At 38.9% G+C, this 72,089-nt stretch overlaps 4 protein-coding genes across 9 annotated transcripts in view; 1 reads left to right on the forward strand and 3 right to left on the reverse strand.

The window, feature by feature from the left end:
- Positions 1-4,674: 4,674 nt before the first annotated feature.
- On the reverse strand, positions 4,675-26,232 carry EMB1067 (RNA 2'-phosphotransferase, Tpt1 / KptA family). 6 transcript variants are annotated; one of them, XM_028268167.2, is made up of 10 exons: positions 25,906-26,142; positions 25,183-25,400; positions 23,736-23,874; positions 23,470-23,589; positions 22,731-22,878; positions 8,689-8,778; positions 5,648-5,702; positions 5,409-5,531; positions 5,157-5,213; positions 4,675-5,029 (listed from the first exon to the last, which is right to left on the reverse strand). In XM_028268167.2, exons 2-10 carry the CDS (start codon positions 25,253-25,255, stop codon positions 4,905-4,907), a joined length of 930 nt encoding a protein of 309 aa, XP_028123968.2. In that variant the 5' UTR covers positions 25,256-25,400; positions 25,906-26,142; the 3' UTR covers positions 4,675-4,904. The 6 variants fall into 6 exon arrangements, 5 of the variants coding, with proteins under 5 accessions (XP_028123968.2, XP_082772732.1, XP_028123972.2 ...); XM_082916606.1 differs by having other exon boundaries at positions 23,736-23,943; XR_014362360.1 differs by lacking the exon at positions 5,648-5,702 and having other exon boundaries at positions 23,736-23,943.
- A 1,621-nt stretch (positions 26,233-27,853) lies between these two features.
- On the reverse strand, positions 27,854-29,446 carry LOC145820554 (uncharacterized). Its single transcript, XM_082916608.1, has 3 exons — positions 29,302-29,446; positions 29,010-29,222; positions 27,854-28,051 (listed from the first exon to the last, which is right to left on the reverse strand). The coding sequence occupies exons 1-3, from the start codon at positions 29,321-29,323 to the stop codon at positions 27,981-27,983; spliced, it is 306 nt and encodes a 101-aa protein (XP_082772734.1). The 5' UTR covers positions 29,324-29,446; the 3' UTR covers positions 27,854-27,980.
- A 2,332-nt stretch (positions 29,447-31,778) lies between these two features.
- Positions 31,779-32,666, reverse strand: LOC145820555 (magnesium dechelatase SGRL, chloroplastic-like). The gene is made up of 2 exons (XM_082916609.1): positions 32,344-32,666; positions 31,779-32,086 (listed from the first exon to the last, which is right to left on the reverse strand). The coding sequence occupies exons 1-2, from the start codon at positions 32,537-32,539 to the stop codon at positions 31,923-31,925; spliced, it is 360 nt and encodes a 119-aa protein (XP_082772735.1). The 5' UTR covers positions 32,540-32,666; the 3' UTR covers positions 31,779-31,922.
- Positions 32,667-66,379: 33,713 nt separating this feature from the next.
- The window catches only part of LOC114321040 (small ribosomal subunit protein uS15), a 7,856-nt gene continuing 2,146 nt past the window's right edge, over positions 66,380-72,089 (forward strand). The window contains exons 1-4 of the mRNA XM_028268166.2: positions 66,380-66,611; positions 66,701-66,773; positions 68,252-68,390; positions 68,488-68,674. Coding sequence (XP_028123967.1) covers positions 66,589-66,611; positions 66,701-66,773; positions 68,252-68,390; positions 68,488-68,674 — 422 coding nt within the window. The 5' untranslated portion in view covers positions 66,380-66,588. The remainder of the gene's footprint in view (positions 66,612-66,700; positions 66,774-68,251; positions 68,391-68,487; positions 68,675-72,089) is intronic.

A 72,089-nucleotide genomic window follows, 5' to 3' on the forward strand; every position in this document is an offset into this window, starting at 1 on the left:
AATACACTTAAAAAGTATAATATTTGTGAAAAATATTTTTAAAAAATACACTAAATACCAAAAAATATATTTAAAAAAAAACTCAGTACATTTTTCATATTTTTGTCTATGTATTAATTTTTTAAAATATTTTTTTCATAAATATTTTACTATTTATATACATCTAACTAAGGTGTATCTAAAAAAGTAAAAAATTGCTTAAAATTTAAAAAATATTCACTAAAAATAAAAATATATGAAAAATAAAAAACTCAATTTTCAAAAAATTAAATTTAGAAAACTAAAATCAAACACACTGATTAAGATTTAACCCTTATAACAATATATACGCTTAATTTTTTATTTTGTTAATTTAAATCTTTATTTTTTTTATTTATTTCCAAATTAAACCATCGGTCTCTTTTCGTTAAATAAAACTAATAAAAAAATACTTTAATCATTAAATTCAATAAAAATATATATATATACATATATATATATATATATATTTACCCCTAATATTTTTGCTTCTTATTTAAGATAATCTAATCTTTTTGTTTTTTTATTTTTGAATCAATCTAATAATGAAAATAATAAATAAAAAAATAAGGTTTAGATTTTTAAATTTTAAAAACGGAATTGGGTTGAAATTAATAATTTGGAGAATTACACAAAAAACAAAACAAAACAAAATTTGACCATTATAACAAAATAAATACTAAATTTTAATTTTATCAATTTAAACCTTAATATTAGATTTATTTTCAAACTAAACTCTATGCTTATTTCGTTAAGTAAAACCGGCAAAAAAATGATATTTTAACTATTAAATTCAATGTAGGTCAATATAAAATATTTCAAATATCATTTTTATTGAGTTCAATGACCAAAACATCCTTTTTTACATTGACTTTACTTAGCAAAAATAGACCAATAATTTAGATCGAAAAACAAATCAAAAACTTATGATTAAAATTGACAAAATTAAAAACTCAAGATTAATTTTATTATAACAGTCAAATTATGATTTTTTTTTTGTAATTATCCCTAATAACTTTTATAAATAATTTCATCCATAGTATCAAAAAGTAAATGTTAACCACTGCCCAATGAAATATGGTTATGTGTGTAAAAATTATATTGAAATGTGTAAAAATATATACAATAAGAGTAAAAAGTTTGTATTGAAATTGTAACTCTTCGTTATTATGTAATTCTTAATAAGCATTCGCTAAACTGTCGTTGTCAAGACCCTTTCATGACATATAATTCTTTAAAAAATGTTAAATTCATATAACATGAAATATTATATTTATCATAATTTATTTTTATCTAACTAGATGAAATTGCATAGGAAGTATACCTCTTAATGTAAATGACAATTAAAAACAGAAAAGAAAAGGATCATTCATGTCTTTACCTTAGGCAACGGAATTGTTAATAAAAAAACAACACACATGCCACCGCTTAAGTGTGCAGAATCCCCCAACTCGTTTAAACATGGTGCCAAACTATGCTTACTTTAGTTTATTTTATTTAGGGTTAATTACACTAGACTTTCTCAATTAATCTCATTTATGAATCTGTATATTTGGACCTCTTAATTATGAAAATGAATTCCTTCCAGACTACCTTCAAAAGAGGGTATATTTGTATAATTTTCATAATTGAGAATGTTAATATGTATGGATTTATACATTAGGGGTAAAGTGATATTCACTATTAATATATGGGGTCTTGGTATAATTAATTAATTTATTTATTTATTATTTTGTGAGAAATTTTATAAAAATGATTAAATTAAAATAATTTTAATTTTGATCGTGTATGAAAAATTGATCGAACTATATGAATTAACCTGTCTTCCTCGATTAGAATTCAATAAGGTAAACTATTAATAGGTCCTAATAATTTGAATTAATTCCCATCAAATCCTATTGAAAAATAACATCGTCGCTAAAAATTACTTTGCTTGGTTTGGGTTTTCTACAAACACTTTTTAGAAAATTCTACTTTTTTATTTTCCGTATTTTTTTGTTTTTATTGATTTTTTTTAACATTTTAAGCAATTTTTTAAATTTTTAGATACACCTAACATAAATACACTTAAAAAGTATAATTTTTGTGAAAAGAAATCTTTAAAAAATTCACTAAATACCAAAATACAAAAAAAAAAAAAATTCAGTATATTTGTCGTATTTTTTCACATTTATTAATTTTTTAAAATATTTTTCACAAAAATTTTACTTTTTAGATACATTTAAGTAAGATAAACCAAACCAAACCAAACCCAACCAAGCCTTAAATCCCATCATACATCTAAATAAGATGCATCTAAAAAAGTTTAAAAAAAGCGTTTAAAATTTTAAAAATATTCACTAAAAATAAAAAAACAAACAAACAAACAAACTCAATTTTTAAAAAATTTAATTCAGAAAACTCAAACCAAACACATTTAAAATTAGTGACCTTTTTTTGTTACGCTTTTTATAAGACGTTTTTCTGTGATAAATTTTTAAATTGTAGCTGAAAATTGAAAATTAGTGTAGTTTTTTTGCAACGATTTTTTAAACTGTCACTAAAACTTATAATTTGTGACAATTTTCAAACTATCGCTGAATATTAACAATTAATGACGCTTTTTAATAGTATTTGATGAAAAACGTTATTTATTATCCTATATATAAATTCACCTATTAATACTTATGTGTAATCCCCCATTCAATTATTAAGTGGTCTTGTACTTATAATTTTAATCATACCACTTATAAATAGCCATCTCGATAAATGTATGAGATTTGATAATTAATTAATCTCATTTTCTTAAAAATCTAACAAAAGTGAAATTTTCACATTTAATTGGGATTATAGACATGATGGTAATGAATTAATTAACGAATAATTCTCATTATAATTGCATTTCAACTTTAACCGAGATAACCAAACGTTATTAATCATAATCAAAATAAAGATGATTGTCCAAGACTACAGAATAATTTTCATTTTTCAACTTTTGAAAAGAAAGTGAGAAGAATACAAGGTTACACAAATTGATAATAACAACTATATATCTTTCCTTTTAAAAAAAAAAAAAAAAAAAAAAAACCCACTATACATCTACCCAAATGTAAGGAATTTCATTAGATTGGGAATGCACTTTAAAATTCAAATCACTCTGATTGACTTCTAAGAACAACCCCGAAGCTCTTAACAAACAGGCCTTAAGACCATCTCCAACGTGTACTCATCTTCATCACCAAATTTAAATTTGGTGAAAAAGTATCGTTTTTAGCTCTCCAATGGTTTCAGCAACGATATCAAATTGAGAATAACCCAAATCTTGCATCAAATTGAGAAGCTAGCCCAGCTTTCACCAGATCACTGTGTGTGATCATTGGGTGTGGGGCCACCGGACATCTGGCCAGTTGTCCGGATTACACAAAAAATGAACAGCAGCAGCCGTGATTGTTCCCCAATTCCTTTTCACACAATAAGTCTCTCTAAACTCTTCTTCTACCTCTTCTTCCTTTTTTTCTTATATATATATATATATATAATCATATGTGTGTATGTGTGGTATGTGAATATTCACATATACAGGCATAAATCTTCCTGGGTTTGCTTGAACTAGACTCACCTTTGAATCAAACCCGTGACTCATTTGTTTGATTTGTAATCGATGGAGGTTTATGAATACCCATCTCATTCTATGCCTTCCTTGTCCTTTGTTCCTTGACCGGGTTTGCAAAATATTAGAGTTATGTTGTGTTCTTTGGGTCAATCATTAACCTTACCATCATGTTTGTGGAATTTAAGTTGGGTTTTATAATTTCAGAAGACGGTGGTTTTAGGCAACAAATTGGTTTCAGACAACAGTGGTGCATTTGCTCTTGCTGGTTGACCAGCTGGACGACCAGTGGTTTGATGACATCACCGTTAGAGTGACTGATATCATATAAAGGATCTCATACTTTTTTTACTCAAATTTAATGAATTATTTGATTAACCGTTGGAGATGCTTTAACTCATCAAAGCTTGGTTAAACCAAGCTTCATTGAACCATTTGCATTTGACAAAGTGAAATAAAATTCTCTCAAATCCAAAATCCAAGCTTCATTAAACCATTTGGTTTGATTTTGAAATCAATTTTGAAAGATAAATTTTTCAAAAGAGTTTTCAAATTTTAAAATTTTACTTGGTTGTTATTTTGAAAATAGTTTTGTAGTTATAGTTTTGTAATTTGGGATGATTTATAATTTTTTTTTAATTTTTTTATTTTGGTTGTAATTGAATAGATGGATATAAGAGAAAAAATAATTAATTGATGTGTATGACGTGAAAGAATGGGAGACGATAAAGAAAAAATGATTTATTGATGCATAGGATATGAGAGAATGAAAAAAAAGATTAAAATAATTTTAAAAAAATTATAAACCAAACGAAATTTTGGATTTTAAACTCTTGAAAATTTAACCAAACACAAGTCTTCTATCCAACGAAAGTACTTATCACTTATCTGGATATATAAAGCACACCTGACCCAAAATAAAAGGGCCCCAAAAAAACAAAAAAAGACAAAAACAAAAACAAAAAAACACAAAATCATATTTTACATACAAAATACAAATCTTAAAAATCCAATAGATTTGAAATATACAGATCTACAAAAGCAGCACGCATGAAACACACAAGGTATGAACATAAAACATAGCCCACCAATTGGATAAACCATGATTTTCATGAATAGATTAATTAATCTAATCAATAATTGTTATATGTGTGCTAGATTTACATTTTTCAACAAAAAAGAAGGAAAAAAAAAAGTCGGTACATCTTATCACACCATTAAATGGAAAACACGAGTCCCAAATATTTAAACATAAAAACAAAAAAGGAGAAACAAAGAGTCCAGATATGATCGAAGTCTAAAAGGGTATGGCTTGTCTATCTGGCCATGATTCTATCTTTGCAAAGTACTTCACTGGTACAACACCATCAAAACCTTCAGTCAAGATCACCTCGTTGTCTGAAATATAAAGCTTCATTCCCTCTGAATAAAAACATAGAAAAAAGTACATCAAGCTTTCTCTGTTTCAACTTAGTATTACAAGCGAATATGTGTTTAGATTTTGAAGTTCAAAACAATCCAATTCATTTCCAGTTTTGCTTGACCTTACCTTCCAAAGCTTTTTTCACGTCAAGAAATATCAAAACGTTGACATCCCGTCTCATACCTGGAAGTTGACATGTCAATGGTCAGAAATCATCAAAATTACCCAAGTTACTAGGTGCAAACGATTTTTCATCTCCATTTTACTTTCCACTTTGAAAGAGAAAGTGAGGCATATGACACATTCAAAGGATTTCATAAACTCATGATTGTAATGGTAAAAACAATTTGGGCAACGAGATCACTCCAAACATCTTACCACTAATTACTTCACCATCCATTGGCAAGCCACAAGAGAAGTGAACGTGCAGTCTTTTCATTCGCTTGATACCTTGCTCCAATATTGATTCCAAAAACTTCTTATAGGTCCCATGGACACACACTGCATGTCACAACGAAACAAAAGGAATGAAGCAAACAAAGATGTAAAATATGATATAAAATAGCGAAGTTCCAACTCCTAAACAATAAATGTATAGCATTTGAAACTATATCCACCTGGAACTTCTTCAGCTGAAAGGATTGGTTTTAATAAGCTTTCAGTTTCAACAGTCTGCCAAGCATGCATAACAAATTCAAATTATTGGATCATACAGCTCAGATAAATGCTCAAACCCAAACACTAAAATAGGAAACAAAGTAATAAAGGAAAAAAAAAAAAATAATTCCAGGCAAACCCAGATCAATAAATATCAATGTCAACTTTGACTTAAACCAATTCTTAATTCCAGGCAAACCCAGATCAATAAATATCAATGTCAGCTTTGACTTAAACCAATTCTTAACAAAATTGACATCATTTCTAAATTCTGCGGCTCGCAAAATGAAGTCTAAAATGGTTCATTTAGTCGAGACAAATTTTCATCCCAAATTGGTTGGGCCTCTAATGCCATTATTCTGTCACTAACATGGTGAACTTTTAATTTCAAGTGTGAGAATACAGGTTTGAACGTAAAAGCAGCTACTTAGAGAATATAATGCAGAAGGTTAGGTCTATTTCAATCTACCCCTCCTGTCAACCTCCATTACAGGGGACCAGCACCAGGGAATGGCCTTTATTCTGGTTCATTTTTAAGACAACTTCCATTGAAATACTAATGCAATAAGAATCTCCTCTCAATATCTTTATTACAAAGAGAAAACTGGTTAAAATCTATAATTAGCAGTGCATGTAGCAGCTGTGCAACATATTTAGATTGCACAAGTTATGTGCATGCACATTGGCAACAACATAACAAGACCAAGAGGGCATTTGGAAAACAATCATAGGTATTTCAACAGGTGCCTTATTAAGACATACTTTTCTGAAGTATGTCATAAGTTGAAGTATTTGTGGAGGTAATTAAAATATATGTCCAGTACAGGGATCCAGTCAATAAAGTAATGTATTAAGTCAGCATTGCATGCTGCATAGAAAAAAATGTGGTTCTATGAACCTATGCAATTTAGGCCACTGGCCTCATACCAGAATACAATCATATTTAGGAATTAGGCATTAAGGTCTAGTGTTCCAATCTTAATCTTAAAGTTGAGCTGCTGCCATCTGACAATTGACCATGAAAATATGAACAGTAAGATCTATATCAGATGTGTTATATATGATGCACATTTCAAAGTTCTTAAGAGTTTGGTATTGTATTTTTAAACTAATCTTCCTAATTCATGATTTTTTTTTTATAAATAAATTAAAAAAAAAAATGGAAGAATTATTTTGAGAAACTATTAAATGAGGAACATGGAGGTATGGCAATAGGGGAAGAAATAGCTAGTAATACGATTCACCAAGACCATAGGTTCTATCACAGGATTAGGAACTTTGAAGTGGAGATTGCACTTAAAAAGATGAAATCAAATAAGGCTTTAGGACCCAATGATATCCCTATTGAAGCTTGGAAGTGTTTAGATAAAAAAGGGTTGCTTGGTTGACTAGGTTGTTTAGCAAAATATTGTTAATTAAGAACATGCCAGATGAGTAGAGGAAGAGTATTTTAGTACCAATCTATAAGAATAAAGGAGATGTCCAGAATTGCAACAACTATAGAGGAATCATGCTAATGTGTCATATAATGAAATTATGAAAGTGTGGGAGAGGGTGATGAAACACCGATTGCGAGATATAGCAGAGGTGTCAGAGAATTAATTTGGATTTATGCCTGACAAGTCAACAATGAAAGCGATCTATCTTTTGAGAAGAGTAATAGAAAAGTATAGAGAAAAGAAAAGAGACATTCATATGGTATTTATCAACCTTGAGAAAGCATATAATAGAGTGCCCCGGGATATAATATGGTGGGTGCTAGAGAAGAAAGGGGTGACAAAAAGTTACATTCATGTGATTAGAGACACATGAATTTCTTATCATTGTAAGGTTACACCAAGGATCTACCTTAAGTCCTTATCTTTTTGCTTTAGTTATGGATGAGTTGACGAGAAATATTCAGGATGACGTACCATGGTGTATGCTTTTAGCAGACGATATCGTACTAGTAGATGAGACTAGAGAAGGAGTTAACACAAAATTGGAGATTTGGATAAAAACTTTTGAATCTAAAGGATTCCGAATAAGCAGAACTAAGACAGAGTACATAGAGTATAAATTTAGTAACAGTAACAATGAAAACAGAGGAGAAGTGAAAATTGAGAACCAAGAACTACCTCAGAGTGAGCATTTTCGTTATTTAGGATCGATTATCACAACAGCGGGGGAGATTGATGCGGATGTGGCCCATAGGATTAAAGCGGGATGGTGTACGTGGAAAAGTGCGTTTGGGGCACTGTGCGATAAACGAATACCCACTAGACTAAAGGTTAAGTTCTATAGAACGGCTATTAGACCATCGATGTTGTATGGGACGGAATGTTAGGCAACCAAGAAACAACATATAGATAAGATGAGTGTGGTTGAGATGAGGAAGCCAAGGTGAATGTGTGGCAAGACTAAACAAGACAGAATTAGAAATGAATGTATTCGAGAATGAGAAAAAGTAGCACCGATAGAAGATAAGTTGAGAGAGAATCGATTGAGATGGTTTGGTCATATTCAACGGAGATCAACAAAGGCAGTAGTAAAGAGATGCGATGTTATAAGGGTAGATGGAAATGTTAAGGGACGGGGTAGGCCTAGATTAACGTTGACTAGTGTTGTAAATAGAGATATGGATCTACTTAATTTGACTAATGAAATGACCTTTGATAGGGCCGCTTGGAGAAGAAAGATTCATGTAGCCGACCCCATTGATGGAACTTAAGGCTTGGTTTGGTTTGGCTTGGTAAATAAAACCAATTCTACAATATGACAGTCATGATACAATTCCCACTCTTGAAAAGTTGAACAACAGACACTTGAGTGACATTTAACAAAATAAAGTTTGCAAAGAGAAGTCTAAACAACAACCAAGCAACTATAAAACTAGAATCATACTCGTAAATTGAGTTACAGGTTAGTCTCAATCATTTTTCTCCTGAAATTCTTAAGCTGCATTCCTTTGATATAAATTGTACCCAAAAAAACAAACCCTTTTATTTAGAGGAAAAATTACCACTATTGAGTGCCCTTGGTTTGCACGTATTAAAAGCTCCCCATTGTCTTCCAGAAGGCTAAACCGCTGTTTATTGTCCCTTCTGACAGCCTGCAGCATATGCATTAAAAAATCAAGAGAACTGTCTTAGGAAAAATTATGTTAAAACGCAAGTAATTAGGACAGACCTATTCACATATTGTGGGTCAAATGCAAAATCATACAGACAAAGCATGAAGTTAACAATGGCAGGGAGAGATGCAGCAGGATAGCATCTATGAAGCACATGTGTGGGTATGGGTACGGATACAGGGTATGATACAGGGTACGCTGATATGGCAAATTCTTTAAAAAGTAGGGTACGGATACAGCTGGGATACATCAATTTTTTTAAAAAAATTTATAGCTAAACATCCAACATACAAATCAAAGTTTCAATATCAAAACTAAAAAGAGAACAGCTTATCTAAAAAGTTATATAATTTTTTCTTTTTCTTTTTTGATTATCCAAAACTGGATACAATTGGAAAAATGCAATCGTTAATACATCATGATACAAATCATTGATAACAATACACAAAGGGAAAATAGTCCTTTTGGCCTTTTATGATGATATCTTTTGCAGCCAACAGAAGCTGGAAAGTTAACAAAACAAATAGAGGATAGAAGATAAGAAACTGAAAATAGAAAGAAGGTTCAATATAAGGCAACCTTCAACAAAATTGTGCTCAACTACACCAAAACACAGTTCATTCAAGTAGTGCTAAAGGGGTGTCACGAGCATAAATTTTACCTTATCATGTGTACTTTTTATGTAATTTTCCCTCCCTCCCCCTATCACTTATCTCTCCCTCACCTATTCCCAATTAATCGCCTTTTCCTATAATGTCATGTTAACTAATCTCCCATTAATTTTGTATTTTGCATTAGGACACCTGAATCTAAATTTTAAAAAACATTGCAAACCCCCTAGTGTGCGGGGGTGATTTCTGCTCTATGAAGAAGGGTTGAACTTCGTGGATGAACAGCGTGCGTTGGGAATTGAAGATATGCACAGAATAACAAACGGTGAGGCTGCCCAACCGGGGTTTGGTCGGAAACCCCTCCGATGGTAAAGTCAGGGACTCGGGGAAAAGAAGAAGAGAGAATACCAGGAGTGTATATATGTTAAGTGTGTAAATTTCGGATCCCTTGAGAATGAATAGTGCTCACCTTTTATAGGAGAAGGTCGTTTGTCCTCCAAGACCTTCTCTCTCCACCAATTGTCCGATTTGTCTTATTCGTGGTCGTCTCCCATTGGAGGAGGACGGCCACTCCGCCTGACACTCGGGTGCAGGTCTGTCTTATTTGTCTTATTAGTGATCGTTTCTTATTGGAGGAGGACAACCACTCCGCCTGACACTTAGATGCATGTCTGTCATGTGTACGCCTCGTCCCTCTGTACCTCCATGTGTCCACGTTCTGTTTAGACAAAGGGAGAGGAGCAGAATTGTTTTGTCTCTTGTGAGCCTAAGAAAGATCTTCAGTGAATTGGCCTTCATTAAGTTAGTCTACTCCAGAGTGGTTGTCCAACCAGGAGGTCCAACATGTTGCTTGGCCCACGTTGGAGTGGTTGTCTGTCCAACCAGGAGGTCCACCACGTTGCTCGGGCCACTTTAGAGTGGTTGTCCAACATGTTGTTTGGTCCGTTTCGGATTGGGCCAAGCTACCTTGATTGCCTTGATCGGGAGCAAGTGTTTGGTCACTGGACCGAGCCCTTAGCTCCCCTACTGGTGCGGGTCTGGCTTTGGGCCGAACACCAAGACTTAGTTAATTTTATCCCACTTCATTTGCCCTCTGGCTTGCGCTTACATTTAGCGGAGCGGAAGCCAATTTCGTCACAAACTTTGAAGTTCGGTTGATCATAACCTAATTTGAGCTTCGTGAGTTGGATTCAAAATTATTGTTCGGCACAATGTTTGTGTTTGCCCAATGTTTCGTAGCTCGGTAATGCCCCCAAACTGAACATGTGTATCATTACTAGCCTCATAACTGTCTAGCTTGGTGCTCTCTCAGTCGGCTGAGCATCACTGCTTGACTTGAAAATAGATACACAGCAAAAAAATTTTTTTTTTTAATATATATATATTTTTTATGTTCGTGGATTGGGCCAAGCAACTCGGCAGTGCTTCAAAGCAATCAAAGCATGCCTTATCATAGCCAATTTCTAATATGTTTTGATAATGTTGATGGGTAATGCTTTGTGAGCCATACCTTGATTGCCATGCATGGTAATAGTATGCAAATATTATTTGTTGGGTGCTTGATGCTTTATTGCACTTGGTGAAATAGACATGGGGCCTACAAACTTGGTATACCACTTAATCAAATTTTGTAAGTTTGCCCTAGAAGCGTTTAGTGGGCCATATGTTGATTTTCATGCTTGATCACAGTATAAACACATCTTTGCTTGGTTGGTTTGCACGTCGGTTAACCGAGTAAGTCATTGGTGGGCTGAGCAACTGCAAAAATTGTATAATTTATACTCTGAGCAAATGCACTTTCCAACAAGAATAGACAATGGAAAATTATGTTGGTTCGGTCCCACTTAGAAAATCCACAGGTGATTTCAGTTCTTGGTCGGCCAAGTCATACTCGTGCACTCTGGTTTGGACATGGTCAACAAATCAATTTTTTCAGCTCCTCTTCATGCATTGGTCGGTCATGCTTGTTTGGTTTTGACGTTGTTGCTCGGTCGACCCTTTTCCGACACTTGATGGGCCGAGCAACTCCACTTAATTTACACACGACATCTACTCAACTCAATCATTATTTTGGTCTTCAAATTCGTGTTCTGCGTTGCACAGCTGTCTTCAATTTTGCTCGGTTCATTCTTGTTCGGTCGTCTTCGTTGTCGTTCGGTTGGTCGACACATCTATGACTTGTTTTGCTTATCTTTTTTATACTAGAAAACTTAACTTCCAAAACCTGTTTGCTCGCTGATTTGGCTGAGAAGCTTAATAGAGCTTCGGACACTCATATGCCATGCTCGGCTAGCCTGAAAAGTTTAGAGCTGGGCCAATTTCACACTTAGTCATCACTGTTTTAAGTGCCCTTTGGCTCGGTCTAAAGTGCTTCAACTGACCCGTCCATGAGCATCGCAGCTCAGTTGTTCGTGAACTTTGCCTTGTCACCGGACCTCAAGCTCGGCCCTGACTAATGTACTTACTCCAACTGTAGAGCCATCATGCGTTCATATTTGATTAGTTTGGGGGTTGCCAACGTGACGTGAAAGCAAGCCCATTTCAGAGTTTTTTGAAAACAAGCAAACCCATTTTACCTATCACTTTCTCACTCTAGAAATTTGAATTTCCAAACCCACTTTTCCCATGTCTTTGCTGCCTCACTTTTTGACTCCAAAAACAACAGAACCCATTTTTGGAAAAAGAGTCTGACTTTGGTTTTATCCTTACGTTTTCTTTCCTTGGAACTCTAAAGCAATTTTAAAATTTGATAGCTTGACCTCTGGTCCTCTTTCTATAAATTCCAAATTTCTCTTCAGAAAGTTGAGAGCTTGCACCAACGACGTGGTCTCCTCACTTTCTCACTCTAGAGAATTAGATTTTCAGAGTCTGGAGACAAACCCAGCGTTCTCTACTTCGATCTTCATCTTCCGGTGACTTGTCGGCATTCGTTATTTGCAGCCAAAAAATATCCTTGTTATTCTGTTACTTACGACCTATTCATTTTGGCTCTTGTTCACTAGTTTTGTTTTCCGGCAATCCACCATTACTCCGTGGCTCGCGTTTGTTTTTTTTTGGTTGCTGTCAACTTGTCTCGCCGATTCTAATCTTGTAAGTTTTTGAACTCTCTCCTTTTAATAAGCTTTTCTTGTTGATTTTTGGTTGTTCCACCATTATTGAGTCGTTCATTGTTCCTTCTATGACAGTTTTTCCCAGTGCAACGCTAATCACAACGGGACCTTCTCACTACCATTGCATCTTATTGCCTTGAATCGGCATTGTAAGTTATTAAACCCATGTATTTCCTTTCCATTTTCACCATTGATGTTTTGGTTAAGTGTAACATTGAAAGTTGTCTAGCTCACAATAACTCAATCGGCCATTGTACCTCTAACCTTGCAAGTCATCCTTAGTGTAGTTGTTTGGTGGCACGTCGCACCTCCCATGGGTAAGTTTCGGAACTTAGCGGACACTCCGGCGAGAATCCACGAGTTCCGCCGAAGATATAACATTCCCAATGATGTCACGTTGACATTGGCGGCAGTGGACGCGAATCGGTCGTGTACGAGCACCACAATGCCCTTCTCAATTGCTTCCATTGTAGAGGGGGGTGTTAGGTTTCCGTTGAACCACTTGTTGCGTCGATTCTTTTCTTATTTTGATGTTACACCAATGCAAATATCAATGAACACATTTAGAGTGGTAAACGGCGTCTCGGTCTTGAACGACCTCTTAGACTTGGACTTGGGTATTTGGGATATCCTTCATTGCTATTCCTTAAACATGGCTCTAATTTCCTTTAAGTCGGAGGAAATTGGGAGTCCACGGCCGAGGAGGTGGTTCGATCAAAACGGGTTCCACGGGAGAACGGCCACCCAGGTCATTCTTCGTTTTAGTTTCCTTTTGTTCATTCGCTTATTGCCTGTGATTTTTTTTAAAGTGTTGTTGTTCTTACTTGCAAGTTCAAAGAAGCTAAAAATGAGGCCGGAGAAAAGATCGGTCGGCCCCACATTTGCTTAATTATGTGCGAACTTACAAACATCTCATCCAACGGAAGCCCAACGTAAACAAGTTATTAAGGGATTCATCTAAAATAGAAACCGAAGAGCAAGTTGGCCATACCACCAGAGCTTTCTCTTCCGCTATTGTTTGTTTATCAAGCGGATCACTCAGTAGAGGCTATTCTCTGTCGCCAAACTTAGCAAACAAAATGGCTCACCACCAAAAGCTCAATCTTGATGCCTCAGTCTTTGGATCTGATGATGAGGACCTTCTAGCTATCTTGACAGTCGACACACGAGTTCCTTCTCCACCGATTGAGAGGTCTAAGGGTGGAAAAAAGCATGTTGCTCTTCCTCCTCCCGTCACTACTCTTGCTCTTCCTGCTAATAGGGCCTCAAAGAGGAAGAGGTCCAAAGGTAAAGAAGTTACTAGGGGCTCTAATGAGCAGGGCTCAGTCGAAGAATAGGTGCCTCCCTTGGAGCATAAAGGCTGAGCAATCACTACATCGGACAGCACCATTTACTCAAGCGACTTGGCCTTTGACTTATCAAAGGCATTACTACTACCTTTGGACATGGCAGAGCAAAACATTTCAAGCGACGTGTTAATCAAGGGTTCAGTGCAGATGCTGACTGCAGTAAGTCTTTTTCTATGTCCTTGTCATTTCCTTAAATTTGGTTGTTGAGAATATGACACCTTTGTTTGGTGCAGTGCATTTAGAGGATGCACATCATAGATGAAAGGCGGCATCGTGAGGAGCAAGAGAGGATCAAGACGATCAACATGTTGGCTGATGTTGTATGTCCTTAAAGGCAGCCGGAGAGGATCTAAAAGAGATGGAAGATGCAAAGAAGAATACCGAAGCATTGATGTTCATGGCCAAATGGTGGGCTACAGATGTCGATGCTGCTTTGAAGTCTTTGAAGGCTAATTATCAAGGGATGGTGGATGAGGCCGAACAGAGGGGCTATGACGAGGCCGAAAAGACCTACTCGGAGGAGATTTTGAAGCTGAGGGGCAAGATCTTTACTAAGGGTTGGACTGGGGCTCTGCGCGTTGCTAAGGTGGAAGAGGCTTCTCCTCTTTATGATATTCACGATATCCCAATCCCTTCAAAGACCAAAACAAGAGTTAGGAAACGAAGGTCTCAGGGGGCTGGAGCAACGGATGTTGATCCTTCTGACCTTTCTCCTCTCCTGCCAGGCTCTTCCTTAGTTGGGCGAACTGTCGATCCTACAGAGGAGGAGCATTGCGAGGAGGGACATTGCAAGGAGGAGCAACGCGAGGAGTAAGTTGTTAGGTTGCCTTGAGTTTTTGCTTTTCTGCTTTAGTAGTTCTTTTGTAATGAAACTTGGAAGTTAATGAAATATCTTCAACCTTTGCTTTAGTGCTCGGTCAGATAGGCCATGATACAAACTGAGCTCCTTTTTGTAACGAAGTACCTTCTAAATTTGCCAAGTGTTGAACTTGTAACTTGCACTTTTTTTATTAGTCTTGGAGTTCAGTCGGCTGGACCTCTTCTTTTGTATGGCGGAACTCTTTTTTGTAATTGAAGTTTCATTTCAATGCACTTGTTCTTACATTTTTGCAAGTGTTGAACTGCTTATCTTCAATTTTTGCTTGTATGTAATGTTTGCCCCCAGCCGAGCAGAGGCTCTGTGGCCTAGCAGGCCATCTGTTTGGTCTGATCAGGCTTCGTGCCTTGGAAAAAATTGAGTGAGTTTTTGATGCCCCCAGCCGAGCATGAGCTCTGTGGCTCAGAAGGTCGTCTGTTCGGTCAGACCATGCTTCATGCCTTAGGAGAGAAAAAATTATGAAAGTTTTCTATTATGTTGTTCAGCCACCACCTAACTTGGTCAAGTTTTGGCGTGATTTAACCCATCGTAGAGTGTAATTCGGCCTTTCTTTGAGCGCGAATTGTGAATATGGACCGTGCTCCAAGCAATGATACTTGGCACAAATTCCACCAAGTTATACCACTTGGCACCCCGCTCCAACCAAAGGGTCCAGCATCTGAGCTTGGCTTGAGTTCAGACCCGTGGCCAATTTGCTCCACCGAGCATAAATGTACAATACAAGTAAATAAAGACAAATTGTAAAACAAAATTCCATTCATTGATACTTAGAACTTTTGATTACATCAAGGCATGTTCTGAGAAATATATTACTGAAAATACTTCATTCTAAGAATCACATCACTGGAAGTACTTTTTTAGGTTGGCAATGTTCCATGGTCTAGGGATTGCTTCCTTGCTAAGTCGGCCAAATAGGGCCCTTCCCAGTTAGCACCGAGTTTCCCTTCTCTAGGAATTTTCTTCTGGTCCATCGCGTTCCTGAGTACCAAGTCACCTGGTAGGAATTGCCTCGGATGCACATTTTTGTTAAAGCTCTCAGTGAGCTGCTGCTGGTAAGCAGCCAATCAAATGAGGGCAGCTTCCCTATGCTCTTTGGCCATGTCCAGAGCTTGGGAAATGGCTTCATCATTGTCTGCTGGCTCAAAGATCTCAGAACGGATGGTAGGAAGGCCAACCTCTAAAGGGATGACTGCTTCCAGCCCATAGATAAGAGAGTAAGGTGTCTTACCGGTCGACCGGCGGGGAGTAGTTCGATAGGCCCAGAGGACATTTGGTATCTCTTCTACCCATTTGCCCTTGGCCATTTCAAGACACTTTTTTATCCCATTGATGATCGTCTTGTTGGACGCCTCAACCTGGCCATTACCCTGTGGGTATGCCGGAGTGGAGTTTCGGAACTCTATCTTCAAGTTAGTGCAAAATCTCCTGAAGATCTTGCCATCAAATTGTGTACCATTGTTAGAAAGGAGGACTCTGGGAATACCAAATCGAGTCAAAACATTACGCCAAACAAACCTCTTAGTATCTGCTTCTTTGATCTTGCACAAGGCCTCCACCTCCACCCACTTGGTGAAGTACTCAGTTGTAGCGATAAAGAACCTTTTATTCCCAATTCCCCTGGCTAGTGGTCCAACAATGTCTAAGCCCCACTAAACGAATGGCCAAGGACTGGTGAGGGGGTTCAGAGCTTTGGCTGGCTGGTGAATAAGATGAGCAAACTTTTGGCACTTGTCGCACTTGCGGACAAATTGTTGGGCCTCTTTTTGCATACGTGGCCACCAATACCCGTGTGTTAGGGCTCGGTGTGCCAAGGACCGACCACCAGTGTGGCTCCCACAGATTCCATCATGGATCTCGTAAAGCACATTCTCCACCAGAATTGGATGAACACAAAGTAGATAAGGGCCCATGTAGGACTTCTTGTAAAGCTTGCCAGATGGGAAGACCCAAAACCGAGCAGCTCTGTGCCTTATCTTATGCGCTTCTTTTTTGTCATCAGGAAGGGTGCCGTTCTTCAAGAAGGCCAAAAGTGGGTCCATCCAGCTTGGGCCCAAGTCAGTGCAAAGGACCATTTCGACTAATTGAATACTTGGTTGGGGTATATATTCCACCCAAATTTTGTGGCCGTCTCTAGAGTCGACCGAGGAACCCAGGCAAGCTAAGGCATCAACGTGACCATTTCCCTCTCGACAAATCTTCTCAACTCTGATGGCCTGGAACTTTTTGATCAAGTTTTTGGCCTGTTCTGGATAAGTGGCCATCCGCTCATCGCGAGCCTCGTAAACTCCAGAGAGTTGGTTGACCACTAATTGGGAATCACTAAAGACGAGTAGCTCCTCTGTGTTGAAGTGTTCAGCATTTCACTGGCCGGCTAATAGAACTTCATACTCTGCCTCATTATTAGAAGCTTTCCAGCCCAATCGGATGGCCTGTTCCAAAATGAATCCTTCAGGAGAAATAAGGACAATTCTTACCCCTGAGCCTTTTTGGTTAGAAGAACCGTCCACAAACAGCTTTCATACGTCTCTGATAAAAAGCTGCCATGCTTCGGCTGGGGATTGCCCTCTGTGCTGGGTAGTCATAGTGACCAAGGTCGAGCTCCCTTCGGGAGGACAGTTGGTCCTAGAGTGAATTCTACAACAAAGTCTGCCAGGACTTGAGCTTTGATGGCAGTTTGAGGTTGGAACTTGATGTCAAACTCTCCAAGCTCCACCGCCCATTTCGCTGTTCAGCTTGAGAAATCAGCTCAACTGAACACTGACTTGAGGAAGAATTCAGTGAGGACGTTGATGGTATGTCCTTGGAAGTAGTGAACAAGCTTTCTAGAGGCAATTAATAGGGCATATGTCAATTTCTCCAGTGGCAAGTATCTAGTTTCGACATCTAAGAGTGTCTTGCTAACATAATATACTAGTTTTTACTCCTTTACATCCTCTCTGAGCAGCACTGCGCTGACGGCATGATCAGAAACGGCCAAGCAAAGGAAGAGCTCTTCATTGGCGATAGGGTGGATAGAAAGGGAGGTGAGGATAGATACTTCTTCAAATCTTCCAATGCTTCAGAGCATTGGCTCCCCCATTCAAAGTTAGCTTTCTTCCTTAGACGTTGGAAGAAGGGTTTCATCCGATCAGAGGACCGACTGATGAAACAATTAAGTGCTGCAGCCATGCCAGCAAGTTTCTGGAAATCCTTAGCCTTTGTAGGCACTTCGAGGTCTTTGGGGGCTTTGATTTGGTCAAGGTTGGCTTCGATGCCCCGCCTAGTCACCATGTACCCAAGAACTTCCTTGATCCTACTCCAAAGGCACATTTTGAGGCATTCAGTCGAAGCTTGTGAGTCTTCAGAATTTCAAACACTTGCTCAAGGTCCCTTAGATGGTGCTCGACCAACTTGCTTTTGACGACCATGTCATCAATGTATGTTTCCATGGTTTTACCGAGTTGGTCCTTGAACATTTTGGTGACCATTCGATGGTAGGTCACACTAGCGTTCTTCAAGCCGAAAGGCATCACTTTGTAACAGTAAGTGCCTCTAGGGATAATGAAAGCCGTTTTCTCCTGGTCAGGGCCGAACATGGGGATCTGATGGTAGCCACTGTAGACGTCTAGAAAGCTCATGCGCTCATGTCCAGCCGTTGCATCAGCAAACTAATCTATTGGTGGAAGGGGGAAACTATCCTTAGGGCAAGCTTTGTCAAGGCTAGTGAAATCAATGCAGACTCTCCACTTGCTATTTTTCTTCTTCACCACGACGGTGTTGGACAGCCACTTTGGGTACTGCACTTCTCGAATGACTCCAGCAACTAAAAGTTTGTCCACCTCTTCGATCACTGCATTGGTGTGTTGTGCGGATGACCGTCTACTCTTCTGAACAACCGGTCGTGCTCCTAATTGGACGTTGAGTCGATGACAAACATAATTAGGGTCCAACCCAGGAGTGTCATAGGCTGACCAGGCGAACACTTCAATGTTTTTACTGAGTAGAGCCAATAATTGCTCTTTCTTTCCAACAGTGAGGGAAGTGTCGAGTAGGAAGAACTTGTCGGGGTTTCCTTCTTCTAGTCAGGTACTTCCACCATTTGCACTTGGTCACAGACTGGTTTGGTTTTCATGGCGGCAATGAAGTAGTGTTTGTCCGCCACTTGGTCTCCGTGAATCTCCTCTACTCCATACTTGGTTGGAAAGCGAACGAGTTGGTGATCGGTGGAAGGGACTGCCTCCATCTGGTGAATCCAAGGTCGGCCAAGGATGGCATTGTAGGGAGATGGGGTGTTTACCACCAAGAAGTCAACAGAGACCACCTTGGACTTAGCTATGACAGACAGAGTTATTCGGCCGAGCGGCCATTTTGTTTGCGAGTTGAAGCCAATTAAAGAGGAGGTGGCAGGTGGTAGATGGCAGGTGTTGCTTACAAAGACCAAGCTTCTTGAAAAGCTCATAATACATGATGTCTGCGGCGCTTCCTGGGTCAATCAAGACTCGCTTCACATCGAACTTGTTGGCCACACCAACTGTAACGATGAGGGCATCGGTGTGGGGGTGTTGGATTCTCTCTAGGTCCTTCTCAGTGAACACGACATTAAACCGAGAAGGTCTGGCTTCTGTCTTGGACTTTTTGAGAGAAGGTCCTACCAACATTACCTGTTGAAGGTGGGTGGCTCGTTGGATTTCTCCTCAAAGGGTGTTTTCCCTTTCGAGGTTGGTCATTCCATGGATAACGTTGATGACTAACCTCGAGGCATGGTTCTCTTCAGGAGGGGCTTAGTCTTGTCCTTACTTTTCCCTCGTCTTATCAACGTCTATCCATTGTTGGAGGTGTCCCGCCGTAACTAAGTCCTCCAAATGTTGTTTGAGAGCTCTGCAATTTTGCGTCTTGTGTCCCTTCTCTCAATAATAGGTGCAACACAGTGTCTAATTGCGTCGAGAAGGGTCTCCAGGCATCTTAGCGGGCCAAACAAAGAAGGCTTCCCCTTTAAGTTTCTCGATGAGCCTGTATATTGGCTCTTTGAAGAAGATAGTGATGCCTTCATAAGACTTGGCCCTTTCCTCTTCGTTTTCCACTGTAGTGCGGTTCTTTTAGCCATAGTTCTTGCGCAGCTCATCCCTCTTTGGCCTTGGCTGCTCAATCCTAGGTGGTCGGGGCGGTATGACTTCTTCTTCAGCAATCGCAACATGTACTGAAGCAGCGTCATCTTCCACACGAGCTTGTTGCTTTATTCGGGGCCTCAAATCCTTCATGGTGGGGGCAGGTCGTTTCGTTAACAACTGCCTTAGCTTGTGCGAAAGAGGTAGGCCTTGCTTGAAGTATAGCACAGCCAATTGTTCACTACAAACATTTTCCTCCAAGTCGCCATATTCCTCCCAATATCATCGCGCGTACTGGCGTAGGATCTCTTTCCTGTCCTTTCGAATATTGAACAAGGTATCCAACTGCTCTCGAACTCTGCTATTGGAGACAAATCAGGCTAAGAACGCCTCAGAGAGCTGCGTCCAGTCATAAATCAAACCACTGGGGAGTTTGTCAAACCATCAGAGGCCAAGTTCTCCAAGGCTAGAAGGGAAGACTTAGCATATGAGCGCGTCGTTGTGGTTCCTGAAGGACATCATCTGACGGTAATGGCTAATGTGGGTCAGAGGGTCCATCTTCCCATCATAGAGAATGAATTTCGGCGGGCTATACTTCCGTGGAAGTTCTACAGCTTCTATCTCTGGGGAGAAAAGGGTAGACACCAACCGGTCTAGAGCGCAACACTCTTGTTGGTGTATGGACCGATCCAACTGGTCCCTTTCCCTATCAAACCGGTGTTCCTCCTCCCTATCTCGTCGACGTTCTTCTCCCCTACGTAGTTGTCGTGCCTCTTCTCTATTATCGTTTAGCCAACTTCTCAAATTGTGCTGTTGCTCGTCGCGGCGGCTATGAAAGGTTTCAGATATGCTTCTGACAGTCATTTGCCTTTTATAAGAATTCTCTCGTGGGTTATTTTTTTCGAGGTTATTCGCCCTACTGCTGGCCCCTTCACTACGTACCGGAATTGGCTGGCTACGCTCTCTACGAGCAGGGCCACAGCTGGAGTGCTCTTTGTGAGGCGGCGGAGAAGTATGTCTCCTTTGCGACGGTCCTCCAACGGACTTTCTCAACTCCGTGGGGGTCATCATAAACTTCATCAATTGGGTGTGAAGCTCAATGATCTCCAAACCCATTGAGTCGATAATGTGATCATGGTGGTCTCTCTCAACAAAAAGAAGCTGAGACGACTCGACGGCAACGACAGGATGTCACTCTGCTGCGTTAGGTGCCTGATCGTCGTGGCCCATAGGGTCATCGCGCGCTGAAGGGAATGCCAAACCCTTATCTTTGGTTCTCTCCGTCATTAGAGTCCTCTCTGCTAGCCCATAATGGGGTGTATCTTCAATTCCCATCGCCGGAGTTCGTCACAAAGCAAGCAATGCTTTTCCCACAGACGGCGCCAATTGTGCGAAGGTGATTTTTGCACTGTGAAAAAGGGTTGAACTTCGTGGATGAACAGCGTGCTCTAGGAATTGAAAATCTGCATAGAGTAACAAACAGTGAGGCTGCCTGACTAGGGTTTGGTCAGAAACCCCTCCGATGGTAAAGTTAGGGACTCAGGGAAAAGAATAAAAGAGAATACCAAGAGTGTATATATGTTAAGTGTGTGGATTTCGGATCCCTTGAAAATGAATAATGCTCACCTTTTATAAGAGAAGATTGCTTGTCCTCCAAGACCTCTCTCCACCATTTGTCCGATCTGTCTTATTCATGGTCGTCTCCCATTAGAGGAGGACGGCCACTTCACCTGACACTGGGGTGCAAGTCTGTCTTATTTGTCTTATTAGTGATCGTCTCTCATTGGAGAAGGACGACCACTCCGCCTGACACTCAGATGCAGGTCAGTCATGTGTGCGTTTCGTCCCTCTGTACCTCCATGTCTCCACGTTCTGTTCAGACAGATGGAGAGGAGCAGAGTTGTTTGTCTCTTGTGAACCTAAGAAAGATCTTCAGTGAATCATCCGTCATTAAGTTAGTCCACTCCAGAGTGGTTGTCCAACTAGGAGGTCCAATATGTTGCTTGGCCCACTTTGGAGTAGTTGTTTGTCCAACCAAGAGGTCCACCACGTTGCTTGGCCCACTTTGGAGTGGTTGTCCAACATGTTGTTTGGTCCGTTTCGCATTGGGCCGAGCTACCTCGATTGCCTTGATCGAGAGCAAGTGTTTGGTTATTGGGCCGAGCCCTTAGCTCCCTTACTGGTGCGGGTTCGGCTTTGGGCCGAGCACCAAGACTTAGTTAATTTTATCCCACTTCATTGTATATCCCTTACAGAAATAAGGATGTTAAATGATTTGTAGAAAAAAAAACAATGGGTTTATATGGAAAGACGAAAAATTGGCAAAGCCTCAGAAAAAGGAGAAAAACTATTGTTCTCCCTTTATTTAATAGTATAATATACATACATACATACAAATTTTAAATATCTCTACTATCTATACTATTACATAAAAGGGAACACCTTTTTGGTGTTCCTCTTTTCCAAAGTCTCTCAAATTTTCATGTTTCCCCTTATCCCATTTGACTTTTTATAGGTTCTTTAAAAATCTTGCTTTTATAAGGGCAATAATAGGATTTTGAAATGAATTAAAAATTCAAATTCATGTGCCTAATTGCTTGCAAGTTGCAAGTACAGTGTAGTGAGTAATTAGTTATCCTCAAATGATACAAATAGACAGTTAACTAGGATTAAACAAGAAAAGATGACAGACACATATAAAGGAACGGGATAGTTAACAAACATTACTTGTGGCATCCCTCTAGCATATGTGAGGTAATTTACAAACAAGATCAAGTGAATTTTGAAGAAGAAGAAGAAGAAGAAGAAATAACAGTTCAGAGCCCATTTGACTTATGTATATTATATATAACATAATATCTTAAAGCTACGATAAAGGAATGAGGGATTTGCAGACTAACCTCCCTAATATCATCAACTGTGTGAGCTCTTAGTGGAATGTTAGCAAAAGTTTTCAAATTCAGCTTCAGAAGATCTTGAACCCTGACATACCCATCACTTCTCATATTCAAGTTCAACTCAGAAGCCATATGTCGCAAAATCCGTGTCCTATAAATATCACAGATGAAAAATTAAAGTGTGATTATTGCTGAATTCAAATGAGTTATATAAACAAACATAACCATACAATATTCTAAACCCATTAGAAAAGAAAGAAGAAAAAAAACTCCACTCAACCAAGATTCACGCATTTTGGCTCAGGTGAGACCTTTTTCCACCCCCTTTTTTTTGGGCACAACAAAAAAAATCAATAAGTAAAATTTTTCCAAGTTCAACCAATTTACGTTATGTGAATTATGTATTTCATTACCCATACTCAACCATAAACACTTAGCTTCAAAAATGGATACCTTAGTAGAATCAAATATCAGGACCCATTTAGTAGCTTTCCCAGATTCCTACTTTCCCACTTTCAAAATTCGCTTTCATTTTGATTTGAGTTTTCTGTTTCTTTTTTTTCCATTTCAATGGCCATATATTGAACTTTGTTTGATCACTTTGAAAATTAGGAACATACAAAATTCATTCAAATGGTATTAACCACCAAAAACACATAATTCAATTTGAAACAAGATTGAACACAAAGAATTTAGCAATTAAGCAAGGTCAAAATTCAAAGAAGAAGCAATTTGCACATACATGAGCCTTCCAAGAGCGTCAATTTTGTCCTTGCCAGAACCACCACCGCTGCTTCCACCGCCACGGCCTCCTGACCTCTCACGATTGTCTTTCAACTCGAAGCCCCTTCCTCTACCCCCACTGCCACAAACATAAACGAACACAGTACCGCAAATTATATCATCAATTGCATCCAAAAAAGAAAAGAAAAAGGCAATAGGTTCGAATTTGGGGATTTGTTGTAATTTTCTTTTGGTTTCTCAGCAGCCAACGGGAAAGGAACGTACCTTCTGCCGGAATGAGCGAAAGCGGAGAAAGAAGAGGTCCTGTTGCTGATGGTGCTGTCCATGATAGCTAGAGCACGAAAGCGGACAGGTGGAAGAGAAAGAAGGCAGTAGCGCAGAATTCGTAAACCACCGCCAGTTACTGAAAACCACATCGAGCATTGGTTGGATTTAAGAGCACTACTTCTGGGATTTGAGTCCTCCCTGGAGGCTGGAGACCATGTTTGGTTTGTGTTTGAAAAAAAAAAAAAAAGACCTAGTTTGATAACCAAAAAAATGATATTTATTTGTAAATCTCCCTTCACCTATTCACGTTTCATTTAGTTTAAATTATTTTTTTATATTTCAATAAGTCTTACTTATGTTTCACTTAATTTAAATTATTTTTTTATATTCCAATAAGTCCTATGAGTAATATAGTTACTAAAATACCTCTATACATTAATTTTTAATTTTTAGAATTAAGATTTGGTGGATCAAATACAATAATATGTTATGAACTAATTAGATACAAGTATTTAAAAAATCATTTTCTAATAAATTTTCCATAATATATTTTAAAATTTTTAAAATTTATTTCTATCTAGGATAAAATTATATAAAAATAATAAGTTTTTTTTTTCTTTTTATCAAATTAATTTTAATTTTTAAAAAAAAACAAAATGTGAAAAAACAAACCAAAAATGACCAAATGAAGATCATCTCGAACTTCATTCAAAAAAAAAAAAATCATCTGGAACTTTTTTACAGAAGGCGCCACCCCATTAAGAGCGAAACCAGTGGCTGCAATGAAATCATGTCCGCACAGGAATGAGATTCACTTCAGATGATATTCTTCAAATAAAATCATTTAAAAATTCAAAATCCAAAATTTTTAAATGACTTTATTTGAGAATTTAGTGAAAAATCCTTTTTGATGGTCTTCTAACCCTTTTGGGTCTATAAAGGGTGCTCACGGATCAATTTTAGACGGTTCGGATTGCGGGTTGGACCCGTCTGATGGGGTGTGGGTTGGGCAAAAACAGAACCACATCTGCCCGTGGTGCGGGCTATAGATTGTATGTGAAGGTCGGGCAGTTGTGCGTGCAGTGGGAGATTCTATTTGTACCCAAAAAATCATTAAGTACGCCCAACTTCTCAATACACCCTATTAAATTATTTAGGATTATAATTTGCTCTCAGTACACCCTATTTTTTTTTCTAAAAATACCCCTCAAGATATACCCAAAGAATAAATAAATCAAACCCTAAATTACACTACTTTGAAAAACTCTTTCAAAAACCCTTTTTATGCTTGTTTTAATTGATCATTTTCAGTAATCTGGAGAGGTAATTTATTGTATTTTCATTTATGTTATGACTTGTAGCCATTGATGTTTCAATTTATTCTTGTACTGGGGATTTCTTGAGCTGGGTGAAAAAAAATGAAATAGAGAAAAGAGGGACTTACTAGGAATATGCAGAAATAAAGAAGTGAAACAAAGGCACAGAGGCAAAAATATAATCGAAAGAGACTTGGTCATGGTAAATAGCTAACAATACTCAGTCTCAAGTTTTTTTTTTTTTTTGGCAAGAGAGTCTCAAGTTTTGATCACAAAGTAGTTGTTGCGGCATTCCTCAAACTGTCTTTGGCTTCTAAAAGATATTTTGATTGGTCTCAATTTTTCACTGCACAAGTAAAGGAAAACCATTAAACTGATCTTAGATAGAGTTTTGGTAGGGTGAATTTGAGTTTTGGAGTGGGGAAAAAGATGAAGAGAAGATTGAAATTTTGGGAAGAAGATAAAGAAAGTTGAATATAAAGAACACCTATGGGTGTATCATGACAAAAATATATATATATTTTAGAGTTCAATGTGGATTAAATTTACACAGGGAATAATAGGAACTAAACTTTTAAAACTCTAATTAGGCGTACCCTCTAATTAGGCATACTGAGTTATTATTTGGGTGCAAATAGAATCACCCGCGTGCGGTTTGCGTTTGTTCTGGAAACTTTTGCTTTTAGGCCCTTTTTTTTTTTTTTTTCTTTTCTTTTCTGATATAGGCCATAAAAAAACAAACATAAACATTGTCTTGCATATCAATGTAGTCAACAATCAAACATAGAAGCAGCCCAACTAGTGTTTCTCAGCAACCAAACATACCATAAATTAGGGTTTCAAACTCTTACCTTGCAAATGGAGAGCGAGAGGCGATGGAGTGCGAGGAGTCGACAGAGGAGTGCGAGAGAGGCAAAAGAGTGCGACGGAGTGCGAGAGAGACGACGGAGCAGGAACAGAGTACGAGGGTCGACGGCGATATGGAGGAGAGCAGAGAGACAGCGACGGGGAGGCGAGATGAGAAAGAGAGGCCGAGATGAGAGGAGAGAAGAGAGAGCAAAGCAAGTGGATAGATGGAGAGAGAACCTGAGATCCAGCGAAAGCAATGGAAAAAATATTTATATGTAAGGGTTTGCGGGTAGGACGGTTCCGTGAGGGTCGGATCAGGGTCTGACCCGAGCCCGAATTTATATTTAAAAACAGCCCCGCATCTGATCTTATTTGTCTCTCGAAACCGCTCAAATCACTTGGATATGGTCGGTTTGGACGGGTCATGCGGTCCAACCATTCCGTTGCCCACCCCTTATCTTCCATTAAGTTATTTTTTTCATATTAAAGACTAGTGTATATCCGTATCTAAAGGCACAGTGTAAATAACATTGAGATCGAAATATATTTATAATTTATATACGTATCATGTTAAAACATGTGGAGTCTGTAACATTTTTTCTTCTTAAAGAATTGTTAATAATTTTGCTTGTACCATACCCTCTACAGAATTCAATTAAAAATAATAACTCTCCCTAGTCTTAATGCAAATTAAGGAATAAACATATAAAATTTATAATGTTCATTAAAATTAAAATGATAAACTAATGTTCTGCAATTATAATAAAATAAAATTAACCAAACAATGCACACCAGCTAATATTCTACAATTCTAAAAAATTAAAATTGGATACCAAACAATGCACGCCAGTGCTCTGCAATTCTAAAATAATTTAATTAAAACAAAACAACAAACAATGCACATCAACCAATCATCTGTAATTTAAGACCAAACAACAAACAACAAACAATGCACACCAGTGCTTTCCAAATGTGAACGTAAGTTCAAATAGTCTTGTGGGGTGGATTCATTCTGAAGCCCGACCTCCACTAAAGCCTTGTAAATGGTCTCATACATCATTTGCATTGTTTTGTTCTGTACAATAAATGAGAGATAATTTCAAAATCAAAAATTGATCCTTCTGAAATATATACACTGATGGGCAGATTAATAGAATTTTTTGATTTCCCATTGAAAATAAATTAATCCAATGAAAAAAAAAAGCAACAAAGTTATCCATCTCTGAAGCTGCCTTTAAAATGCAGAAGTACAATGCTATGCGTTGAAGTCATAATTGGTTCCTACCTGCCAAAATAAAATCCTTTGTGTAGCAGCACCTGTTAGATTGCCCTCTGGCCACATCGGAATAACAATATAAGCTGCAAACCTCTCACGTGCTCTGATTTTCTCAGCAATTTTAAGTGCAATTTCCATGGGAATCAAATTGTTCGCACCTACAACAAGAAAATATGCTCACAATCAGTATTCAGTAAAGGAATTTCAAGCATAAAAGCTTAGGAAAGCATTTATTTATTGTCATATCAAAGGCCACTTTACTCTCAACTAAAACACGATGTAGCAAATCAAAAGAACTACTTAATTCTATTAAACCGTCTACCGTAAGTAAAGACACAGAAAAAATCCTCAACCAGTCTCCTTGTTTGCTACAACCAAGTAAGTTTCACTACCATTACATTGAAAGCTTATGCTGTTAGAGAAAGGAGTAACTTCATCAAGATGTATGGGTAACTTCATTATTTGTATCCTTAACACTCTCACTCACATGTGACCATGCTCTCATTCATTAACGGATAGAACGCCAGTTATCCCAAAAGCTTAAATTGTCAATAGATGAGCCCAATAATGTATGTTATGTTAACACTCAATAAATAGTGTTGAAAAAAAAGAAGCATAGTAACATATCCTCCTCCCATGGCATCCCAATCAGCCTTTTTTCTTTCATTCTTAGCTAAAACAATGGAGCCCCAAAACAAGGGCAATTGAACCCACAATTATTAAAAAATATGCAGTTATCACCTCAATTAATTATTGAATAGGTCCTTAGAAAATCAATATTCTGTAAGTTATTATTGAACCTCACCTCTGAAATTCATTAGACATTCCACCATAATCTCCTCCATATCCACCTTGATAAATGAGAACTTGCTCTGCAAAAATTGGCTCATAGTTTAGCATCCAAAATAATATGTTATAGTCTAGTACTTGCAGGGAAGCAATCGATGAAGCTATGCTGCCATATTAGCCTTCAGTACATCATAATGTGTTCTAATCAATTCAAATCGAATAGTCCATGTAAATAAAACCCAATAGCCTAATCGACTATACAGTGCCCATAATCACTTCAAGTAATTGTCTATATGCCTAAACACTTTATTCGTGACTCCATTGTTTTACTAATCCTTGGTGAATGTAGCTCAAGAAAACAAATAATTTAAAACACCTCTAATAGGTCAGATTTGTAGATTGCTGCGAATTTGTTTTCTTTAGTTTTTTTCTTGATTTGGATTAAAATTTAGTAGAGTGATGCTACATTACTGAGAGATTTAACTCACATGTGAGTTGCAAAATTCCTTTGCTAGGCTAAGAAAATGCAAATTCATGAAGGCCAAAGCTAACAGTAAATATCATATCTCTGGCAATGTTAAACATAGGGATGAGATCAAAATCCAATTTGAACCATAAACTTCCTCAACCAGTGATTTAGTAGAAACACCAAATTCAACACTTAAACTGAACATGTTTCACTGTTTAGTGAATCCTACCAAACACAACTTTCCTTTCCTAAAATGCAGCAACAAAATTCACAAATTCTGAACCATAAAATAACACACAAAATATTCAAAAGCAAAAAATATCAAAACTTTCTTCTGGGTATTGTAGTAACCAATTGTTAAAACAAAACCCTCTGCTGGGTTGCTGAGATTTCAATGTAACATTAAACTGTACTGTTTCTGTGATTGTTTATATGCATATATATGTGTGAATCCAATGAAACATAACTTTCCTAGTATGCAGCAACAAAATTCACAAATTTTGAACTACAATTGTTTGTGTGTGTGTCTGTGAATGAGTGAATCAATTGGGGATATTATTGAATTGGATTACCATTAGGATCTGGTTCAGGTGAGCTGATCAAAGAGGCGTGAAGAGAAGGAGGGTAATATCGATCAGAAGAAGCAGTAGCAGATCGAATTTCGTCGACGCTGACTTCAGTTCCAGCCAAGGAAGCTGTTGGAATTATAGAACCAGCCCTTTCCACGTACTGATACGAACTCCATCTCTCAAAGATCTGTTTTTCTTCTACTACATCGCTCTTCTCTGTCAATCAGAACCCAAATTTACAAATCAAAACATTGGGGAAAACCAAAATTGAAAGCCTATGAAACTAGAATTTTACCTGAAAGCAATGCCTCCTCCATTGTAGTTTCTTGTTCCAGATTTCTTCAGAGAGAAAGAGAGATTGAGATTCAATTATGCAATGAAATCGTCATATAGGAGTGTATATATACTTAGTGGAGTTTGTAAGCCACTTCTGCAAACCAAATTTCATGCCAAAAGTGACTTCAACTATCCAGTTTTGAGATAATCATTAACCATGCTCAAGTCTACCAGGTATTCTTAAATTGCATCAATTTTTTCATACCATAATATCTAATATTGCATAACATAAACAAAAATGCCAGATAAAACTTTTTTAAGTTTTGGTTGGGTAGTCTTCGGTCTATATAAGATTCTATCATTTGTGCTTTCAGAAAAAAAAAAAAAATATAAACATCATGATTTTTGCATGTGAGGGAATAGTTCCTTACCTATGTCTTTGTAGAAGCTCCAATTGTATGAAGACCCTATCATATATTGATTTTCAATATAGATGAAATGCTAAGCAGCATGAATAGCCTTTGCATATGCATGGCTACTAATAGATTTTTTTTTTTTTTTTAAATTATAGAAATAAAAAAGAAGCAAAAAATCATATGCATAAGGTAACCATTCCCTTTGGAATTATATCACCGGGATTTTTATTAACCCAAGAAAGACAAATTTAGTGATGTACTAAATTTGTTGTTAAAGTGGCAGATAACATCAAATTTTATTGCTACGAATATAATTGAAACTACAAATATCTTCTGTTTATTCTCCACTACAAAAGTTTCTCTTTCTTTCTCCGATTCAAATCTTAGGAAAGTAAATGCAACATATCAGCCTATACCCATTTTTTATTTAATAGGGATATGAAAACAGAACAGTTAATTTCATGAAACAGAGTACCCATGAATGGCACCTTAAACTTCACAAAAACATCAAAACAAACAAAACCCAGTAGAAATTATAACCCGATAGATATCTATGAAATGATAGGAGGTGAAATATAGGGTTTCATGAAACTGAGAAGAAAACAATTTATACATTAGACTATACATGAACCTGCTAAATGACACAAAATATACTGTCAATAAATTCAATATAACTGCATCCATTAACAGCTAACGAAAGTTAAGTAAACATAAAGGATAACCTAATAATCAAGAACGGGAAAACATACATCAAAACAGTTTAATTTTGACCAGTTAAATCCTATTTTCCCCATAGAATTTCCTCTTCAATCATATTAGCACTATGTTGAGAGAGTTGATTCAAGTGTTAATAAGACCTAATTGACATTTCATGGGAAAGTAAGACTTATTGGAAATTTTCCCTTTAATTTGACATTCTTTGGATTCAAATGCATCATACAACCTAAACAAATCATTTCTCCAATTACTTTGAACATCTCTACATACTTAGATCTGGTAAGTATTTATTGAGTAACGTTGGATACTCCTAAATATACTCCCAATGACGTGTACTATTATATGCTGTTGTTGATTAGTTTGGGAATCAACCAAGACCCAACCCCTGCTATGTAGTAAATTTAGAGAAAATATTTTAGGGTCTTAAACATTTTACTAAGAACATCTCCAACCCTTCATCAATTTTATACACTAGACTATACATGTATATATATCAAGTGAAACCCATTTTAGACCCAAAACTTTTTAAAAATGAAAATATCGAGATTCAAAATCTATTTCAAAAATGAAAATTCATTTCTCATTTCAAAATCAACCCAACCAAACACCCAGAAAAATATTCAAATTCAAGCAAAAAAATATTCAGATTCAACCAACCAAGCATCCATATTCAACAAAAATATCCAGATTCAACTTTACAAACTCACAAAAATATTCAGATTCAAGCAAAAAAATATCATGAATTGCAACTTTACAACCAAACCCACAAAAACATCATGAATTGCAAAAGTTGGAAGTTCTAGTTTACCTTGCAAGGGGAGAGAGACGAAAGAGGAAGGTGAGAGGAGAGGAGGTGGTCGGTGGTGTTGTTGAGAAAGGATGACACACAGAGGAGAGGTGGTCAGTGGTCGTTGGCGTTGTGATGGTCGGTGGTCGTCACACAGGATGGGCTTCGATGCAGGTAGAGAAAGAGAGAGAGTTCAAAAATTGAAATCAGAGTGAGAGAGAAGATGAGTATCTGTGACGGAGAGGAGAGAGAGAGAGAGAGAGAGAGATTTTCTTCAATTTACATTTTGGACCATTAGATCTTGATGGTAATTGATCTCAACCGTTGATGCTCAAAGAGCATTTAGGCGGGAAATGGAAACATCTCAACCATTGAAGTTTAGATGAGACAATTTAAACCATTGGATCAAAATGTATCTCTAAGATAAATTACACATTTTCGAATTTAACAAACCACTGATTTGATCTCCTCGTCTTCCCTGAAAAGGTTTGATAAATCAACTTAACTTTATATGATCAAATTCAAATGAAAGTTCAACTCAGGATCATTTATGGAAATTATAGAATTTGCATTTGGTTGTAATTTGATCGATTATTAAAGGGTGACATTACAAACAAACATGTGCTAGCTTGGTAAGGCATGGTTGCTAAGAAAAGGGCATTTTATCTAACATTCTTCAATCTAAGATATGTCTCAGTGTATTAGTCATGCGTGCGCCGGTTAAAGTACCTCTGCAGCATCCTTAAGTGGGCCCCAACATTCCACGCGGCTGTATTTCTTCAAACTGGAATGGAAATAAACTCGAACAAATGCATCCAATAATTCTTGATGCTCAGTGAAAAGCAGAGAATCTCCATGCATCATAGCCTTAAGAACCTGCAATGCTATGACAGAGAAGAGTTCAACTATAAATCATCCATCCCAACTCAATAATCTATTCAGTTAAAAATTAAAATCCTCAATAAGGTCTAAAACTCAGCATTCCAACTCATTGAATTGCTGATAAAAGGAAATTCTGCACAATAATCACACCATCAATAAGAGCTAGTTATGCAAAACCTGTCAAATTTCTATCATTTGTTTCTTTGGATGTGTCAAGTGCTTTCTACATAGATGAGGTATCGGTGTTGCCTAGTTGAACTTAATAATGGCAACTCCTTTGAGAATATGTGGTATCTAAACTTTGCAGCGAGGTCTGGTAAGAGATTAGGCCTTCTCACATAACAATGGATGTCTAAATGCATATGCCCTTTCACTTCCTTCCACTCAGCAACGACATCATCTTTGTTGTACCATCCTTTCAACTGCCATAGAACACACACAGGTAATGCAAACATGCAATATCACAAAATCATCAACCTAACCAAACACCCAGAAAAATATTTAGATTCAAGCAAAAAAATATTCAAATTCAACCAACCAAACATCCAGATTCAACAAAAATATCCAGATTCAACTTTACAAACCCACAAAAATATTCAGATTCAAGCAAAAAAATATCATGAATTGTAACTTTACAACCAAACCCACAAAAAAATCATGAATTGCAAAAGTTGGAAGTTCTAGTTTACCCTGCAAGGGGAGTGTGATACCCCTGTCCCGTAATATGTTAATTGGTCCTTAATATGAGTATGATTATGTGTTTAGTATGATTTTGTGTGCCATTATGTGAAAATATACGGCTTTGAACTTCTATCTGTTCATCGTAGGAATATCTGTTTGAATAATCTGCCTTGGGAATTAAATTGGAGGCCTTATCGGCCACAGAACCCGAAATTGATTACGCCATTGTGATTGGCATAATTTTTAGAACCTACGGTGAAATTTAATTGAAAATTGATTCAGGTCAGATTAAATTGATTTAATTGTTGAATTAGTGCCAATTATTCATTATTATTAAATTGATGTTAGTGGGGTTGGTAGTGTTAAGACACTACACCTTGTATTCTCTCCTCATAACTTCCCTTGGCTGATCAAACTCTAAGAAAAACAAAGAGAGGGTCGGCTGTTAGAAAGAGAGGGGGAGAATTGGGTGATTTTGGCTCAAAGTTTGGGAAACTTGAAGATCAAACCCAAGATTTTGTTATAGTTTGGAAGATTGAACTCTTAGGTAAGTAAACTCATGGATTTTTGTTTGCAAATTTGTAAATTCAAGTGTGGTTAATGGCCAAGAGCATGAGTTAGCTTGATTATTAGGAAATTGAGTTGTTTGTGTTCAATTGAAGGTCAATGAAGGCATGCATGTATATAATTGTTGTAGAAATGCATAATCTAGCATGTATTGAGTTAAACATGGAAATAAAGGTGTTAAATCTTACATGCAAGCATGCTTTTGTTGTATTCCATGAGAATGAACACCATTTGCATTGTTTAGGATGGAAATGAAATCAAGATTAGCATGCATGTTTGAATAACTAAGATATGAGCTTTGAATGTATGATTTTGTTTGTATTAGAATGAGTTGATGGGAGATTGGGGCATGCATGTGAATTAATTGTGAATTGGGCTCCATTGTAATGTGTTTTGGTGTTTATGGCATGTTAGCATAACTATATTTGAGATTTGAGCCATAACATGCATGTTCTGTTGGTTGAAATTCGAATTGGAGCTCAAGAACTCAATCTGGAAAACCCAGATTTTTTATGTCCGCTCGAGCGGGGGAATAGCCGCTCGAACGGGAAAATCGTGCTCCCAGCACTTTGTAACAGCGCCCGGGGAGGGCCTCGCGCTACAGTTCGGACTCGATTTTGTGCTACGGTTCTAAATCTGAACCAAAGAGTCCAAATCTGGCAAATCGTTTTGAGAAATAGATTTTTTTGAGAGAAGTGCCAAACATGGACTGCTTTGCCAGATACAGAGTCGCCACCTAAATATTTTTTAAATGGGGGAATTTAGGAAACCCTGACTCGGTGCCGAAGGCCACGTGTCCGTCATCACCGGAATTGTCTCGGCTCGGGAGCTTGGGTACGATCGGGGAAGGTCAGCTATGAGCACCCCCTTTCGCCCGGTCCGAAGACCGGCCTCTACTAACCGTGATATCCTATTTTGAAAACGTTATGTGTTCTTATTCCTTTTATTAGCCTAGAATTACTATGTTATGCGCGCAGGAAACAAGTATAGACCAAATTGCCTAAATTGGAACAAAACATAGCATGTTTATTTTGAAAATGGTTTGCTACTCGCAAGTAGGCTAAAATGCAGGTTTTGCCACCCTCGAGTGGGCTTTTAGAAAAGATGATTTTGCCACTATCTAGTGGGCTTAAAACTCACAGTTTTAATGCATTATTCCAATTTAGGTAATTCAACCTCCATCCACAGGCATTCAAGCAGTTATATCACATAAGCAGCTAGCCTCATGGTGATCATGCTATCATGACAACATTCACACGCATGCGATATGCTAAAGCATAAAAGCTTACCTAGTACTCCATGCCAAAACAGTAAACTAGTTAGCAAAAATGTGCGTGTCCTAGTTCATGTTAAATTGCCTAATGCAACACATACAAGATGCAATTTAGATAGGCTCGGCTATCCTAAACATGGCATGTGAGAAATGCACAACTATCACATAGTCAATTTTTGAATTGAAGTACAAATGCAGTTAGCGTGATGTACCGAGCCCAATGCATGCAATACAAATGCATGGATGCACGCATGCATAGCATAAGGTATGCTAAAATAAATGTGCCCTAATCTACCATCATAAGCAGGTAAATAAAAGGGAAGAAAGAAGTGGGGTTGGAAGACATACATCACACGCACGCACACTTATTACAAATATGCCCTCGCTCGGAGGAACCAAATAAATATTACAAATTAATTAACTACGCGAGCTAATTAAATATTACAAATTAATTAACAAATTAATTATTCTAAGAAAACAGTAAATCGCCTCGGGAAGCGCGCCGCCATGCGTAGGCTGCCTCTGTTTTCTTTCCTGTGCTCCTCTAGAGGCTGCCAAAATTTCAGGACTGCTTCCTTGGATGCTGGGAGACACCACCGGCTGGGTGAAATTGCCACCGGCACTGAGATGTTGCCACCGGCACAAAATTGAAGCTGTCGGCAGAGAAAAGATTGCCGGCCGGCACCTTACACTGCCGGTCGGCAGAGTATTCCTGCAGAACCTGCAACCCACAGCAACAGAGGACAAGGCAAAGCATGGCAGCACATTTCAAGGCATATATGCACCAACCATGTCTCTTATCATTGTAATGACTCAAAGGGACATGTGCCTCGATTCTCGGACCACCAATCACGCATTTCCATGCATGATGGCCCAAAGAACCAAGTATGCAACTTTGATTTCAAATGCAATGCAAATCAATCAAACAAACTCCCAATCCCTATCACCCAAATCAAGGGACAAGGAATGCATGTTGATGCAATGCAACCTAAGCATGTTAGCTATCATGCAACATGAACAATGCAATGTAATCATGCAAAGCTTACAAGCAAACATGCAAGGTAAGCATGCAAACCAAATAGAAGATGGACTTAAACATGAATTAGGCAGCCCCAAATAGGCCTAAAACAGTGGCCATAATATGAAAATGAAGTGCCTCGAAATGCGTGCACACGGGCACGCAAACCGAGGCAATGGCATATGCTATGCAATGGCTAAAACGGCATATAGAATGCAACATGGACTTATACTAACATGAGAGAGCCTCAGCCACACTCACATAAGAGGCCGATGAATGAAAATGGAGTGCCTCGAAATGCGTGCACACGGGCACGCAAACCGAGGCAATGGCATACGCAATGCAATGGCATGGAAATGATATGCAAACATGCCAATGGGATTTCAGCAGCAAAATGTGGGGAAAACAGCCCCGAAATGAGGCGAAAACACACCCGATGCATGGAATAGTCCCGAAACATGGACTTTTGGCACCCGAAATGGCTTACAGCTATACAAAGCATGCACAATATAGACATGGAGCATGAAGACAGAAGCAAGAAAGCTCTGAGACAAGCATTTTTACAGTACAACTCATGGCCAAAAAGCAAACAAAGATAGGGCAACAATGGCATACAAAAACGGCCCTAAACATGAGATTATGAAGCAACTCACAGCTACTAACTCCAAACATGTTAGGGCCCTTCAACAACATTTAAGAGGGGCCCAAAATATGCACATTTACAGTTCATAGCAAGGCTCGAAAACAGATACAAGCATGGCAAACAATTTATGCAAGATTAAGGCCACAAAAGGGCTATAACATGAAGTACACAAAATATTCACCAAACAGCCAAAGACCCTTAATGAAACATGACAAGGGGGTCAAAATATGGCTGTTTTGAGTTCGGACCTCAGCCCAAAAACAGCAACATCAGGGGCTGCCAAGACATACAAAAATGGGACCAAAAAGAGGATATAAAGGGAAGTACAACATGGAAATCCCAAACAGTGTTGAGCCCTTCTTCAATGTTGAAGAGGGGCTCAAAATAAGCCTATTTTCAGTTTACATCAGGCTCTAAAACAGATCACACACAAGCCAAAAATTCTATGCAAGATTATGGCATTCAAGGAGGATATTGAAGCAAGTGCAAGCTACTGTCCTCAAACAGCAAGAGGTCCTCAATCAAACATGAAGAGGACCTCAAAATATGATGATTTGAAGTTTAGGTCGGAGCCCAAAGGTGCAAGAAACTATGGCTTAGATATGAAGCAAGAAAAGGCTAGAAAAGGGAAGATGAGGACTCACCCTTGTAGACCAATGAACCAGCACCTCTTGGACCAAGTTTAGGTGCTCCTAAGCTCTGGAGAACAGCCTCAAGCTGTTGGAATAGGCGTTGGATGCCTTGTGCTATGAGTTGATGAAGAAATGGCCCAAGAACAAGGGTGTTTGATGGTTGAATGAGAGAGATATGGAGAAAGATGGAGGTTTGTATGTATGTATATCAGATATATCTATATATCTCTGGTTTTTTGTTCCAAAAATCTCTAACCTCAACAAAGGAGGAGGAGAGGTCCTTATATAAGCAATGCTAAGCTTCTAAGACAAGCTTCAAAGGGTCAAAGGGGTTCAAGGCTTATTGGAGAAGCTTGGACAGCTGGTAGGCTTCTTGAGGAAGCCAAGAAAAGGGGTCAAGGCTTCCTCAAGAAGCCTTGAGCAAAGGGTGCAAGAAAAGGGGCCAAAGGTGTGCAAAGGGTGCAAAACAAGCACACATGCACGTGGGGGATCAATTCTGTGCATTCCAGCTCCACTCAATCTGCAGAATGCTCCGGAAGGTCGTCGGCTAGCAAAAATTGCCGGTCAGCACAAAAAAGTGCCGGTCGGCACAATAAATGGCCGGTCGGCACAATAAATTGCCGGCCGGCACAAATAGAGTGCCGATGGGTGGCCGGTGAGGTCAAAAAAGTGCCGGTGGATGTCCAGATTGAAGCCCCGGAAGTTAGCTTTCCAATGGCGCAAACCTTGCATTAAAATTCCTTCTGTGCAAAACGTTATGCCCTTTTCCGTGAAGCCGCGCAGATTCGATCCAACCGGGATGATGCCCGACTTCAACTGATCATATCTCCCCCACCCGGACTTGGCTCTAGGAGATTCTTGAGTGCAAAATGAAGCCCCGGAAGTAAGCTTTCCGACGGTGGTGGCCCCATAGCTAAACTCCAAGTGTACAGATAGATAAGCCCGATTTAGCGAGGGCTGCTCGACTTGCTTCTACCCGGATTCATGCCGAACTTTTCCCAGACCAGTTTTCTCCTCTCCTTTCCTCTTTTCTTCAACTCCAAACCCCTAAACAAAGTGTTTTGAAGGATTTGCCTCTCTCCTTGCCAAAGAAATTGAATCTTTGCCCTGCACATCTCTCAACACCGAGCAAACCATCAGTAGTGCCCAAGTCTTAAGGGCGGTCAAAAATGGGGTGTCTACAGTTGCCCCTCTTTGACAGAACTCGAAAGTCATAACAATGACGGGAGTGAATGTCAAAGCCCAGAGACGACCCATTTTTGACAAGGCCGAAGACTTGGACAAACAAACAAAATACAGATGAATGAATGGTTGTGCCCACAGGCTGCCTACGTATCCCTTTGCAAGGAATCAAACCAGCGTAGTTCAGGGGCAGGATGCAAATGATATGCAGGAAGACTTTGATAATTGGACTTATACGCCACGCGAAGCCGGTTTGAACATTGGACTTATATGCTACGCAAAGCCGGTTTGTAATTGGACTTATACGCTTTCGCGAAGCCGGTTTGATAAAACAATGCAAGTGGAATGTGCGTGACAACGCAAGTGAAGAGGTGTGCATGACAATGCGACCTAAGATGAATTCCAAACACACTGAAATTATGTGGGGAAATGGGACAGGGAGAAACATAGGGACATATCCCGGTGTTTCGGAATGGTGTGAGCATTGGAACGTATTCCGAACGCTTTTAACTGAAGAGGGAGAAACATAGGGACGTATCCCAAGGATTAGGGACGTATCCCAAAGGTTAGGGACGTATCCCAAAGATGAGGGACGTATCCCAAAGATGAGGGACGTATCCCAAAGGTTAGGGACGTATCCCAAAGGTTAGGGACGTATCCCAAAGGTTAGGGACGTATCCCAAAGATTAGGGACGTATCCCAAAGGTTAGGGACGTATCCCAAAGATGAGGGACGTATCCCAAAGATTAGGGACGTATCCCAAGGATTAGGGACGTATCCCAAAGGTTAGGGACGTATCCCAAAGATTAGGGACGTATCCCAAGGATTAGACAAAGGAGAAGAAACATAGGGACGTATCCTGGTGTTTCAGAAAAGGAGAAAGAAACGTAGGGACGTATCCCGGTGTTTCGGAAAAGGAAGAGAAACATAAGGACGTATCCAAGTGTCTCGGAAAAGGGAGAGAAACATAAGGACGTATCCCAGTATCTCGGAAAAAGGGAGAGAAACATAAGGACGTATCCCAGTGTCTCGGAAAAGAGAGAGAAACGTAGGGACGTATCCCGGTGTTTCGGAAAGAGAGAGAAACGTAGGGACGTATCCCGGTGTTTCGGAAAGAAGGAGAAACATAGGGACGTATCCCGGTGTTTCGGAAAGAAGGAGAAACATAGGGACGTATCCCGGTGTTTCGAAAAAGGAGAAGAAACATAGGGACGTATCCCGGTGTTTCGGAAAGAGAGAGAAACGTAGGGACGTATCCCGGAGTTTCCGAATGAGAAGAAGAAACATAGGGACGTATCCCGGTGTTTCGGAAAGAAGGAGAAACATAGGGACGTATCCCGGTGTTTCGAAAAAGGAGAAGAAACATAGGGACGTATCCCGGTGCTTCGGAAAGGTAAGAGAAACATAGGGACGTATCCCGGAGTTTCGGAAAAAGAGAAAGAAACATAGGGACGTATCCCGGAGTTTCCGAATGAGAAGGGAAAGCATAAGGACGTATCCCAGTGTTTCCGAATAAGAGAGCGTGCATAACAATGCAAGTGGAAAGTGCGTGACAACGCAAGTGAAAAGGTGCATGACAATGCAAATGTAATGAGCATGACAATGCTGGATAGATGTGCAAAATCAATGCAATGAATGAGCATAACAATGCTAGTGAAGTGGGTGCATAACAATGCAATTGGAACGTGCATCACAATGCAAGATTGATCTTGCGCCTGAGGTAGAGGTACACTCATATTTCGGAGCATTGACAAGGCCCTGAAGAGGTACGTCCGGAGTACAATCACGGAATTTGCTGAAGGTGAAACACACTGAGATGCTTCGATTTTCCCTCTTTTCTTTTGCTTTACAGTCCGGAACCCATGTAGCTTCAGATAGGTCCTGGTTTTACTGTTCTCACATGACCTGGGTTGAACCCTGCGATTTTATGAAAGAACGAATCTTGTTTTGCACAAACGTGAAGAATGGCACAGCACTCTAAGCACAAAACAATTATTATTTGAAATTAAGAAAAGAGTTTTTAACCGGGTATTGAGCCTACGACTGAACACAGTGAAAAAGACTCAACAACGAAAAACAAAAGGTAAACAACCTAAACACATCGAGACACGCTCGGAACGACTCAAGACAAGAATCGAGACAAAACAAAAGACACGACACACAGACGTGCACAGGGAGCCTGTTTCACCGGGTATTGTTTCCCACCCTCTCTCATTTGTGATCCTCACATCACTCGGCCCTCAAGCTCCATTTTTTTTTGAAAAAGCCCTTTTCTCACTTTTTCTCTCATCGCACATCTCTCTATTCTTCAATCTCTCTTTTTTTCAATCCCTCCCCTGGGTGGTTGATGGATAAACAGGAAGTCGTGGGCCCTTGCCCCTGGTATTCTACCAACTTTTGATTCTTGTTCACAACAGTGAATTCCTCCCACAGAGGGGCTGCGCTACAATTGGGTGTGTAGCAAATCTGTAGCTGACGTCGGTTGATGATGCTCTGTTAGGGAGTTCGGACGTGATCAGATCTGTCCAGAGGAGGGAATGGGATATCTCGCCCCATCCCAGTTCGTGCTTCGTACTTGACTTGATTCCTCGTTGCTTGGAGGATGAGAGAGCTTTTAGCCCTTTTGCTGTTGACTTCAGTTGTGCCCTTTTCTGGCAAGTAGAGTGCCCTTCTTGGCAAGTATGTTCTGACAACGGGGGAAAGACAGGAAGCCTGACTCAACTGTGCCCCTAGTTCATTATTTTGACCATTTTTTGTTTTTGTTTTTCTACTAAAACAAATTTTGACCAATATGAGAGTTAGATTAACACACTTGTTCGATTTTTGATTTGAAATCATGCAAGTCAGGCTATGAGCACTGAAAATTTTCCTTTTTTGGGTCTAAGAAAATGGTCCAGTTTTGGAAAATATGGAATAATTTTCGAGGGATCAGTCAACCTCAGTAAAAATTCTCAAAAACTATTTTTGCAAACGGCCAATGCTTAACAAGCACGGAACCCACTCTTGAGACGCACAACCTCGGATTTGGAGGAAAATTGCCCCCTTGCTCGAAGAGAGCTACATGGCAACGGAAAGTTGCCCCTTGTTTGCACGGCACCGCAGCGCATTGAATGGCAACGGAAAGTTGCCCCTTGTCTGAATGGCCCCGTAGTGTATTGTAATCAGTCCTCAGAGCGACGATTGCAACCAAACTCCCGGATACAGAAAAGACAAAGATTATCAGAACCATTACATGGACATGATCGAATTGGAAGTGTTTGTGGCTGGACTTCAGAATGAAGTTGCCTACGTATCCCAAAGATGGGAATCAAGCCTTACGTAGTTCGGGGTTAAGGTACACTCGGGTATTTAACCTCTCCTTTTTAGGCTCTAACTTTTGCCAAGGCGCCCGATGCGGGTTTTCGACCTTGCGAGCTTTGTTTTTCTTTTCTTTTTTTCAATTCTTTTCATTTCTTTTCATTTCATTTCCTTTTTGATTTTCTTTTTTGTTCTTTTCTTTGCATTTTTTTTTCTTTTTTGTATTTTTCTCTTGCTCTAACTTTTGCCTGGGTCGCCCTTCCGGGTTTTCGGCCCAGCGAGCCTCTCAAAGGGTAAAAGTGTCGCAAATCCATGCCAAATGGTTTTAGGGTTTTGAAGCCATCCGTATCCAGGAGAGTGGCTGTTGATTTGCAAGAGGACTCATCTTCGGCTCTTCGAGCACGTCTGACATCTTTGCCCCTAGTTTGAAGGGTACTTCTGTTCTAGCTTTGCAAGCTTCTTCTGATGAGGTCTAATCTTCTTGATCTGACTTCCCTGCCCCTAATTCATGGGCTGCTTCAAATCAGGCCACACAGGCTTCACATTGTGGTTGATCGTTGAACCTTCTGAATTCAAGTTCAAGGTTTGAAAATGAGGGGTCGAGTCTCGAGGCTGAGAGCGATCCTAAGCTGCACAATCTCAAGAGTGATCCCACACAAGTCTTCGCAGGACCGCGCAAAACATTTTGTTTTTGAAAGTTTTTAAGAAAGCGACAAATCGCTCGGGCTAAAGATAGTGTGAAACCAGTCTGGATCAAGCCAGGGTCCTTCTCAGTACTCACGCTAACAAGCATGATTTCATTCATTAAGGGCTTAGCATGCCTCTCTTTCTCTCAAATGATCAAAATTTTGCAAATCCCGAGGAATTCCTTCCTCTTCGTTTTCACCGCAGTGTCCAAAAAAAAGTTTTGAAAAAAACTTAGGTCGATACAATGATTTCAAGGCACAGAAAAGGCAGGCGAAGAGCACTGTCATTCCATTCAATACTTCTGGCACAACTGGTACACGGCAGAAGCAAACACAAGAGTGTGAAAATCACTGCTGTTCATTCAAATCTGTTGGCATAACTGGCTCCCTGGCAGAAACAGACTCAAAAGGACAAACACAAAGCAAAATAGTGATATCCAAAGTAACACCCCCGGAATCACCCGACTTCTGCACAACAAGACTGACTCGATACAACAAGACAAACTCAACAGGACTGACTCGACACAACGAGACAGACTCAGCAGGACTAGCTTGATACAATGAGACAGACTCGACAGGACTGACCCGATATAACAAGACAGACCCAACAGGACTGACTCGATACAACAAGACAGACTCAATACCCAAGTCAGAAAGCAGAATAAATAGCATTCACAAATGCTCAAAATAGTGCGTGCCATCCACCACATCTGGAGTAAACTGAGCATTGCCAGCAAGTGGTTCATCCCCCGATCACATAACAACACAGGTCCAGAGTACCCGGGGGATATCAGACCCTTCTGATGCTATGGTTCCAAGACTACTTAGCAAAAGGGAAAACAGACAGCATCTCAGCCCGATTTCACGATAACCCATATGAGCAGAGCTGAATGACTGTGCCTCCTACTGAATTCTGCCCCAAAATTCTGCCGGTAAACTGATACCCTCAGGTAAACTGAATCCCAAAATACTGAACTGGTGCCCGCAGGCTTGATGCCCAAACCCTGTAAACTGATATATGCATTCGTATGGAGACGCACCCCAAAAGCACATAACAAGTAAGTGAGAGCCAAAAACACCCCTATGTTGGGGTAGGGTTTCCCTGTCCTATTTCGTCAGGAGCTAGGGTTTCACTACGCACGCAGCGGTTTCAAACAACCTAACATCGGGTGAGCAACCTGTCCTAGTTTGGAATGGTCACTATGGATTTCGATATGCACTAGGTCGAATGGTCAAAAAGGGTGCCCCGGTAAACCGGGGTTTGCGTTCCCATACTGTCAGAGCCCATAGCCGGTCAGCCTTATGGACATGCCTTGACAAGACAAGCCTCCGGCAAACCGTTCAGGAATGGCAGATGGCAAACACTGTGTTCCTAGGCGCACCAATGCACATGCAATGCAAAGAAACACATAAATGAGATCAAAACAGGATATCACGAGTTCAAGTCAAGCTCTCTAAATTCCCCAGCAGAGTCGCCAGAAACTGTAACAGCGCCCGGGGAGGGCCTCGCGCTACAGTTCGGACTCGATTTTGTGCTACGGTTCTAAATCTGAACCAAAGAGTCCAAATCTGGCAAATCATTTTGAGAAATAGATTTTTTTGAGAGAAGTGCCAAACATGGACTGCTTTGCCAGATACAGAGTCGCCACCTAAATATTTTTTAAATGGGGGAATTTAGGAAACCCTGACTCGGTGCCGAAGGCCACGTGTCCGTCATCACCGGAATTGTCTCGGCTCGGGAGCTTGGGTACGATCGGGGAAGGTCAGCTATGAGCACCCCCTTTCGTCCGGTCCGAAGACCGGCCTCTACTAACCGTGATATCCTATTTTGAAAACGTTATGTGTTCTTATTCCTTTTATTAGCCTAGAATTACTATGTTATGCGCGCAACAAACAAGTATAGACCAAATTGCCTAAATTGGAACAAAACATAGCATGTTTATTTTGAAAATGGTTTGCTACTCGCAAGTAGGCTAAAATGCAGGTTTTGCCACCCTCGAGTGGGCTTTTAGAAAAGATGATTTTGCCACTATCTAGTGGGCTTAAAACTCACAGTTTTAATGCATTATTCCAATTTAGGTAATTCAACCTCCATCCACAGGCATTCAAGCAGTTATATCACATAAGCAGCTAGCCTCATGGTGATCATGCTATCATGACAACATTCACACGCATGCGATATGCTAAAGCATAAAAGCTTACCTAGTACTCCATGCCAAAACAGTAAACTAGTTAGCAAAAATGTGCGTGTCCTAGTTCATGTTAAATTGCCTAATGCAACACATACAAGATGCAATTTAGATAGGCTCGGCTATCCTAAACATGGCATGTGAGAAATGCACAACTATCACATAGTCAATTTTTGAATTGAAGTACAAATGCAGTTAGCGTGATGTACCGAGCCCAATGCATGCAATACAAATGCATGGATGCACGCATGCATAGCATAAGGTATGCTAAAATAAATGTGCCCTAATCTACCATCATAAGCAGGTAAATAAAAGGGAAGAAAGAAGTGGGGTTGGAAGACATACATCACACGCACGCACACTTATTACAAATATGCCCTCGCTCGGAGGAACCAAATAAATATTACAAATTAATTAACTACGCGAGCTAATTAAATATTACAAATTAATTAACAAATTAATTATTCTAAAAAAACAGTAAACCGCCTCGGGAAGCGCGCCGCCATGCGTAGGCTGCCTCTGTTTTCTTTCCTGTGCTCCTCTAGAGGCTGCCAAAATTTCAGGACTGCTTCCTTGGATGCTGGGAGACACCACCGGCTGGGTGAAATTGCCACCGGCACTGAGATGTTGCCACCGGCACAAAATTGAAGCTGTCGGCAGAGAAAAGATTGCCGGCCGGCACCTTACACTGCCGGTCGGCAGAGTATTCCTGCAGAACCTGCAACCCACAGCAACAGAGGACAAGGCAAAGCATGGCAGCACATTTCAAGGCATATATGCACCAACCATGTCTCTTATCATTGTAATGACTCAAAGGGACATGTGCCTCGATTCTCGGACCACCAATCACGCATTTCCATGCATGATGGCCCAAAGAACCAAGTATGCAACTTTGATTTCAAATGCAATGCAAATCAATCAAACAAACTCCCAATCCCTATCACCCAAATCAAGGGACAAGGAATGCATGTTGATGCAATGCAACCTAAGCATGTTAGCTATCATGCAACATGAACAATGCAATGTAATCATGCAAAGCTTACAAGCAAACATGCAAGGTAAGCATGCAAACCAAATAGAAGATGGACTTAAACATGAATTAGGCAGCCCCAAATAGGCCTAAAACAGTGGCCATAATATGAAAATGAAGTGCCTCGAAATGCGTGCACACGGGCACGCAAACCGAGGCAATGGCATATGCTATGCAATGGCTAAAACGGCATATAGAATGCAACATGGACTTATACTAACATGAGAGAGCCTCAGCCACACTCACATAAGAGGCCGATGAATGAAAATGGAGTGCCTCGAAATGCGTGCACACGGGCACGCAAACCGAGGCAATGGCATACGCAATGCAATGGCATGGAAATGATATGCAAACATGCCAATGGGATTTCAGCAGCAAAATGTGGGGAAAACAGCCCCGAAATGAGGCGAAAACACACCCGATGCATGGAATAGTCCCGAAACATGGACTTTTGGCACCCGAAATGGCTTACAGCTATACAAAGCATGCACAATATAGACATGGAGCATGAAGACAGAAGCAAGAAAGCTCTGAGACAAGCATTTTTACAGTACAACTCATGGCCAAAAAGCAAACAAAGATAGGGCAACAATGGCATACAAAAACGGCCCTAAACATGAGATTATGAAGCAACTCACAGCTACTAACTCCAAACATGTTAGGGCCCTTCAACAACATTTAAGAGGGGCCCAAAATATGCACATTTACAGTTCATAGCAAGGCTCGAAAACAGATACAAGCATGGCAAACAATTTATGCAAGATTAAGGCCACAAAAGGGCTATAACATGAAGTACACAAAATATTCACCAAACAGCCAAAGACCCTTAATGAAACATGACAAGGGGGTCAAAATATGGCTGTTTTGAGTTCGGACCTCAGCCCAAAAACAGCAACATCAGGGGCTGCCAAGACATACAAAAATGGGACCAAAAAGAGGATATAAAGGGAAGTACAACATGGAAATCCCAAACAGTGTTGAGCCCTTCTTCAATGTTGAAGAGGGGCTCAAAATAAGCCTATTTTCAGTTTACATCAGGCTCTAAAACAGATCACACACAAGCCAAAAATTCTATGCAAGATTATGGCATTCAAGGAGGATATTGAAGCAAGTGCAAGCTACTGTCCTCAAACAGCAAGAGGTCCTCAATCAAACATGAAGAGGACCTCAAAATATGATGATTTGAAGTTTAGGTCGGAGCCCAAAGGTGCAAGAAACTATGGCTTAGATATGAAGCAAGAAAAGGCTAGAAAAGGGAAGATGAGGACTCACCCTTGTAGACCAATGAACCAGCACCTCTTGGACCAAGTTTAGGTGCTCCTAAGCTCTGGAGAACAGCCTCAAGCTGTTGGAATAGGCGTTGGATGCCTTGTGCTATGAGTTGATGAAGAAATGGCCCAAGAACAAGGGTGTTTGATGGTTGAATGAGAGAGATATGGAGAAAGATGGAGGTTTGTATGTATGTATATCAGATATATCTATATATCTCTGGTTTTTTGTTCCAAAAATCTCTAACCTCAACAAAGGAGGAGGAGAGGTCCTTATATAAGCAATGCTAAGCTTCTAAGACAAGCTTCAAAGGGTCAAAGGGGTTCAAGGCTTATTGGAGAAGCTTGGACAGCTGGTAGGCTTCTTGAGGAAGCCAAGAAAAGGGGTCAAGGCTTCCTCAAGAAGCCTTGAGCAAAGGGTGCAAGAAAAGGGGCCAAAGGTGTGCAAAGGGTGCAAAACAAGCACACATGCACGTGGGGGATCAATTCTGTGCATTCCAGCTCCACTCAATCTGCAGAATGCTCCGGAAGGTCGTCGGCTAGCAAAAATTGCCGGTCAGCACAAAAAAGTGCCGGTCGGCACAATAAATGGCCGGTCGGCACAATAAATTGCCGGCCGGCACAAATAGAGTGCCGATGGGTGGCCGGTGAGGTCAAAAAAGTGCCGGTGGATGTCCAGATTGAAGCCCCGGAAGTTAGCTTTCCAATGGCGCAAACCTTGCATTAAAATTCCTTCTGTGCAAAACGTTATGCCCTTTTCCGTGAAGCCGCGCAGATTCGATCCAACCGGGATGATGCCCGACTTCAACTGATCATATCTCCCCCACCCGGACTTGGCTCTAGGAGATTCTTGAGTGCAAAATGAAGCCCCGGAAGTAAGCTTTCCGACGGTGGTGGCCCCATAGCTAAACTCCAAGTGTACAGATAGATAAGCCCGATTTAGCGAGGGCTGCTCGACTTGCTTCTACCCGGATTCATGCCGAACTTTTCCCAGACCAGTTTTCTCCTCTCCTTTCCTCTTTTCTTCAACTCCAAACCCCTAAACAAAGTGTTTTGAAGGATTTGCCTCTCTCCTTGCCAAAGAAATTGAATCTTTGCCCTGCACATCTCTCAACACCGAGCAAACCATCAGTAGTGCCCAAGTCTTAAGGGCGGTCAAAAATGGGGTGTCTACAGTTGCCCCTCTTTGACAGAACTCGAAAGTCATAACAATGACGGGAGTGAATGTCAAAGCCCAGAGACGACCCATTTTTGACAAGGCCGAAGACTTGGACAAACAAACAAAATACAGATGAATGAATGGTTGTGCCCACAGGCTGCCTACGTATCCCTTTGCAAGGAATCAAACCAGCGTAGTTCAGGGGCAGGATGCAAATGATATGCAGGAAGACTTTGATAATTGGACTTATACGCCACGCGAAGCCGGTTTGAACATTGGACTTATATGCTACGCAAAGCCGGTTTGTAATTGGACTTATACGCTTTCGCGAAGCCGGTTTGATAAAACAATGCAAGTGGAATGTGCGTGACAACGCAAGTGAAGAGGTGTGCATGACAATGCGACCTAAAATGAATTCCAAACACACTGAAATTATGTGGGGAAATGGGACAGGGAGAAACATAGGGACATATCCCGGTGTTTCGGAATGGTGTGAGCATTGGAACGTATTCCGAACGCTTTTAACTGAAGAGGGAGAAACATAGGGACGTATCCCAAGGATTAGGGACGTATCCCAAAGGTTAGGGACGTATCCCAAAGATGAGGGACGTATCCCAAAGATGAGGGACGTATCCCAAAGGTTAGGGACGTATCCCAAAGGTTAGGGACGTATCCCAAAGGTTAGGGACGTATCCCAAAGATTAGGGACGTATCCCAAAGGTTAGGGACGTATCCCAAAGATGAGGGACGTATCCCAAAGATTAGGGACGTATCCCAAGGATTAGGGACGTATCCCAAAGGTTAGGGACGTATCCCAAAGATTAGGGACGTATCCCAAGGATTAGACAAAGGAGAAGAAACATAGGGACGTATCCTGGTGTTTCAGAAAAGGAGAAAGAAACGTAGGGACGTATCCCGGTGTTTCGGAAAAGGAAGAGAAACATAAGGACGTATCCAAGTGTCTCGGAAAAGGGAGAGAAACATAAGGACGTATCCCAGTATCTCGGAAAAAGGGAGAGAAACATAAGGACGTATCCCAGTGTCTCGGAAAAGAGAGAGAAACGTAGGGACGTATCCCGGTGTTTCGGAAAGAGAGAGAAACGTAGGGACGTATCCCGGTGTTTCGGAAAGAAGGAGAAACATAGGGACGTATCCCGGTGTTTCGGAAAGAAGGAGAAACATAGGGACGTATCCCGGTGTTTCGAAAAAGGAGAAGAAACATAGGGACGTATCCCGGTGTTTCGGAAAGAGAGAGAAACGTAGGGACGTATCCCGGAGTTTCCGAATGAGAAGAAGAAACATAGGGACGTATCCCGGTGTTTCGGAAAGAAGGAGAAACATAGGGACGTATCCCGGTGTTTCGAAAAAGGAGAAGAAACATAGGGACGTATCCCGGTGCTTCGGAAAGGTAAGAGAAACATAGGGACGTATCCCGGAGTTTCGGAAAAAGAGAAAGAAACATAGGGACGTATCCCGGAGTTTCCGAATGAGAAGGGAAAGCATAAGGACGTATCCCAGTGTTTCCGAATAAGAGAGCGTGCATAACAATGCAAGTGGAAAGTGCGTGACAACGCAAGTGAAAAGGTGCATGACAATGCAAATGTAATGAGCATGACAATGCTGGATAGATGTGCAAAATCAATGCAATGAATGAGCATAACAATGCTAGTGAAGTGGGTGCATAACAATGCAATTGGAACGTGCATCACAATGCAAGATTGATCTTGCGCCTGAGGTAGAGGTACACTCATATTTCGGAGCATTGACAAGGCCCTGAAGAGGTACGTCCGGAGTACAATCACGGAATTTGCTGAAGGTGAAACACACTGAGATGCTTCGATTTTCCCTCTTTTCTTTTGCTTTACAGTCCGGAACCCATGTAGCTTCAGATAGGTCCTGGTTTTACTGTTCTCACATGACCTGGGTTGAACCCTGCGATTTTATGAAAGAACGAATCTTGTTTTGCACAAACGTGAAGAATGGCACAGCACTCTAAGCACAAAACAATTATTATTTGAAATTAAGAAAAGAGTTTTTAACCGGGTATTGAGCCTACGACTGAACACAGTGAAAAAGACTCAACAACGAAAAACAAAAGGTAAACAACCTAAACACATCGAGACACGCTCGGAACGACTCAAGACAAGAATCGAGACAAAACAAAAGACACGACACACAGACGTGCACAGGGAGCCTGTTTCACCGGGTATTGTTTCCCACCCTCTCTCATTTGTGATCCTCACATCACTCGGCCCTCAAGCTCCATTTTTTTTTGAAAAAGCCCTTTTCTCACTTTTTCTCTCATCGCACATCTCTCTATTCTTCAATCTCTCTTTTTTTCAATCCCTCCCCTGGGTGGTTGATGGATAAACAGGAAGTCGTGGGCCCTTGCCCCTGGTATTCTACCAACTTTTGATTCTTGTTCACAACAGTGAATTCCTCCCACAGAGGGGCTGCGCTACAATTGGGTGTGTAGCAAATCTGTAGCTGACGTCGGTTGATGATGCTCTGTTAGGGAGTTCGGACGTGATCAGATCTGTCCAGAGGAGGGAATGGGATATCTCGCCCCATCCCAGTTCGTGCTTCGTACTTGACTTGATTCCTCGTTGCTTGGAGGATGAGAGAGCTTTTAGCCCTTTTGCTGTTGACTTCAGTTGTGCCCTTTTCTGGCAAGTAGAGTGCCCTTCTTGGCAAGTATGTTCTGACAACGGGGGAAAGACAGGAAGCCTGACTCAACTGTGCCCCTAGTTCATTATTTTGACCATTTTTTGTTTTTGTTTTTCTACTAAAACAAATTTTGACCAATATGAGAGTTAGATTAACACACTTGTTCGATTTTTGATTTGAAATCATGCAAGTCAGGCTATGAGCACTGAAAATTTTCCTTTTTTGGGTCTAAGAAAATGGTCCAGTTTTGGAAAATATGGAATAATTTTCGAGGGATCAGTCAACCTCAGTAAAAATTCTCAAAAACTATTTTTGCAAACGGCCAATGCTTAACAAGCACGGAACCCACTCTTGAGACGCACAACCTCGGATTTGGAGGAAAATTGCCCCCTTGCTCGAAGAGAGCTACATGGCAACGGAAAGTTGCCCCTTGTTTGCACGGCACCGCAGCGCATTGAATGGCAACGGAAAGTTGCCCCTTGTCTGAATGGCCCCGTAGTGTATTGTAATCAGTCCTCAGAGCGACGATTGCAACCAAACTCCCGGATACAGAAAAGACAAAGATTATCAGAACCATTACATGGACATGATCGAATTGGAAGTGTTTGTGGCTGGACTTCAGAATGAAGTTGCCTACGTATCCCAAAGATGGGGATCAAGCCTTACGTAGTTCGGGGTTAAGGTACACTCGGGTATTTAACCTCTCCTTTTTAGGCTCTAACTTTTGCCAAGGCGCCCGATGCGGGTTTTCGACCTTGCGAGCTTTGTTTTTCTTTTCTTTTTTTCAATTCTTTTCATTTCTTTTCATTTCATTTCCTTTTTGATTTTCTTTTTTGTTCTTTTCTTTGCATTTTTTTTTCTTTTTTGTATTTTTCTCTTGCTCTAACTTTTGCCTGGGTCGCCCTTCCGGGTTTTCGGCCCAGCGAGCCTCTCAAAGGGTAAAAGTGTCGCAAATCCATGCCAAATGGTTTTAGGGTTTTGAAGCCATCCGTATCCAGGAGAGTGGCTGTTGATTTGCAAGAGGACTCATCTTCGGCTCTTCGAGCACGTCTGACATCTTTGCCCCTAGTTTGAAGGGTACTTCTGTTCTAGCTTTGCAAGCTTCTTCTGATGAGGTCTAATCTTCTTGATCTGACTTCCCTGCCCCTAATTCATGGGCTGCTTCAAATCAGGCCACACAGGCTTCACATTGTGGTTGATCGTTGAACCTTCTGAATTCAAGTTCAAGGTTTGAAAATGAGGGGTCGAGTCTCGAGGCTGAGAGCGATCCTAAGCTGCACAATCTCAAGAGTGATCCCACACAAGTCTTCGCAGGACCGCGCAAAACATTTTGTTTTTGAAAGTTTTTAAGAAAGCGACAAATCGCTCGGGCTAAAGATAGTGTGAAACCAGTCTGGATCAAGCCAGGGTCCTTCTCAGTACTCACGCTAACAAGCATGATTTCATTCATTAAGGGCTTAGCATGCCTCTCTTTCTCTCAAATGATCAAAATTTTGCAAATCCCGAGGAATTCCTTCCTCTTCGTTTTCACCGCAGTGTCCAAAAAAAAGTTTTGAAAAAAACTTAGGTCGATACAATGATTTCAAGGCACAGAAAAGGCAGGCGAAGAGCACTGTCATTCCATTCAATACTTCTGGCACAACTGGTACACGGCAGAAGCAAACACAAGAGTGTGAAAATCACTGCTGTTCATTCAAATCTGTTGGCATAACTGGCTCCCTGGCAGAAACAGACTCAAAAGGACAAACACAAAGCAAAATAGTGATATCCAAAGTAACACCCCCGGAATCACCCGACTTCTGCACAACAAGACTGACTCGATACAACAAGACAAACTCAACAGGACTGACTCGACACAACGAGACAGACTCAGCAGGACTAGCTTGATACAATGAGACAGACTCGACAGGACTGACCCGATATAACAAGACAGACCCAACAGGACTGACTCGATACAACAAGACAGACTCAATACCCAAGTCAGAAAGCAGAATAAATAGCATTCACAAATGCTCAAAATAGTGCGTGCCATCCACCACATCTGGAGTAAACTGAGCATTGCCAGCAAGTGGTTCATCCCCCGATCACATAACAACACAGGTCCAGAGTACCCGGGGGATATCAGACCCTTCTGATGCTATGGTTCCAAGACTACTTAGCAAAAGGGAAAACAGACAGCATCTCAGCCCGATTTCACGATAACCCATATGAGCAGAGCTGAATGACTGTGCCTCCTACTGAATTCTGCCCCAAAATTCTGCCGGTAAACTGATACCCTCAGGTAAACTGAATCCCAAAATACTGAACTGGTGCCCGCAGGCTTGATGCCCAAACCCTGTAAACTGATATATGCATTCGTATGGAGACGCACCCCAAAAGCACATAACAAGTAAGTGAGAGCCAAAAACACCCCTATGTTGGGGTAGGGTTTCCCTGTCCTATTTCGTCAGGAGCTAGGGTTTCACTACGCACGCAGCGGTTTCAAACAACCTAACATCGGGTGAGCAACCTGTCCTAGTTTGGAATGGTCACTATGGATTTCGATATGCACTAGGTCGAATGGTCAAAAAGGGTGCCCCGGTAAACCGGGGTTTGCGTTCCCATACTGTCAGAGCCCATAGCCGGTCAGCCTTATGGACATGCCTTGACAAGACAAGCCTCCGGCAAACCGTTCAGGAATGGCAGATGGCAAACACTGTGTTCCTAGGCGCACCAATGCACATGCAATGCAAAGAAACACATAAATGAGATCAAAACAGGATATCACGAGTTCAAGTCAAGCTCTCTAAATTCCCCAGCAGAGTCGCCAGAAACTGTAACAGCGCCCGGGGAGGGCCTCGCGCTACAGTTCGGACTCGATTTTGTGCTACGGTTCTAAATCTGAACCAAAGAGTCCAAATCTGGCAAATCATTTTGAGAAATAGATTTTTTTGAGAGAAGTGCCAAACATGGACTGCTTTGCCAGATACAGAGTCGCCACCTAAATATTTTTTAAATGGGGGAATTTAGGAAACCCTGACTCGGTGCCGAAGGCCACGTGTCCGTCATCACCGGAATTGTCTCGGCTCGGGAGCTTGGGTACGATCGGGGAAGGTCAGCTATGAGCACCCCCTTTCGCCCGGTCCGAAGACCGGCCTCTACTAACCGTGATATCCTATTTTGAAAACGTTATGTGTTCTTATTCCTTTTATTAGCCTAGAATTACTATGTTATGCGCGCAGCAAACAAGTATAGACCAAATTGCCTAAATTGGAACAAAACATAGCATGTTTATTTTGAAAATGGTTTGCTACTCGCAAGTAGGCTAAAATGCAGGTTTTGCCACCCTCGAGTGGGCTTTTAGAAAAGATGATTTTGCCACTATCTAGTGGGCTTAAAACTCACAGTTTTAATGCATTATTCCAATTTAGGTAATTCAACCTCCATCCACAGGCATTCAAGCAGTTATATCACATAAGCAGCTAGCCTCATGGTGATCATGCTATCATGACAACATTCACACGCATGCGATATGCTAAAGCATAAAAGCTTACCTAGTACTCCATGCCAAAACAGTAAACTAGTTAGCAAAAATGTGCGTGTCCTAGTTCATGTTAAATTGCCTAATGCAACACATACAAGATGCAATTTAGATAGGCTCGGCTATCCTAAACATGGCATGTGAGAAATGCACAACTATCACATAGTCAATTTTTGAATTGAAGTACAAATGCAGTTAGCGTGATGTACCGAGCCCAATGCATGCAATACAAATGCATGGATGCACGCATGCATAGCATAAGGTATGCTAAAATAAATGTGCCCTAATCTACCATCATAAGCAGGTAAATAAAAGGGAAGAAAGAAGTGGGGTTGGAAGACATACATCACACGCACGCACACTTATTACAAATATGCCCTCGCTCGGAGGAACCAAATAAATATTACAAATTAATTAACTACGCGAGCTAATTAAATATTACAAATTAATTAACAAATTAATTATTCTAAGAAAACAGTAAACCGCCTCGGGAAGCGCACCGCCATGCGTAGGCTGCCTCTGTTTTCTTTCCTGTGCTCCTCTAGAGGCTGCCAAAATTTCAGGACTGCTTCCTTGGATGCTGGGAGACACCACCGGCTGGGTGAAATTGCCACCGGCACTGAGATGTTGCCACCGGCACAAAATTGAAGCTGTCGGCAGAGAAAAGATTGCCGGCCGGCACCTTACACTGCCGGTCGGCAGAGTATTCCTGCAGAACCTGCAACCCACAGCAACAGAGGACAAGGCAAAGCATGGCAGCACATTTCAAGGCATATATGCACCAACCATGTCTCTTATCATTGTAATGACTCAAAGGGACATGTGCCTCGATTCTCGGACCACCAATCACGCATTTCCATGCATGATGGCCCAAAGAACCAAGTATGCAACTTTGATTTCAAATGCAATGCAAATCAATCAAACAAACTCCCAATCCCTATCACCCAAATCAAGGGACAAGGAATGCATGTTGATGCAATGCAACCTAAGCATGTTAGCTATCATGCAACATGAACAATGCAATGTAATCATGCAAAGCTTACAAGCAAACATGCAAGGTAAGCATGCAAACCAAATAGAAGATGGACTTAAACATGAATTAGGCAGCCCCAAATAGGCCTAAAACAATGGCCATAATATGAAAATGAAGTGCCTCGAAATGCGTGCACACGGGCACGCAAACCGAGGCAATGGCATATGCTATGCAATGGCTAAAACGGCATATAGAATGCAACATGGACTTATACTAACATGAGAGAGCCTCAGCCACACTCACATAAGAGGCCGATGAATGAAAATGGAGTGCCTCGAAATGCGTGCACACGGGCACGCAAACCGAGGCAATGGCATACGCAATGCAATGGCATGAAAATGATATGCAAACATGCCAATGGGATTTCAGCAGCAAAATGTGGGGAAAACAGCCCCGAAATGAGGCGAAAACACACCCGATGCATGGAATAGTCCCGAAACATGGACTTTTGGCACCCGAAATGGCTTACAGCTATACAAAGCATGCACAATATAGACATGGAGCATGAAGACAGAAGCAAGAAAGCTCTGAGACAAGCATTTTTACAGTACAACTCATGGCCAAAAAGCAAACAAAGATAGGGCAACAATGGCATACAAAAACGGCCCTAAACATGAGATTATGAAGCAACTCACAGCTACTAACTCCAAACATGTTAGGGCCCTTCAACAACATTTAAGAGGGGCCCAAAATATGCACATTTACAGTTCATAGCAAGGCTCGAAAACAGATACAAGCATGGCAAACAATTTATGCAAGATTAAGGCCACAAAAGGGCTATAACATGAAGTACACAAAATATTCACCAAACAGCCAAAGACCCTTAATGAAACATGACAAGGGGGTCAAAATATGGCTGTTTTGAGTTCGGACCTCAGCCCAAAAACAGCAACATCAGGGGCTGCCAAGACATACAAAAATGGGACCAAAAAGAGGATATAAAGGGAAGTACAACATGGAAATCCCAAACAGTGTTGAGCCCTTCTTCAATGTTGAAGAGGGGCTCAAAATAAGCCTATTTTCAGTTTACATCAGGCTCTAAAACAGATCACACACAAGCCAAAAATTCTATGCAAGATTATGGCATTCAAGGAGGATATTGAAGCAAGTGCAAGCTACTGTCCTCAAACAGCAAGAGGTCCTCAATCAAACATGAAGAGGACCTCAAAATATGATGATTTGAAGTTTAGGTCGGAGCCCAAAGGTGCAAGAAACTATGGCTTAGATATGAAGCAAGAAAAGGCTAGAAAAGGGAAGATGAGGACTCACCCTTGTAGACCAATGAACCAGCACCTCTTGGACCAAGTTTAGGTGCTCCTAAGCTCTGGAGAACAGCCTCAAGCTGTTGGAATAGGCGTTGGATGCCTTGTGCTATGAGTTGATGAAGAAATGGCCCAAGAACAAGGGTGTTTGATGGTTGAATGAGAGAGATATGGAGAAAGATGGAGGTTTGTATGTATGTATATCAGATATATCTATATATCTCTGGTTTTTTGTTCCAAAAATCTCTAACCTCAACAAAGGAGGAGGAGAGGTCCTTATATAAGCAATGCTAAGCTTCTAAGACAAGCTTCAAAGGGTCAAAGGGGTTCAAGGCTTATTGGAGAAGCTTGGACAGCTGGTAGGCTTCTTGAGGAAGCCAAGAAAAGGGGTCAAGGCTTCCTCAAGAAGCCTTGAGCAAAGGGTGCAAGAAAAGGGGCCAAAGGTGTGCAAAGGGTGCAAAACAAGCACACATGCACGTGGGGGATCAATTCTGTGCATTCCAGCTCCACTCAATCTGCAGAATGCTCCGGAAGGTCGTCGGCTAGCAAAAATTGCCGGTCAGCACAAAAAAGTGCCGGTCGGCACAATAAATGGCCGGTCGGCACAATAAATTGCCGGCCGGCACAAATAGAGTGCCGATGGGTGGCCGGTGAGGTCAAAAAAGTGCCGGTGGATGTCCAGATTGAAGCCCCGGAAGTTAGCTTTCCAATGGCGCAAACCTTGCATTAAAATTCCTTCTGTGCAAAACGTTATGCCCTTTTCCGTGAAGCCGCGCAGATTCGATCCAACCGGGATGATGCCCGACTTCAACTGATCATATCTCCCCCACCCGGACTTGGCTCTAGGATATTCTTGAGTGCAAAATGAAGCCCCGGAAGTAAGCTTTCCGACGGTGGTGGCCCCATAGCTAAACTCCAAGTGTACAGATAGATAAGCCCGATTTAGCGAGGGCTGCTCGACTTGCTTCTACCCGGATTCATGTCGAACTTTTCCCAGACCAGTTTTCTCCTCTCCTTTCCTCTTTTCTTCAACTCCAAACCCCTAAACAAAGTGTTTTGAAGGATTTGCCTCTCTCCTTGCCAAAGAAATTGAATCTTTGCCCTGCACATCTCTCAACACCGAGCAAACCATCAGTAGTGCCCAAGTCTTAAGGGCGGTCAAAAATGGGGTGTCTACACACTTTTTGCAGACATGGTGTCCGCTCGAGCGTAACGGGATATCTCACGCTCGAGCGGGGAGTTTTTGTAGACAGGCCTTCCGCTCGAGCTCTCTATTCCACGCTCGAGCGTATTTTTCATGCAACCAGTACTTTTGCAGGCCTTAAGGGTCCGCTCTAGCGAGGAAATTGACGCTCGAGCGGGGACCCTGTTTTCTAAAACTCTGAAAATGCATTATGTGTTATATTTTTCCATTCTCTTTCACTTGTAAGCACTCTTAAACATGCATTGAGCATTGTAAATGAGTTAACGAGATAAGAATAAAGCCTAAAGAGGAATATGTGAATTAAAGAACGGATTGAACTGTTAGTGACCCCTTTTGTGTTCATGAAATGTGTAGGGTCAAGCTCCAGGGCAAATCTACAAGTGGATCACTATGAGTAATATCGATATTTGAAAGCTTAGCAATGTCCAACTGTTTATTCCCTTATAAGCTTTATGAGTTGCTAATTGGGATTGTGGACAAAAGTCTGATATGAACGAATGAATGGACCGAAGGTCGTTTCAATATGAATAAATGGACCGAATGTCGTTTTGATAGAAATAAATGGACCTAAGGTCGTTTTGACATAAATGAGTGGGCCGAAGGCCGTTTTGACACGAATGTATAGGCCGAAGGCCATTTTGACGTAAACGAATGGACCGGAGGTCGTTTTGATAGAAATAAATGGACCTAAGGTCGTTTTGACACAAATGAGTGGGCCGAAGGCCGTTTTGACACGAATGTATGGGCCGAAGGCCGTTTTGACGTAAACGAATGGACCGGAGGTCGTTTTGATAGAAATAAATGGACCTAAGGTCGTTTTGACATAAATGAGTGGGCCGAAGGCCGTTTTGACACGAATGTATGGGCCGAAGGCCGTTTTGACGTAAACGAATGGGCCGAAGGCCATTTTGACATAAATGAATGGGTCGAAGGCCATTTTGACATAAATGAATGGGCCGAAGGCCGTTTTGACATGAATGGAAGTTTGAATGGGCCAAAGGCCAGAATGTTTGGAACTACAGTCACTTGAATTGAATTTCGTATAGTTATATATATCTGTTAAATAGAAATATGAATTGGGCCCAAGGCTGTTTGGAACATGTTGTTCTACATTGTTATGTAACTTCTGTATTTGATTTGATATTATTCACTGGGCTTTCGCTCACGCTCATTCATGTGTTTGTAGGTGAGCCAAGAGAAGTCTAGACCCAGCCTCAGTGAAGTTTGTATGGAACAACTAAGGTTTTGAGAGAGTCAGCCCTTGTGTCTCACGCACGAGACCCGTCTTCGCCCTTTTGTTATGTATTTACATTTTGTCAGGTTGGCGAAGTTTTGAATACGTCTGTATGTGGTTTTGCTTGGCTGACTTAGATTTGAATGATCCTGTCTGTACAGTACTTATGTTACTACACTTTCTGTTATGAGTTATTAACATATGTATGTCTGGAATGTTATGATGTACATATAAGCACGGCTCTATGGACAAAGTTTTAAAATTGCTTCCGTTTGGCCCTTTTCACTTTGATGAGTTTTGTCTTATTTGGTTTGAGGTCGTAGGTAATCTCGTGATTACTGGCCGGTTATGGCCTTAACCCAGAGGGGCGGGTTCAGGTCCTAACAGGGAGAGAGATGAAAGAGGAAGGTGAGATGAGAGGAGGTGGTCGGTGGTGTCGTCGAGAAAGAATGACACACAGAAGAGAGGTGGTCGGTGGTCGTCGGCGTCGCGAGGTCAGTGGTCGTCACACGGGATGGGCTTCGATGCAGGTAGAGAGAGAGAGAGAGTTCAAAAATCGAAATTAGAGTGAAAGAGGAGATGAATACCTGTGACGAAGAGGAGAGAGATAGAGAGAGAGAGATTTTCTTCAATTTACATTTTGGACCATTAGATCTTGATGGTGATTGACCTCAACCGTTGATGCTCAAAGAGCATTTGGGCGGGAAATAGAAACATCTCAACCATTGAAATTTAGATGAAACAATTTAAACCATTGGATCAACATGTATCTCTAAGATAAATTACATATTTTCAAAAACCCTTCTCCCTTATTATATAGATATTTTATATTTTATGTACTATTTTACCCTTAGAACCATTATATCACATAGAAATCCAAAATATATACATGTATATGAATATTTTTGTATCCCGTTTTCCAGTATTCTATTTTAGTAGTTCATTGTTACATGTTTGGAAACGATTTTTCGAGGGATACAATTCTTGTATTCAATGAAATCTTTTTTTTTTCAAGGGTTAGTATTTATACATTTTCAGTGCTAACAAAGTGAACGTTCAATTCAACAATGTTGGCTCATAATGGAACAAAGTTGTGATTTCAATTGAAATTTTTATAGTAGATATATGCATGTAATGTCAATTGAAGTAAAGAAAATCACAATATATACTACTCTTATATAAATGTTCACATTTCACATAATAGTAACAAAACCAAGCCTTAAGTCTCATCAAATGAGATCAGCTACATGAATCTTTCTTCTCCACGCGGCCCTATCAAAGGTCAATTCGTTAGTGAAATTAAGTAGATCCATATCTCTATTTACAACACTAACCAAAGTTAATCTAGGCCTATCCCGTCCTCTAATACTCTCATCTACCGTTACAACATCGCATCTCTTCACTACTGCCTCTATTGGTCTCCGTCGAATGTGACCAGACCATCTCAATCGATTCTTTTTTAACTTATCTTCTATCGGTGCTACTCATACCCATTTCCGAATACACTCATTCCTAATTTTGTCTTGTCTAGTCTTGCCACACATCCACCTTAACATTATCATCTCAGCCATACTCATCTTATCTACATGTTGTTTTTTGGTTGCCCAATACTCTGTCTCATACAACATCGCTGGTCTAATAGCCATTCTATAAAACTTATCTTTTAGTCTAATGGGTATTCGTTTATTGCACAGTACCCCTGCCGCACTTCTCCACTTACACTATCCCGCTTTAATTCTATGGACCACATTTGCATCAATTTCCCTCATTGTTGTGATAATCGACCCTAAATGACAAAAATGTTCACTCTTAGGCAATTCTTGGTTTTCAATCTTCACTTCTCCTCTGTTTTCATTGTTACTGTTATTAAATTTACACTCCATGTACTCTTTCTTAGTTCTACTTATCCGAAATCCTTTAGATTCAAGAGCTTTTCTCCAAATCTTCAATTTTGTATTAATTCCTTCTCTAATCTCATCCACTAGCACGATATCGTTTGCAAAAAACATACACCATAGCACGTCATCCTAAATATTTCTCGCCAACTTATTCATAACTAAAGCAAAAAGATAAGGACTTGGGTAGGTCCTTGGTGTAGCCCTACAGTGATAGGAAATTCATTTGTTTCTCCAACAGACGATCTAATAGTGGTCACCATCCCATCATACATGTCCCTAATCACATCAATGTAACATTTTGTTACCCATTTTTTCTCTAACACCCCTCATATTATATCTTGGGGCTTTCTCATGGTCAATAAATACCATATAAATGTCTCTTTTCTTTTCTCTATACTTTTCTATAACTCTCCTCAAAAGATAAATCACTTCCATTGTTGACCTGCCAGGCATAAATTCAAATTAATTCTCTGACACCTCTGTTATATCTTGCAATTGGTGTTCCATCACCCTTTCCCACACTTTCATTATATGACACATGAGCTTGATTCCTCTATAGTTGTTACAATTCTGGACATCTCTTTTATTCTTATAGATTGGCACTAAAATACTCTTCCTCCACTCATCTGGCATATTCCTAGTTAACAAAATTTTGCTAAACAATCTAGTCAACCAAGCAACCCCCTTTTTACCCAAACACTTCCAAGCTTCAATAGAAATATCATTGGGTCCTAAAGCCTTATTTGATTTCATCTTCTTAAGTATAATCTCCACTTCAAAGTTTCTAATCCTGCGATAGAACCTATAGTCTTGGTTTATCATATTACTGGCTATTTCTTCTCCTATTGTCGTACCTTCACATTCGTCATTTAATAGTTTATCAAAATATTTCTTTCATCTTTCTTTAATCTCTTCATCCTTCACCAATACCTTAGAATCCTCACTTTCTTTTGGAATGGTTTGAAAAATCCAACATCTTTTTTTTTGGAGTGTTACATTAGAATGTTATGTTTAGAAAAAGTACACTAAGAAGTTTTTTTTTTGTGTTATATTGGAGTGTTAGGTTTGAGAAAAGTACATTAAAGATTTTTTTTTAAGTGTTATATTGGAGTTGTAACAACCTAGATTTTTAATTATTCTGTAAAATTTATATTAATATTATTTAATCACAGTTAGGAAAATATATAATTTATTATATATTATTATGTGTAATTTTGTAAAACAATATAATTATTAAAAGTTTAGGGGTCAAAACATAAATAATAATAATAATAATAATAATAATAATAATAATAATAATAATAATAATGGGTGTGATAGTAAAATAAATAATTAATTTTCTGTTAGTATAAGATAAAGTGTAATTTAATTAAGAATTAATTTATTTATATAATTATATTAAAATATTAGGTGAAAGGATAATTATCTTAAATATCTATTAAAGATAAATATAAATCTACGAATTTATTATCAAATCTGAGGGATGTTATGGTCCTGGCCACGTGTTGGCCGATGAATGGCCTCACCTCCCTATAAATAGGGAGAGTGATCAACCAAAGAAGAAAGAAAGAAGAAAGGAAAGGGAAGAAGAAAGAAAGAGGGAGAGAAAGGAGAGAAAAGAAAAGAGAGAAGGAAGGAAAAAATAGTGGAAGTTGAGAGAGTTTTTGGTAGTGGAAAGAAAGAGTGAGGTATTAAAATTAATGTGAGTTATATTATACCTTGAGTCACCAAAATATATTTTACGTATGTTTTGACTTACCATATTTATTTCATTCAAGTTATGTTTTATAAACTATTATAAATTCTATAAATACTTCAGTTACGTGGTTTTATTTCTGAACCTTATTTGCTTAAAAGGAAACCTATTGATATGTTGTTTTATATTTTAAGAATATTTGACTATAACTTTATAAATGATTATGTTTTGTGAGTACCACCACGGGAGTCCCACGCCTTTGGGGACTTAAATAACCATTGGCTTCTGTTTGGCCACTTTGTGGTCTTCTGTTTGTCATGGATCCATTGACCTCTGTTTTGTGCGGAGCAAAGTGCTGTGCGGAGATAAATGTTACACTATTGTGGGAGCCACCTCTATAGTCTGTACGAGCCACCTCTTGAGTCCGTACCTCTGTTCTGACTGTCACTTCTGTGACCTCTGTTCTGTTCTGTTCTGTACCGTGGTTATGGTTATTTATTTACATAATTTCTGTATTTCAGTTTCTGCTACTTAAATGATTTATGTACCAAACTGAGTTATGTAAATGTTTTGGCCTAACTAACTATCCACGGTTATTTCGTGTCCCTTATACTCTTGGTATAATATTTGTCACCCTGCCATGTGCTTATAGTTGTTTACCAATTTTCAGGAAACAATGCAATTCAGAAATAGCTTTTGGAAAGTCTTAGATGCGGGGCTGCAGAATAAACACACACAACACTTTTATGATATTTTTATATGTAAATCTCGGCATTTTTGGTCAATATATTTTGTAATAAAAATAGAAGCTCCAATGATTATTTTGGTACCCTTATTTAAATATTGCTTCCGCTTGCGTTTGTTGATTTGTTTAAGAATTGGCCGAAGGTAACCCCAGTTACTGGCCATTACGATGCTTAACCCTTGGGTACAGGGAGCGGGTCGTGACAGGAGTGTTACAGTATAAAATTATACATATTACTAAGGAGTTTTTATACTCATTTTGAAATGTTTGAAGAATCCAATATCATTCTGGAATGTTTGAAGAATCTCATATTTCAAGTCATTTTTTTACTCATTTTGAAATATTTAAAAAATCTCATATTTCAAGTCATTCCAAATAAAAAATTTCCCATATAAAAATCCATCCCAAATTTGTTTCTCATAAGTTGTGTATCTTACCTTTTTAATACAAAAGAAAAAAGAAAAAAGAAGAAGAAGAAGAAAACATAATAGAAATAAGGATATAACAGTACATTTAATTTTCAAATAATATATTAAATTTATCTTTCTAAAATCAATGGGACTAATTGGTCTATAGGAAAATCTTTGGGACTAAACGGATCATCATTCCTCAAGATGGGATTTATTGGTATATTTTTCAATTTTTTAATCTCATATTTTAGCCAAAAAATTAAAAAATTACTAAAATAACATATTTCCAGATGGAGCCGTGTTAATATTCACATGAAATGAAGATTTATCATTGTTTTGGTACTCAATGTTAATATTCACTTACCTATGTGATGTTGTGTGGTGATTATAGTTTCAATGTGGTTCATTACTATAACGCAATGTTAATATAAAAGTTCATATCAAACCAATATATAAGGGGTTTTTTTTTTAAGTATTCTAAAAAACAAAATAATTTAGAGAATTGATCCACTTTTCAAGCTATTTAGAAAACTAATAAGCTTTTTAAAATCGCATTTTGAAAATGTAATTTTAAATTGAAATTGCATTTTCAATATGCAATTTCACCTTAAAATTGCATGTTGAAAATACAATTAATGATGACATGGACTTCAGTAAGATATATTGCATTTTCAATATGCGATTTCAAGGTAAAATTGAATATTGAAAATGCAATTTCAATTTCAAAATCGCATTTTCAAAATACGATTTTAAAGAGCAAGTTAGTTTCTCAAATAGTTTAAAAAGTGGATCAATTCTCTAAATTGTTTTTTGTTTAGAATATTAAAAAAAAAACTCATATATAAGTCCCTATGACCATAATCCATATTATTCTTTGATCATAAACACAACGTGAATGTTCATAATGCAAAATATATATGACAACATTCGAATCCATATATAAATAAATATGTATGTGCACAAACAAAATATTGATGTTAATGTTAATGTTAACATCCAGAATAAAACAACACCTAAGTACGTAAAACCACATTTCACAATGGTTATGTGAACATAATCATAAAGTAATGGACAAAAATGTGGAAATTCACATTGATTTAATAATACAAAAAAGGGACAATATATCAGTGTACCCGACTAGGGCACACGAAAAATAACTAATGTTGATTCTATTATTCGATCAATCTGTATTTCAATATTTTTCAAAATTTGCTAAGAATGCGAAGTTCACATCCATCAATAATGGATATACTATTTTGTACATAAACCATTGGGTTTGTATCGAAAATCGAAAATAACAATAATATAAATGTTCACAATGATGCATATTTTTATCATGGACTAATCATATGATAATGTTTTGTATTGTACATTATATTGCCTATGTGAATATTCACACCATGTATTTCTTATATGAATTAGGGGTGCTCGCGGATCGGATTTGTGCGGTTTGCAGTTCGTTTTTGACCCGCCCGCATTTATGCGGTTTGGGGAAAAGCCAAATCGCAACCGCAACCGCAACTGCCTGCAGTGCGGTTTGCGGTTTGTGCGGATAGGTTTACGGATGTGCGGGCGGTTGTGGGCAGTTTGCAATTTGATTTTTTTCTTTTAAAAATTAACATAGATATTGTGTAATTTTAACTCCACACATCTAAAAACCTAGCACTGAGACTGCTTACAGGTTGAATGGAATTGTCACTTATATCACCCATCAGTTTAACATCCATGATTTGCACAGTTTATATTTTGTAATATGAGAGTATTGTGTTGATCAAACATAAAAACCAGTTCAAAAATTGGATAAATAAGTTTTAAAAAAAAAGTACTTTGAATCATTTAAATCATTAACCAAAGTGCAACTTATGTAAGACTAGAAGTCAATTAAGTAAAACAAATACAGAACATATAATGGAAGTTGTAAATTCTTCCAAGTAAATGAACGGTCCACGTTTTTCCAAAAATATATATATATATATATAGTGTGGGTAGTTGTCCCGTAAGTTGAAAAATTGAATTATTTCAAACCGCATCCTACCCTATTGTATTTGAGAAACCGCTCATACATGTGCGGGTAGAGTCGGGTAGGGCGGGTTGTGCGGATCGGATAACCCTATGCTCAGCCCTAATGTGAATGGTTAGCTTTTATGTAAATTGTGAATATTATGACTATCATATGACAATGGTCTTGTTTTGACTATGAGAATTTTGCACACTATTATAACTTACAAATCCAAATCCCAACATGTCCTTATTTGGCCTCGTCATTGGAATCACTATAAGTCTTATTTATATCGTGGACTTTGTTCACTCTAAAAATGCTTAATTCAAGCATCGTTGTCATTTTTTTTTTCCTTTTTCCTTTCTTTACTACTTCTAATCATATATATATACATACACACATATACTTAGAAACACTATATGAGTGTTGTGTAAGATTTGTGAATTGATTTCACTAATCAATTTTGAAGGCAATATGATTGTTGCTTTTAGTGGGTGTTGGTTTGAAACCCATCGTTGTATTTAATGGGTGTTGGTTTGAAGCCCAAAACAGAGAAGAAAGAGAGAGAAACCTAGAAGACACACAGTATGTTGGTAGGGGTGATTTGGTCATATTACCAACTATAAGACTTATTGGAATATTAAAAAATAGAATGGGCTAGATAGAACATATGCCTTAGAAATGAGATTTACTAAAAAATACTTTAATATTAAAATTCATCAACATTTATATTTACATTTTGGTCATTTTATTTCATTGTTAATAATATCACATATATTCAATGAAATTAAAAAAAAAAAAGAGCAAAAATCATCTCTCCATATATGGTACAACATTGTTCGTTTATGAATTAACCATTTTGGTTAATTTTTAATTTTTTACAAGAAAAACATGCCAAAAAGTAAATAAAGTGATATGACAATTTATAGTAAATTTAGTTTTCAGTTATTTTCTCTCATTCCCAAACAATAACAATTAATTCCATTTTTTCCTTAGAAAGGTGAAGGTTATAGTTGTAATTGAACTCGTCCAAAGGGCCAAAACCAAAAACAAACCCAACCCAAGTACTTGGATGCAATTTAACTAAAATCAATATAAAACCCTAGAGCCTCCTCCGTCCCCATTTTGATTCTAGGGTTTGTGTGTTTTGGTGTTTGGTAAGGTGTTCAGCAAACCAGAGCGGCGGCGACACTCTCCACACCACCGTCAACATGGGTCGCATGCACAGTCGAGGGTCAGTTCTCTCTCTCTCTCTTTGTGGTTGGTCAAAAGGATCCAATTTTTGTGATTTTTATAGTTTTTATGTTATTTGAAATGTTGCAGTAAGGGTATATCAGCTTCAGCTTTGCCATACAAGAGGACTCCACCAAGTTGGCTTAAGATCTCTTCTCAGGATGTATGGAACCTTGAATCCTCTTATTTCAGTACATTTTATTTTAATTATATGATTGACTTTGTATTTATGATCTTAAGCTGATGAAAACTCTAGGATGTCTTTCTGGTTTGAAACCCAGAAGGAAAAAGTTAAAAAAAATTATACCTTTGGGGGTTTACGGTCTTTGGATCAATATGGAAACTGCTTGTGTTTTCTTTATGGTTTTTTTTATGAAATCTTAATAATTTTATGGCAGTCTTTTTTTTTTTTTTGGGTAGTGGTTTTTATTTTATTTTATTGCTTTTTTTTAGGGTAATGATATCCTTCTTCAAATGCATTATACCCTTACATATCTATATGTGTTCATATCATCCAAGCTGAACTTCATAAATGTCTTTCTTTAAATCTGTTTTCTGTTTGTTTTTTGCTCAGTTTTTTGTGTCAATTAAACAGAACCTTAATGATTTTCTTATGGGAGTAGAAACCCAGTTTATTTACTCGGTTTTATGTAGTTTTTTTTCCTTTTATCTCTTAAGAATTAGTGTTTGGTTCTATGATATGTAAGACTATTTTCCTATTTAACAATTTGCATTTGTACACCTGTCTCAAAACGACACCTGTATCCTACTCTTGTTAGAGTTGGAATTCATTTTTTTTCCATCATTATGATAATGAGCATGAGAACTCATGTATTATATCAATCTTCTATCAATCTTCCTGGGCATTTCATCTTACAGCGCAAATGACTAATGACTATAGATGGCACTTCTTCATTTTTCCAGTCTGAACATCCAAATATGGACTACGAAAGTTTTTTCTCTATTTTTTCCCCTGTTCATTTCTGGACATTTTTTTGTGTTTTTCATTCTTTCTGTTCAAAAACTCCCTAAAATATTAAATGTTCGTACTGCATCGAGGAATTTGTAAATGATTTATTTCCTTCCTTTTTTCGTCCCCAAGGAATAGAAGTAGAATTTTGCTTTTGATGTAGTTGAACTTATTCCCAATGAGTTGCACTCTTGGTTTGTTTACAAGTTAACTCTTTTATTTTCTCCCTCACCAAATAAAACCCCAAGTTAAATGGATATTTTCCTTCTGTTCACTAAACGAAGCCCCTAATGTGTTTAGTCAGTTTTATATTGATTAAAGCCTTGATTGGCAAGTGATGATTTTTGCCAAAAAGTCAAAAAGTCACTAAAAAATAAAAAACCAACAACTTATACCAAAGATTCCCTTTTCTCTATACTTTTTGTACATCTTTTCGTAAAAAGTTAAAAAGTTATCCCAAACATACTAGTTTTTTTACATCATATTTTAGTCAAAAAACCAAAAAGTTATTAAAAAGGCCTGTTCCCAAACGAGGCCTAATAAAGGCCGTACCCATTTCACAAGGCCCTTGCTTACATTATGGTTTTCACATTTTATACTTTCAAACCTTAAGTTTGGTTTCTATTTTTCAAGTTTTTATTGAACATTCTTTTTATCGATTTATCTTCCAGGTTGAGGAGAATATCTGCAAATTTGCCAAGAAGGGTATGACTCCTTCTCAAATTGGTGTTATTCTCCGTGATTCTCATGGGATTGCCCAGGTGAAGAGTGTCACTGGAAGCAAGATTTTGCGTATTCTCAAGGCCCATGGTACATCTATTTCATCATTCTATTGACGTTTTGAGTTTTCTATTCTGATATGAAGATAGATAGTGAATTGATTCCTTGTTTTTTAATAATTGAAAAGGGCTTGCTCCTGAAATACCTGAGGACCTCTACCACCTCATCAAGAAAGCTGTTGCGATCCGGAAGCATCTGGAGAGGAACAGGAAGGATAAGGATTCCAAGTTTAGGTTGATCTTGGTTGAGAGCAGGATCCACAGACTTGCACGCTACTACAAGAAGACAAAGAAGCTTCCTCCTGTCTGGAAATAGTAAGTTTCACATATCTGTTTAACTTTGATTTTTAACAATATTGGTTAGCGTTCATTTCTGTGGTGTATTGTACAATGTGACTCTTAGGGTGTGTTTGTTTGGACGGACTGGATAAGGGGGATTGTAACTCATCGGACTGTTAGTCCTGGGATACATTGTCCCGGAGACTATTTGGTTGGATTGGATTTGTATCCTATGTTTGTTTAGTCATGGGATTAGATGTCTGGATTGAACTATTTTTAGTGAATCCAATGTTTGGTTAGACGGACTAGATAAGGATAAATGTTTAAAAGATTATTTTACCCTTTTAATCTATAATTTATAATTTCGCAACACTAAAAAAATTTAATTTATAAGGCCATAATTTTTAATTTATTATTTTCAATTAAATTAAATTTATAGTTTATATTTTTTATTTAATATATAATTTTAAATTAACGACAATAAAAAAATAATTTTATTTAATATATAAATTAAATTTTCAGCAACACTAAAAAAATTTAATTTATAAGGCCATAATTTATAATTTATTATTTTTAAATAAATGTAATTTATAATTTATATTTTTTATTTAATATATAATTTTAAATTAACAACACTAAAAAAATAATTTTATTTAATATGAAAATTTAATTTTTTAACAACACTAAAAAAATTTAATTTATAAGGCCATAATTTATAATTTATTATTTTTAATTAAATTAAATTTATAATTTATAATTTATAATTTAAGTTTTTTATTTAATATATAATTTTAAATTAATAACACTAAAAAAAAAGGGTTTTTTTTTTTTAAGGTCCCTGGTATTATGATTTTATAGCATAAAGGACACCAAATATTTTCATAATGTCTAAGGTCCCTCAACAATATTTTCATAATATCTAAGGTCCCTCAACCTTGATCCAGAGAAATTTCAGTCCAGAGAAATTTGGTCCAGAGAAATTTCAGTGCAGAAAAAATTGGTCAGAGAAATTCTGGCTCAGAGAAATTTCTCTGGACCAAATTTCTCTGGATGAGTTTCTTTACTTTTCTTCTCACTCACATCCAAATCATTGTGATTCATTAGGTAAGCAACATTGTTCAACTGAATTCAACTGGAAAAATTTCACATTGTAATATGTAAGCAACATTAGAATGGGATAACAATGGCAACTTACCAGAACCAGAGAAACTCTTGAAAAATCTGAGTATTTCTCTAGTTTGTTATTGAAATATCAATTGAGAATTTCTTTGGTTTATTAAAAATAACAATTGAGAATTTCTCTGGTTTGTAATATTTTTTGAAAAACTTCTGCAGGTCCAGAGAAAATCTATCCAAAGAAATTTCAACCCAGAGAAATTTCCATCCAGAGAAATTTCAAACCAGAGAAATTTGAAATTTCTCTGATTTGTTCAATTTTTTTGATTTTCTATGTTTTGCAAATGTCTCATCCAATTCCCAAAAATGGTGCAAATCAGAGTATTTTCTGGTGATTTAAACACTGGAATATCTTGTCAATAATTGCCTTAAATCATATGTGGTTTTCGTTTTGGAGGAATAAAATGAGCAACTTTGTAAAGAAATTTTAATCAACGGAAAAAAAAAGAAAAAAGAATTCAAATGAATTAGAGCACTGAGAGAAGAAATCTATGGGTTATAAAATGAATTCAATTCTCAACATGACATCATTACACCTTTATACATACTAAAGATTCAAAAAACATGATTTCCAAACCAGAGAAAATTCACAGAGAAAATGCCAAATTTCTCTAGACAACACTTGAGGACTAGTTCAATCCAAACCAGAGAATTTCTCTGGATCAACCCAGAGAAAATTCAGTCCAATTCACTAATATCTTGATTAGCAGCTACCACAGTAAAGATAAAACAAAAAAATCCACATGCATCTTAAAACTTAATCTAGCACTACAGTAAAGAATTACATGACAAATCTTAGTTCTCCAAAATAATTTTTTGTTTGCTTCCTTCATATATCCACTAGGATGCTTTTCAAGGAAGTAGGCTGATGATGCCTTCCTATTGATCTCATAGGATGTAAATACCTCATGTAATTAACATGACCCTCAAAGTGGAGCCCTCTTCTTCTTGATTCATCTAGGAACTATAGAGATGTACACTTATCGCATGATTCACATCACTATTTCCAAGTCCAGATTACTTCAATTGCCAAATAGTGGCCTCCCAACTACCATGTTGACATTGAATGCAACAGCAATTCTGAGGCATTCAGAATATAAATTTTTCATGCAAAAGAATTTAAAGTTATAAATAAATATGTTTCTTGACAAACTTGATTATATTTGTCTATTAAATGCTGCCTGATTAGCACATGCATAAAGGACGAAGATAGAAGAAGAAGAAGAACCTGTAATGGAAGTTAGCAAGTCGTTGCAGTCTACACGCCCATCATCACATACAAAATCCAAGATTTGAGCACCAAGTTCACTAAATACATTATAAAAATGTCAAATAATAAAATTAGAACAACCAAAACCTGGTTAACTTAACATCGAGCCTGAACGAGGGAAACACAGGAATCAAAAGACCTTTTAAAATTAAGTTGATGAATGCCCAATGCGAGAACCACCTGTTCAGAGGGAATTTAGTATACCAATGTCACCAGAAATAATTTCCATGCAGTTCCATTACCACATCAAAATGCTAAACTCACCTGGAGACCTTGTTGGTCTTGGCCATTTGAATGTGAAGCAGAAACAGAGAGCCCATGTAGAGAGAGAAAGTGAGTAGAAAGAGAGAGGGAATGGGGTGAGGGACCTTAGACTACAAAAGAACAGATTGTGGACCTAATCCATTACTAAAAGTTGGATAGGGACCTTAGACCGATTTTCCCCAAAAAAAAATTTATAAATGTTCAAAAGACTATTTTACCCTTTTCTAATTGCTTTCTAAGTAATAGCATGGAGGGTAAAATGGATGTTTCACAAAATAATCTCATGGGATACAAATTCCATGGTTTCTATCCCACACCCCCCATGGAATAGGATAGTCCCATATTTGTGAGACTAATAGTCCGGAACAAAATTTTTCAAACAAACAATATAGTCCAATCCTTAGTTGCAGGAATCGTCCTATCAGGTGACGAATCTTTCTAAGAAACGCGATTCTTAGAAAGAAACGTGTAGGAATCGCGTTTTCATCGAGAGAGAAACGCAATCCTGACCAAGATGGGATCGTTGGTGAAGAACAAAAACCCTAGGAGAGAGAGACAGAGGAGAGAGAGTGTGAAGGAAGAGAGTGAGAAGACAAACCTTCGACTCCAGTATGTAGTGCTCTCGCCTCGCGATCTGCTCGCGATCTACTTCTCTTCGCTCTCGCCTTCGATCGTCATGGCCATCGCCTTCGATCTGCTTCTTCTTCTTCTCTCTCTCTCTCTCTCTCTCTCTCTCTCTCT

Source organism: Camellia sinensis, chromosome 2, assembly GCF_055761805.1.
Source record: "Camellia sinensis isolate YWXY chromosome 2, ASM5576180v1, whole genome shotgun sequence".
Classification (NCBI taxonomy): Eukaryota; Viridiplantae; Streptophyta; class Magnoliopsida; order Ericales; family Theaceae; genus Camellia; species Camellia sinensis.

Bases quoted from the DNA above. Each gene is read 5' to 3' on its own strand.
- EMB1067 (XM_082916606.1), bottom strand. From the start codon at position 25,255: ATGACCAAGTCTCTTTCGATTATATTTTTGCCTCTGTGCCTTTGTTTC. The intron at 23,944-25,182 runs GTAAGTCCCTCT...CATGGTCTCCAG, and splicing joins TTTATTTCTGCATATTCCTA to CCTCCAGGGAGGACTCAAAT. The intron at 5,030-5,156 runs GTAAGGTCAAGC...GTTTTTATTCAG, and splicing joins CGTGAAAAAAGCTTTGGAAG to AGGGAATGAAGCTTTATATT.
- LOC145820554 (XM_082916608.1), bottom strand. From the start codon at position 29,323: ATGGAGGAGGCATTGCTTTCAG. The intron at 29,223-29,301 runs GTAAAATTCTAG...TCTGATTGACAG, and splicing joins GGAGGAGGCATTGCTTTCAG to AGAAGAGCGATGTAGTAGAA. The intron at 28,052-29,009 runs GTAATCCAATTC...CAATTTTTGCAG, and splicing joins ACCTGAACCAGATCCTAATG to AGCAAGTTCTCATTTATCAA.
- LOC145820555 (XM_082916609.1), bottom strand. From the start codon at position 32,539: ATGTTTGCATTACCTGTGTGTGTTCTATGGCAGTTGAAAGGATGGTAC. The intron at 32,087-32,343 runs GTTCAACTAGGC...TCTCTGTCATAG, and splicing joins AAAGGAGTTGCCATTATTAA to CATTGCAGGTTCTTAAGGCT.